General features: G+C 44.7%; 1 long non-coding RNA gene and 2 pseudogenes across 1 annotated transcript; 2 read left to right on the plus strand and 1 right to left on the minus strand.

Moving 5' to 3' along the window:
* Window positions 1-19,982: 19,982 nt before the first annotated feature.
* On the plus strand, window positions 19,983-48,549 carry LOC135323048 (uncharacterized). The gene is made up of 2 exons (XR_010384151.1): window positions 19,983-20,106; window positions 48,326-48,549. It is a non-coding gene; the product is annotated as an uncharacterized LOC135323048 (long non-coding RNA).
* Window positions 25,395-28,786, minus strand: LOC105091831 (mediator of RNA polymerase II transcription subunit 24-like; annotated as a pseudogene).
* Window positions 48,550-55,541: 6,992 nt separating the features above from the next.
* On the plus strand, window positions 55,542-56,619 carry LOC135323007 (mitogen-activated protein kinase 7-like; annotated as a pseudogene).
* The last annotated feature ends 15,470 nt before the right edge of the window (window positions 56,620-72,089 follow it).

The raw sequence follows: 72,089 nt of genomic DNA on the forward strand, positions 1-72,089 counted from the left end.
AGAACCCCACCCACACCCAGGGAGCACCTCTCCTCCCAGGGGTGCCCTCGCTGGGCCTCACAACTCTCCAGATCTCTGCCACCTGTTTCCCCACAAGACCCAGCCCCCAGGAGCAGTGGAATCAGAGCTGCTGGTGGTCAGAGCCCCAGGGGCCCCAGGCGCCTCCCAGGGAGAAAACAAAGGACTGGCTTTGAGTGTGAAGAAGGCTGTAAAAATGACAGAGACAAGTGCAGCCCCTCCCCTGAGTGGGGGCCTGGGCTCCCCTTGCTGGTCAGGGTCCTTCTGTTTCGTGAAGAGAGCCCAGACCAGAGACGGGACACCGCCTCCCCGAGGTCATCGGGACTCGATGTCAGGGCTAGAGGAAGCCTCCAAACCAGGCCACCCCCCTAGGACGGCAGCCCATTTCTCATTGTCATTTGGTGGATTAACTCATGTTAATGATTCCTGAGGGTAGAAATGTTATTCTGTTAATGTATTTGCATGATAACAGAAATTCAGAGCCTTAATGTGAGGGACTCCAGCCCAGGGAAGGGCTGTGAAGCAAGATTTTGCCACTGGAGGTTCTGGACTTGCTGTGAACCTGAGAAGAGCCATGAACACCCTCCCCAGAGAAGATGACGCAAGCCCAGAATTGTGCACTTTGAGGGGGTTCGCAGACACCCTCCGCCCCCACCAGCCCACTGGAGGCTCAGGCTGACACCTGGGAGGGAAGCCACCTGAGGACTGTGTGGCCGTGGACTGGGCTGAGAAGGCCCCATCATTCAGAGAGAGAGGGGGTCAGGGAGACAGACAGAGAGACCGGGAGAGGCGGAGAAATCCTCTTCTGTAATCTGTTAATAATAAGACCAAGTAACAGCCCATGTCCTTCCAGTGACCCCCGGGCCAGGGGCTGTTCTCAGCACATTGCAGGGAGCAGCTCCCTTACAATTAGGGGTTCAGGTTAGAAACCTCCAGGGGTCCCTGTGGCCATCCACGGCCTCCAGGCCCCAGAGCAGAGGCAGTGCCAAGACATGCTGAGTCTGTTACCCAGCAAAAGTTCGTGTGCCTGATGCACCATAAGGCCAGACAAACTGAAACATCAGAGTCTGGAGCAGAGAGAGCTTTATTGTAGGGCCAAAAAGGAGGCCGGGCAGCTCATGCCCTGAAACTCTCCCCCTTCCGTGCACACTGCAGTGACGTTCCCAGCCGCGCCAGCGGAGCCCAGAGGCGAGAGCCGCCCGCGGGTGATGGACAGTGACCCCCGGAGAGCAGGAGCGAGGCCTCACCTCAGGCGCAGGGAGCCTGCAGAGTCCGCACCAGCGGACGCAAACCCAGGTTTCATGGGGCAAGAAACATATATGGTTTTAGGGCCCTCTTGTACTTAAAATACAGATAAATGTGTAAATTAGATTCTGAAGTGAATGGCTATTTAAAATGAGAGAATAATCGTAAAGCGTTTGAAATCTTAAACGTCTTAAAGGAAAGTACGTTTTCTTCTGGTTTATGTTTCTGGCTTCCAGTAAGAGCCTTCCTCCCCCTGTATTTGGATTTGGGGTGTGATCCATAATTTCTGTAAGACTGGAAAACTCACTCAGAAATCCCTGCGCATTACCACTGCTGCTGCGCTGTGCTGGGCTGCGTCCCTGCGTGATCAGATTATCCCATGCTCTGTAGGTCAGCTCATCAACGCACGGGTAGAATTTTGTCACGGGAACGTTTATTTCGTCAGCTGTCCCATTGGGTGGGTGGCAGTGCATGTTGTTTCAGCTAGAAGTCCCAGGCTTGGCTGAGACAAGAGACATCAGACACATCAGACTCGATCCAGCACTTGGCACACGTAAAAGCTGCGATGTTGTGCACAGACACGGCCGGCGGTCATTCTGCTAGAGGTTTGTGCCTTGTAGACATAGTTCTGGAAAAGTCTATTTTGCAGTTTCCACCATGAAAGAAAAAAATGTGTAGTGTGTTTGTAAATGTATACACAGTACTTCTGAGTATGTTCCTGAGAGCTTCCGTTTTCACGAGCGCACGCAGGGAACCAAGCATTCTCGTGCCCCCTGTTTGGAAGAATCCACTGCATGCTAGTTTTGACTCTTTGTTTCTCCTCCACCCAATACATAATCCAGCACTGGGCATGAGAAGACATTCTCATCTCAAGCTATAACCCCCACTCCTGCATCTTCAGGCGAGTGGATCCGTGGGCAGCAGGAGTCTGAGGATCTATGCTCGCACCAGACATGGAAACACACCCTGCCATCCCCAGTGCACCCCCAACTCAGCTTCCCCATGGCCACACCCACTGGCCACTCCAGCGCCCCCGGGCAAGGAAGGAGGTGTGATGGGGGGACGCTGGAGGGGACAGGATCAGGGGTTTGACCATCACAGTTACAGTGTCTCCTGAGAATTGTATAAAAACATACCCCAGTGCAATCCTCGAGAAACCCTTGAATTATTTAAGTAGGGAAAAACTGAAGAGTTAGAAAACATTGGAGGAACTGTTGAGGTGGTCTGGGGCTTGATCTCACTGTGAGCTCTCAGGGGCAATGGGGGAGATGGAGAACGAATGTGATTTTGCATCAGGAGGTAGAGGCTGGACCCCGCCTCATCACTGATTTCCCATGAGACCCGGGCAGCTCAGTTCCCTCTCTGTGTCTCTATTTCCTGGTGAGTAAAACCGGGCGGTGAGGATTTCAGCTCCATGCCCCACCCCCAGTTGTCATGAGGATGAGACACTGAGCACAGCAGGAAGTGCTTTGTTAACCACTCTGTGTTCTAGGGAACAGAGTTATCACAGATGCTCGCACATCAAGGAGAAGGCTGGAAGTCAGCCTCCATAGAGCGAATGCATCACTACGCACCAACCAGCAGGACAGCCTTAAGCCACTTGTCTGAGCGCCTCCCTTTGCAGAATCCCTCTTCACTTCCCCATTGTTCGTTAATGCAGAAAAATGTCTGAGCACCTACTCCAAGTCGGATGCTGGTGTCACAGAGGTGGAGAGACTGGTCTCATTTTTGTCCGGGACCCAAATCTGGAGGTGGATGAGAGCAGACTGGACCAGCCCTTCCTCACTGCCCGACAGTCATGGGCTGGAGTCTGTTTTGCCAGAAGCCAGATTCAAAGACAGAACAAAGCACAACCAGAGCTGTGTCTGGGCAGATCCATCCTGATCTCCAAGCCAGGCTCCTCGTGGTGGTGGTGGTGGTTGTCAGCGTGGTGATAGTGGAGGTGGTTGTAGGGGTTGTTGGTGCTGTTTTGTGGTGGCTGTTGCTCATGGTGGTGGCACATGCTGTTATGGTGGTGGTGCTTGTTGTGGTCATTGATGTGGCTGCTGTGGTGGAGGTGGTTGAAGTGGTTGATGTTGCTGTAGTGGCTGTTGTTTATGGTGGTGCTTGTGGTGGCAGTGGTGGTGGTTTATGTAGTGACTGCCGACACAGAATGTTGTTATGGTAGTTGTGATGGTCGCGGCTGTTGATTTTGTGGTTGTTGCGATGATGATGGTGATGGCTGTTCTTGTGGTGGTTGTGGTTACTATTCATGTTACTGTTGCAGGGTCGAGGTGGTGGTGGTGGTAGGTATTGCGGTTGTTGTAATGGCAGTGATGGTTGTGGTTGTTCTGGCAGTGGTGGTGACCACTGTCAGTTCTGTTGTGTAAGTGTCAGTGTCAGTCTGTTGTTCTGGCAGTGGTGGTGGTGGTGGTTGATAGTCTTGCAGGGTTGCAGTGGTGGTGGTGTCTGTAGTGGTTGTTGACGTGGTGGTGGTTGCAGCTGTTGATTTTTTGTGGTTGTTGTTGCAGCTGTCATTATGGCCTTGGTAGTGGTTGTGATGGTCACAGCTGTTGATTTTGTAGTAGCGGACGTTGTTGTAGTTGTGATAGTTGTGATGGTTGTGATGGTTGAGGTTGCTCTGGTGGTGGTGGTGATTATTGTCGGTGCTGTTGTATAGGTGTGGGTGATGCAGTGGTGGTGCTGGTGTTGGCAGTTGGTGGTGTTGTGTTGCAGGGTTGCAGCGGTGGCAGTGGTGGTGGTGATGTCTCAGTTGTTGGGGTGGTGGTTAATGTCTGATCTACCTCTGTTTCCAAGTGTATCCACTGCGACCTCCTTTCCCGAACACTGACCTACTTTAACTATCGACGGAGAAGTTAACTAAGACGTGGAGCTTCTGCAAACCTCAAAGTGCCGGCCTGCAGCAGCTCTCTCTTTGCCATTTATTATGACCCTCAATTCCCAGGCAGTGATCCAGCCTTCAATCTTTGTGATGAGCTCCAGTCACAGCCAATTTAAATAATTCTGCCAGTAAAAACTCCGCAAGATGCTAGCAAACACTTTACGAGTCTAAATATACAGCACCAACTGTGTCTAATCATCGCTTGTTTTTTTGAAATCCCGTTGGGAGGGAACAAGCGACAAAGAATGTCTGGTGCAGTTTGTTCCTTCGAGTCCCATTTATTACTCAGGATTCCTGAATCTCCCGTTTCCTCTCCTAGTTTTCCTGTTACTTTATTTGCTCGAGAACAGCCTGCTACGGGACACCTGAGAGCCGCCTGGCTCAGCCTGTGTGAACAAGGGGCTCCCGCACACGATGCTCTGTTCACCAGCTCGTTCCGGTCTCAGGACTGTTGGCATCTCGGGGGCGGCGCAGCTGGGGGCTCGCGCTCTGGTCCGGCCGCCCGCTGCCTGACCTCGGGCTGGGGGTCACTGCCAAGCCTCAGTTTCTTCATCTGCAAGTTGGGACCATCACGCCAGCCTGCAGGGCTGTCTGGAGGATGAGCTGCGATCAGGACACTGAGCTCTTAATGCTGAGCCTGACGTGGAGGTGCTGTCCATGCGACAATGAGGCACAGTGTCCCCTAAACAGCACAACTGAGGGGTCACTCCTCCGCGCGCCAGCACCTCCCTCCTGAGGGGCCACCGGCCCGGCCCTCTCTCCTCCATCCCCGGCCTTCCTCGCATGGGCCTGACACGCAGCCTGGAAAACGACAAGAATGGACAGTCGGTACTGGCCCCAGGAAGCCCATTTTCTGTCGGAGAAGCAGGCTGGCTTCCTAACTTGCAGGGCTCAGGGTAAAAGGAAAATGTGGGGTCCTTGCTATAAATTGTCAAGAATTTCACAACAGCAGGGGATTACACCAACCGCAGGGCCCTTCTCAGTACTGGCTTGCGTGTCTGTGCGGCCACTCGCCCAGCAAGCTGTTCCCGGGGAGGGGGAGTGCCTGTCAAGGCAGGCAACGTCGGGTCCTCGGTGTGCTGTATTTTATTTCACTCGCTTAAGAGCCCCAGAGGGTAGGGATTTTAATCTCTTATCCATAGATAAGGGAAACTGAGGACTTGGAACATTGAGAGATTTCCCAAGCACACGTCTCCAAACTCCACGCTCTCTACTCACGAAGCTGGAAGTTGGGTCCATCCCGGCACCTGCGGGCTTTCCCAGGATGCGGAGGCCGAGAGGAGCCCCAGGCTCCCTGGGGGGGACAGTACACCCTCTTCCAATGGCCTTGCTCCAGGCCCGAGTCTGCCCCGACGGTTCAGAGCAGAGTCTCTGAGTCCAGGGTTCAAACCCGTCTTTACCTCCTGCTAGTTGCAGGACTCGGGACCAGTATTTAAACCCTCTGGCCCCAGTACCCCATCTGCAACACAGACCAAATGGTACCTCCTGGTGTTGAGAGGATTGGATGAGTGAAGAGAAAAAAAGTGTTTAGAATTGTGCCTGACTTATTAGCAATTCTGATAGGAGTGTCTGCTGTGTTCTATAATAATAATCCGTGTGGATTTGGGATAAAAAGTAGGCTTCATTTCAGCAAACAGGAGGTGGCTACTTGAACCATTCTAGTGGGAAGAGTCCTGAGGGTGGGATTTGTGCCGCAATCATTTATTAATGTCTGCTGGGGGCACGCGTGGAAGGTGGTGCGGGTGCGTGTTGCTGGCCTTCTTTAGACAAAGTGAGCATAGAACTCCACGGTGGGAAGCAGTGACTGATGGATTCTTGTCCCTAGAAGCCACCAGCCCGACACAGGCCAGGCTTGCGCTGCAACCCCTCCAGCAGGAGCTCACGTCACCCTCGCGGGACTCTGTGTTGAGTCTCTGCTTTAGCCCAAGGCCATTTCTACAAGATGCTCCATCATCTGACAGAAGATATAGAAAGAATAGCGACCACAAGACTGGTTTTCAAAGACAACACCTCCAGACTGAGCCCTGAAGCAGAGGCCAGCCTGCACGGACATGTGCCAGATTTCGAAGGCTTAGGATGCAAAAGCCATGTGGGCCAGCTCAAAGCCTTTATCTGACTATATGCTCAGGTGATCATACTCGGTGTCTGTTGGACTAAATGTTCTCATTTCACATTTACTTTTTGCCAGTTTTCAACGCTGCTGCTGGAAAGTGTGAAATTTCACACCCAGCTCCTGTTGTGATTCTACCAGGCAGCCCTGGGCAGAGTGGACGTTTGCTGGACACGCCTGGTGACTGTGGGAGGTGCCCAGGGGCTTCGGAGGCCTGTCCACAGCACGGGGCACCCAGGGAGATGCCAGGAGGGCTCTGCCCTGTGCCACGGGAGCTCACACCAAGTCCGCAGCTCTAGCCACAGTTGCCCAGACCAGGGGCACTCTTCCAGAACAAAGGCTGACCACATATGGGCTGGACACAAGGGGATACAACAGGACGCCCCTTGGAGGAGCTGGGCATGCATCTCTGCCCCAGGGGCTCCGTGGGGAAGCACTAGCCCCTCAGACACGCTCTCTGGGTGGGCTCCACCCCCGCACATGGCCTCCTTCCAGCCTTTCCTTAGAGGCCGTGTCCTCAGGGCAGCCCCTCCGGAGCTCCCTGTAGAAGAGCCCTGGCACCTCGCAGCCCCCCCCCCCCCCCGCCGTTAGTCTCCCTAAGGCAATGTCACGGCGGAGTGTGCCCCACAGTGATGCGATGGGTGACTTCACATGTCTCCTTGATGGGCCTGAGGTCTACCCAGGTAGCTGGGGAAACCTTATTCCAGGGGGTGTCCGTGGGGGGCAGTTTCTGGAAGAGGTTGGCATTTGATTCAGTCAGAGAAGGGAGACACCCCATCACCTCTGCGGGTGGACTTCAAACTTTTGGGGACTCGAATGGAGCAAAAAGGCAAAGGAAGGGCACGTTGTCTCCCTTCTTGAGCCAGGATGTCCATCTTTTCCTGCCCTTGGACACTGGAGCTCCCATTTCTCCAGCCTTCAGACTCGGGACTTACACCCGCGGCCCCACTGTTCTCAGGTCTCAGGACTTGGACTGAATGGTGCCACCCGGTTTTCCCGGGTGTCTGGCTTGTGGATGGCAGACCGTGGGATGTGGCCTTCATAACCACGCCAGCCAGTTCCTACAATCACCCTCTCTCTCTGCATCTATATATATACACATACACATAGGGGTGTGTGTGTGTGTGTGTGTGCTGTGTTCACTGCTATTTCCCAGCACAGAGACCAGTGCCTGGTGGACTCAGCAGACATCTGTGGACTGAGTAGGTGGGCAGGTGGCGGAGACGGAGGCTGCTCTGTGTGCTGCCTGGGGTCCGGCTAGGGGGGTCTTCAGTGGTCCGGCAGACCGGCTCTAGGCACCCCCTGTGGAGTGCGGCCCAGGGCAGACCATGCAGCTAGGGGGACTGAACCGATGTACACAGGTCCTGGAAGAGCCCCCCCCCCCCACCATGCACTGCACGCCCTCTGGGTATCTTTCTTCCTGAGGATCTTAGAGAACAAGGGAAACTCTGATGACCTGTCCCTGGTGCCAGTGCTGTGGAGGCCCCGGCCGCTGGTCCACACTTGGTTAAGAGATGGGTAACAGCTCTGACCCGAAGGACACACCCTAAGCACCAGATCTGCCATCCACCCCTGGGGGTCAGAGGTCAAAGCTCAGGGCTAGGTCACAGACTGCAGACGAACCATCAGGCACATTCTTATCATCTGCACGTGTTTTCATAGACTCTTCTCTGTTGGAGCAGAACTGACTGTGTTTTCAATCTGAAGATCGAGAGAGATACAGCTCCAGGGGGAGCCCACTCTGACTGGGGGTCTGCAGAGCAGGGGGGTGCTGTGGGGTGAATTGTGCCCCCTAAATGGTGTTGAGGTCCTAACCCCCAGTGCCTGGGACTGTGGCCTTCTTTAGAAACAGGGCCTTTGAAGATGGCTGGGTTAAGGTGAGGTCATTAGAGTAGAGCCCTGATCCAACATGACTGGTGTCCTTACAAAAAGGGGAAATGTGGACACAGACATATGCACAGAGAGAAGAGGCTGTGTGATGATGGAGGCAGAGGGCAAGGGAGCAAACGCATCCTGCACTCAGCTTTCCAGCCTCCAGAGCGGCGAGTCCACACGTGGTTGTTGAAGCCCCGACTTGTGGAGCTTTGTTGTGACAGATCTGGCAGACTGACACAGGAGGGGAGGCACTTCCTCCTGCTGGTCATCAAAGACTTCCAGTTTTCCTCCAGGGCAGGCGGTAGGGCCACTGGTTCCTGGTCCCTCTCAGTTCAGGGTGATTGGCCAATGCACGTAGGCTAGGAAGTGCGTATGAACTCTGGGGAGACGCTCCCAAGCCCACGTGTGATTCTCCACGCGCCCTCTGCTTCCGTGACCATGGGAGCTGCGCTGGGGCACAGACTCACCAGTGTCCCTCCCCGAGAAGTGAGTTACATGGGCCCTCTACCAGCCTGCAAGGGCCCTTTAATGAATGAGGAAGGACTTCGGTTAAGCTGAGCCACTACAATCTGAGGGCTACTTGTTATAGCAGCAGAACCTAGTCTATCCTGGCTGATACAAGTAGAACGGAAAGAACGAAGTGGGGGAGGGAAGGAAGAAGGGAGGAGGCATGTTTGCTGGATGATGATGGGTTTCCCTCCCGGGAAACCTGGACTCTGGGGCTTCCATGTGGCTGCCAGATGTGCCCATTAATTTCAGTCATGATCCTGGTGGTTGAGGCAAAGAGTGTGTGTGTGTGTGCGCCACACGTGCACACGTGTTTGCGTTGCTGTGTGTGTGCACACACATGCACATTATGAGCCACGCAGTTCCCTTCGGAGTCCCCCTTTGGCAGCTGACAGTCTGCTTGTGCTCAGGGGACAGAGTGCACATTAGTCCAAAGGGGTCTGAAACCGCTGAGTCACAGGCACTCTGTAAGCACCGAAACAAGGTCCCTTCCTCTGCTGTGGATGCCGAGCCACTCAGCTGGGCCCAAGGGGAGCTCCTGGTGAGGAGCTAATGGTATGAAAGAGCTGGGGTCAAAGTCACTGGTTGTAATCAGCCCTCTCCCCCTGCAATCTCCCGCAGAAGAGGTCTGAAATACGGCAGAAACTCATTTAAGGCAGAAGAATGGTAACAGACCCAGGGCTCGAGAAAACCAGCTCCCTTTGAACAAAATCAGTCTTCATCAGAACCAATCCATTAAAAAAAAAAAACACCAAAAAACAGTGTGCCTAGTTCTACGCAGGGCATTTGCATATTTTTCAATTTCTTAACAGAGAAAAATCACAAGGTGTCAGAATAGGAACCTCAAGACAGCTCCCATTTCCTTCAAAATGAATGAGAAGCGTTGTTTTTAATAAAGGGAGAAGGACGCCTTTAACCTGTTCCCACTCTCCCTGCTCCCCCTGCAGACTGGGAGCCCTCTCTCTGCAGGCCGCTGTGGGGAAAGGAATGGGGAAATGGACTGGGCTGGTCTGTGTGGGGCTCATTTATCTTTTCAAACTCAACAGCCGACTGCCTAGCGTGGCCATCAGCAAGCTGGACGTGGACTCCACAGGACAACGCCCCCTGATCTCAGCAGGGCTTCCGCGGGGGCTGAGGCCCCCCTGAGCCCACCCAGCACCAGACTCTGCCCTGGGAAATCCACAGCAAGGCCAAGGGCAAGTTGCGGCTCCCCCAAGTGCAAAATGGGAGGATGGCAGGGAGGCTCTGTGGGCTGCCAAGCAGAGGCTTTCTGTGAACCTTGCAGAAGGTGCAAGGTTTGAGGATGGGGACCCACAGAGAATGGAGTTCGAACACCTGTCCCAGCAGGACTGTGCTGAGCTGTCCTCGCCCAGCATCTGCATGGAGCCACCATCATGCTCCCCCTGCCCCTGCAATCATCCTGGTAAGCAGGACACCCCAGCCTCGAATGTCTGCATCTTCATCACTACCCACCAGTGTGGCTCCCAGAGGGTTGCCTCTTTAAAAAGAAAGTTGATTTTAAGTCTCCATTCACTCTAGAAGCTTTCCTAAGCTAGAGGAACATTATGGGACAGACTTTGTGTGGGGAGGAGTTTGAAGATGGCCTTCAGGATTCCTGGCCCCTGATTGGTACACCCCTTTATAATTCCCTGTGCTTAAGTGTGGATGGGCCTGGCCTAATCAGGCAAGCCCTTTGAAAAGCAGGTCTAGGGATCAGGAAAAAAGAGGATCCAGGGAGTTGCAGAGCCACAGAGATGCTCTCCCATTGGCTTTAACAGAGGAACCTGCCATATTGTGAGCCATGTGGCAAGGAATTCATAGATGGCCTCAAGGCACTGAGAAGCCCCGGCCATGAGCAACTAAGAAAACAAGGACCCCTTAGTCCTACAACAGCAAGAAACTGAGTTCTGTAACAGAGTGTGTGCTTCTAAGAGGACCTCGAGCTCCACAAAGGGACACAGCCCAATTGACACCTGGGATGCAGCCTTGTGAAACTCAGAGGGGAGAATCTGGATAAGCTGTGGCCCAGACTCCTGACCTATGAAAACTGTGAGGCAATCAACAGATGGTGATGTAAGCTGCCATGTGTGGGGTCATTTGTTACGCAGCTTAGCTAACTGATACAGACTTTCCACAGGAAGCGGGGACTAAGTGCTGTTGTATAAATGCATGGATGGTGGAGTGAGGAGGGTCTGGACCACCTCTCCTCCTCTCCTCCCTTTCTCTATGGTCCTGCAAACTCATTCCCCATATTAACTGAGTGTGTCCTGGTGTCAGGAGGGGCTTCATGTAGTGTGTCTCCGTGTGAGCTCACACTTTCCTGGTAGAATTTTGCAGCTGGGACTCATCTCCCCAGGAAGTTGGGACCCCTGCAGGGCAAGGTCTATGTCTTTCATTTCTACCTTAGCACCCGGCCCAGTGCTGAGCAGCTTGGTAACCACTGTAAGAGCTGCTGAGTCCCATAATTCAGCAACATCTTGGTGGCATGTTTGGGCATGACAGACATCTTCCAAACAACCACGACACCCTCCCCATTTTGTAGCAAAGCTTGTTTGGGTGGGGTTGATTCATTCCACCCACCAGCTCAGGGCTCAGGGCTCAGGAGTGAGCCCTCAGCTGTCTGTGTCAGGCTGTATGATTCCCACCCACCATGCCACAGAGATGAGCTCAGAAATGAGCAGAAGCTCAGGCAGTGGTCAATCAGTGCATGGAGTTGTCCTGGCGCCAGGGACTGATTAACTCAGAGACATTTTTTCGCTAGCTGGTTGGATAAAGAGAAGCCCCTGCTTGCACTGTGGCTGGTCAGATGTGCACACAGACTTCCTGCAATGGTTTGCCCATCGTGAGGGAAGTCTGCCTTCACATGGAGAAGGGGAGAGTCAAGATTATCACAGAGAAGTGTAACTGGATCCTTGATCAAGCTATTCCTGTAAACCACCTTCTTCTGGATTTCCTTTATTATTACATAACCTGAGTTAGGTTTTGTCATAACCTATAACCAAAAGCACCCCAAATAGAAGATATTTATTCCCTTTTCACAGGTGTGCACGGAAACCTCGTGTCTTTTTTTTTTTAAACTGGTATTAGAAACTCTCAAAACTAGAAATTATCAAAGGAGAAAAAAACGAACTCAAGTTTTTCCTAATAGGTGGGAGGCAGAACACTAAGAAGGTTCCCACAATTCCAATGCCCTGTAGACACAATCTACATATCCCTCCCCTTGAATGTGGACATAACATGATGAGACATCACTCCCCTGGGTGATCAGTGTTATGTTATATGACAAAAGTGAACAGATTTTGAAGGTACAATTAAAGTCCAAACCAGCTGACTTCGATTAATCCAAAAGGATATTGTCCTTGGTGAGCCTGGCCTAATCAGGCGATCCCTTAAAAGAGAAGAGAAGCAAGAGATACTCTCTGCTGGCCTGGAAGGAAGCCAGCTGCCTTGTAGTGGGGGGCACGTGGCAGGGGGTGTCATGTGGACTTTAGGGACCAAGGGCCTCAGTCCTACAATCACAAGAAACAGAATCCAGCCAACCAGTGAGCTTGGAAGAGATCCCTGAGCCTCAGGTGATACTGTGGCTGCACCAACACCTTGATGTCAGCCTGGTGAGACCCCGAGCAGGGGACCCAGTGAACTCATACCCAGACCCCTGGCCCCCAGAAAATGCAAGATCTGTGTTGTTTTAAGATGCTGAGTTTGTGGTAACTTGTCACACAGCAATGTAAAAGTAATATACAATATAGCTTGCCACTCAGGGGACTAGTTAAGAGTTAAATATTTAACTATGTGTGCCGACAGAATCAATCTCTATCTGTCCATCATCCATCTGTCTGTGTGTCTATAACCCAGGTCTACTCAGGATTATCTCCTTTTTCATCAACTCAAAGCCAACTAGTTACAAACTTCAACTGCACCTTCGTCTTTATGATCGTGGGAGCAATCTTCAGTCATATCCATACATTTGTTCACATATGTTGACTACTGTCCCCATGTCAGACCCTGTTAAATACATGAGCGCTCCAGTGTTCACAATAGCCCCATGAACCAGACACGAGGTGTCTTTGCTTTGTAGATGAGATGGTTGACCCTTAGGGTCAAGTGACTGCCCCTTGGTGTCAGAGCCACGTTCTGCATCCATGGCTGGCCTTTAACACCAACCCAACAGCATGATATGAGAAAGCCAATGCAGGTTTGAATCCTGGCTTTGTCCCTTGCTGCTTGTGGGATTTGGACTGAGTGACAATATTCTTCCATAATAAGGAGCAATGATTTGCTGTAAGGATTAAATGTGACATTACGTGAAAAGTGCCCAGAATTCTACCCGATTTACAGAGCAAGCAAGTGGAACAGGCTGTGGGGACTGTTACTTCCCATTAGTATCGCATGCATTGTTACCACTGCTAACAGTACCTCCCAGTAAGAATGCAACAACGTTACTGGCAGGAGCAGAGGAGAAAAGAGACACCATCGCCAACTGATGAAATTGGAAAGGAAGCAGGGTCTGCCAAGCCCCAAATTCCCTACACTTTCCCACTTCTTGTTCCTCAAAACTCTTTCAAAATTATAAAGATCATTGTGGGACTCAAGTGCCTCGAGTTCAAAAAGTCCAAACCACTAAAGTTATGTCTAATTAGCCAGCCTTAATTGACGTTAAGATAAATAACTTTTCCAATTATTTTTCCCTGTGAAATTGGGATTTGTTGGAGGGCAGCCATCTCTCATTTAAATCAATGACTTAAAACAAATTTGATTTAGCGGATGTCAAAAGGAGAGGAAAAACTTTAATGCTCTAATCAACTCATCCGTGTTGATAGTTGGGGGGAAATTCTAAAACACATTAATTGGCGGTGGATGAAACAGTTTGGAGACAGTAATGTGTGTGTTGGGAGCACAAATGAGGAATGACGATTTAATAACAAGCAGCATTGAACATTTTGGTCCCCTGCAGGTAGGGCTCCTTCGCGGCAGTGGCCCGCTATCTCATTTTCTCTCACCGGTTGAAAAGGCTGGTCTTCAGGCACCATGCTCACTGTCTGTAAAGAACAGAGCTTGGCATTTGTTTCTGCTGACTATTTCTCGCTCATATTACCTGTTTTCTTGTTCCAGACTCCTGCTGACATCCAAGTCTGAAGTTTTAAAATGTGTCCAAGTTTTCTCTGAAATCTGACCAGGAGGTGCTAAGGGAACTAGCAGGTATCAGTGAGGGGAAAGGGCACGTGAAGCTGCAGCCCCCCTCCTGCTTATCCGAGGGGTGGGGCTGCCAAAGCTAACACCAGAGGCAAACGCGCAGCACGCGTCTAAGGCTGCAGGCGGGGGCAGCACGATCTGACTGTCGTTAGGGAGGTTGTCCCAAGATGCTGAACAGCTTGTTCAGTTTCTCTTTGTTTTCAGCTTCTATCTTGATTAAAAAAGCCAACTTTATCTTCAGATTTCACATTCTATTTAAGTCATAAAAATGAGAAAATATTGACTCCATTAACATTCTTTCTATTGAAAGTGACAAAACTTGATAGGAACTGTCTTAAGCAAAAATGGGAATTTATTGGTGCGTGCAACTGAAAATCTTGGCATGGATTCAGCATAAGGCAGAATTATAACCAAGACACAAACAAGGCACTCAGAACCTTTGTCTCAGCCCTGCTCTCCCTCTGCCAGCTCCAGCCAGGGAGCTGCAGCTGTCCTGTGGTGATGGCAGGATGGATGAGCCGGCTCCAGCCTCACAGCCTCTCACATTGAGATGAACAAGAAGAATGACAGTCTTTTCTGCAGGTGGACCCTGGAGTCATGCCATCCACTAATTCGATGGCCCTAGAGTAGGGTGGCTAAGAACTCAAGCTCTAATTGACTTCTCAGGGTCACATCTCTGCTCTGTGTCTTTGGGCAAATTACTCAACCTCCCTGGGCTTCATCTATAAAAAAGGGAAGGTACCTACTGCACAGGGTAGATGTGAGGCTCAGACACACGTGGGCAGACTGGGAGCTCAGGGCAGTGCTTGGTGCACCTGGGAAGAGCCCAGCAAATGTGAGCCACTGTCGACAGACTCCCACCCAAATCTGTCACAGGGCAAGGGGAGGGATGACCTGGACTGATTGCCTAGGCTGGGGTCCTGTGTCCCCGAAGACCACCTAGACAGAGCAAGGAGAAACGTCAGACCCCACAGTGTTACGTTATCCCAGGGGGAGGCAAACCATGTGACAACACTGTGACATGGGGGTGGGATGATCTGGATCGGTGCACGTCACCGGGGTCACCAGCTCAACCCACGGTAATTGTACTGACTGTGTGTCCTTTCCTCTTGCTGTTGCCCCAGGAGAAGAAGCAAAAAAGCCCTGATCCTGTGCAAGAACTGCCCGACAGGTGCAGGGAGGTCAAACGCATCATGTGGTACCCAGTGACAAACATAGCCTAATGCCTAAAACCCTCCAAGCTCAAGACCATCTCCTGAGCTTGGCTTCCCAGGAGACTGCTTCCATGGATGAGGAATCTATTTGGAAGAAGGGCTTTTGAATCATGAAGCTAAGGGTGGAAAAAATTTGCCCCAAAAGGAAGCTGACAGCTCATAAGGGCAGAAGTCAGGATGGAGGGATGGAAGCGAGGCCAGGGCGGGGATACAGGCTCTGAGCCCGGTCACTAGCAACTCCTCGAAGGAACATTATATAATGTCCTAAGCCTCAGTTTCCTCATCTGTCGAAGGGAAAAATAACCCTGACCTCAGTGAGTTGTAAAGCTGACAAGGTGACATGTCATAGCAGCTTGGTGAGCAGCTAATTCTGGGGCAGTTTTTTAAAATCCCCTTAATGGAGGTACTGGAGGTTGAACCCAGGACTTCATGCCAAGCACGTGCTCTACCACTGAGTGATGCCCCCTCCCCTTTTAAGTGTGTAGGAGCGCAGCCCATCTCTAAGTCTGCACTGGGAATCACCTCGGCCCGTCCATCCATTCGCTCATTAAAAATGGTACCACGTGTGGGTCTTCCTAGCACGGAGCCTCCAGGACACACCTCCCCCATCACAGCCCTCCAACCGCAGCAAACTAGGGGTCTGATCGCTGTTTGAACTCTGTTTTCAAGTTAACTTTAGAATCTGTCTTCACTGAGGGCTTTACGTATGAGGAAAGGCGTGTTACTGAAACCTAAATTGGACCAGACTGGAGAAGAAGCCACACACAGAATCCTCCAGTGACATCATGGTGCCACTCAGCAGCCACCACTCAACAAACCAGTCAGGGCACCAGGCCCTGTAGACAAACTTGCCCGTCATTCTTCCACAGAAGCTCCCCTGTGGTTCTCAATCCTGTGAATCCATCATCTCCCCTCTGCAGGATAATCTCGCAAACCCACCCTGTGGTCACCGTGGAGGGTCTCCCTCTTGGCTGCTTTTAAGGCTGGTCTTAATTGTCTGGGGTGATGGGGGGAGGTCTTGGGCAGGCTGGTTAGACTCTTTGAGCCTCAGTTTCCTCAACTACAGGACAGAGGAAGCCCAGGTCACCTCTCAGGGAGGCAGCCGAGCATCACACTGCCAAGTCTGCAGAGATGGGGCCACAAAGTTCCTCCTCATACTCTGCCTCCTCTTCTTCGCCCGGGGGATGCATTTTCTTTACCAAGGGTCACCGCACATCCACGGGATGTCAACCACATCCACAAGATGCAGCAGCACTTACATTAACGTTGGGGAACGGACAAGTTGAGAGCTGGGTTATGCAGATAGACCTGGTGGAGTGAAGACGAGGTCGTCCGGGAGTCAGTGGCCCTGATCCAATGTGACCAGGGTCTTAAGGGGAATTTGGACACAGATGCTCACGCAGGGAGACGCCGGGTTAACACAAAAGCAGGCACCTGGTGAGGCGTCCAAAAGCCAGGAAACACTGAAGACGCCAGCAGAGCCCCAGGAGCTGGGTGAGGGTCCTGGGGTGCACCCTCCCATGCAGCCTCCTGGAGCCACCCTGGATCTCGGGCTTCCAGCCTCCGGAGCCATGAGAGGGGAGACTTCTCCATTCAAGGGGCTGATCTGGGGTGCTTTGTTTGGGCAGCTGCAGGCGCTGCCACAGGATGGCCCTGGAACGGACCCTGAGACCCATCCCTCAGGGTTGGTGGTGACCGTTAGTGTTTGGGCAGGAGCTGGGCACACTGGGCGTGGGAGATGGACCACACTGGGCAGTGACCAGAATGTCCACAGGGTTGGGGTGGCAGCGAGGTCGCTCCAGGCTGTCCCTCTCTGGGCTTCCACCAGAGGTGGTGAGAACATGGTGCGCCTGCTGGGGCAGCAGGCTCCCTCCCGGCTCGTCCCCTTTGATTATCAATGTGGTAAAGAAATGTATGAAGACCATGAGGGCCATGCTCCCACAGCCAGACAGCAGAAAACCAGCTTCTAGGGGTCCGACTGCCACCCTCAGCGCATCACTCCTGCGGCTTCCCTGGCCCCAGGTCTCCCTTGGAAGGTGAGAGCCTTCAAGTCAGTAACATTTCTCCAGGGGAATTTAGACTTGATGAATTGCTCTGTAGGTAAAATTCACTTCCTTCATAATTGGAAATGCAAACAGAAGTGATTATTGACTGATTTGTAGCAATTTGGCAAATTTAAGGACATGCCTCTCTGCTGGAACAGAGGCCAGCACTGGCTGCTGGTGAAGGACATGGTGAGGGAGGGAGAGGGGAAGGGGGTGCCAGGGCTGCCTGGGTAAGAGGGGTGGGTGCTCCTGGTGCAGCACTGTCCCAGCTGTGGGATTGCAACCACAGGAGATGCTTTTATAATGGAGAAGAATATGAAAAAGAATATATATACATGTATAACTGAATCACTTTGCTCTACACCTGAAATTAATACAACATTGTAAATCAACTATACGTCAATTCAAAAAAAGCAAAGCAAAGAAAAAAGACTCAGACCCAAGACTGGCTGCCAGGGATAGCCGGAGGGGTCGTCTTCAGCCACACTGAAGAGCCAGGGTTTGCTACTTGTACCTCCCTCCTCATCAACACACGCACAACCGTGTACACGTATGCACATGCCACGCACATGCCACACACATGCACACAGACATGCGCACACATACACACAAACCCTATGACACACACATGCCACATGCACCTCTTCTGTCCCCCTGCCCTTACTCTGGGCTGCCCCCCCCCACAGTGTTCACGCAGCTCTGCGGGGTCAGGACCCCCTGTGCAACCACAAGGATGCGGCCGTGCTGGTGGTGTGGCCTCCATCTCCTGGGTGGCCCTCACCTGACCAGGGGTTTGTCACGGCACATTTCAGCCCTTCCCCAGGAGGGCAGAGGAATCAGTGCTTTGGAGACACGTAGCGGCCTGTCCATGGCTGTGCAGGGTCATGCAAGCGCACACGAGGCCATGTGTCTCCCCGGCCCAGAGCTGGGATCTGTCAGCTCAGCCCCCTTGGATGCCCATCGCCCCACCTGCTCTTTCAGTTTGCAGAGAGCCTCCGACGTGGAAGCCAGTTCCTGCTCGGGAGTTTGGGTCCCGCGAAGCCCCACCCAAGCCCCTCGCAGGTATGTGGGAGCTGGTCTCTGATGTTTTATGTACCAGCCCTGTGGACGCCAGCGGACTGTGGTGGTGCCATTACTTCTGCAGTGTTTACAAATGTGAAGCAGGGGCCAGTGCTTAAACCCAGAGAATTAATCTGTAAGTGGAGAATTCCAAGTTCTCGGAAGCTTTGCCAGAAAGTCTGGAGGATAATGTTTGATGTGAAGACTGCCTCCTTCTGGTCTAGATCCACAAGTCAGAACACTCACTGACCAAGCCACTGGCTTCCCCTATGGGACTTAAAACTGGCGCCTAACCGCGCCCCCTCCAGCTCACTGACCCTTCCTCAGTCCCCTGGAGCACCCCAGGGTGTGTCTTGACAGCCAGTGACCCAGCCCAGGGTGTACGTTCAGGGCCAGTGACTGAGACTAAGGATGTGTCTTCAGGGCGAGTGACCCAGCCCAGGGTGTGTATTCAGTGCCAGGGACCTAGACCAAGACTGTAACTTCAGGGCCAGTGATCCAGTTCCAAATATTTTTACTCATGTATTAATATATTTTTATGTAAGTTTCTACAACAAAAATTTGTGCTTAAATTTATTTTTAAATTTTAAGTAACGCAATCCTATATTAATTTCTTAGATTGAGTTTCATTTTGGTACACATTGATCAAAATATGAAATATATTATGAATTTGTTAATTTAAAACATGAAAGTAAAATTTTGTTTGAAATGCATCCCAATATATGGGCAAGGCTTTTAAGAATTAGTTCACTCATAGAATGACTATTTCTCGTTTCTGGAATGATGTAGTTCAACATCAAATTGTATTTCAACGTTCCTTTTTAAAGACATAGGTGCTAAGAAAGCTGATTTTTATAAAAACTAGAGAGGGCAAGAAAGAGATGTTTTATAGCAATGTAACAGAATTCTATATTCCTTCCAAGACAGAGGTGAAAAAATAATATAGTGACCTATCATCAAAAAAAAACAACAATAATAAAGTATTATTTATAAAGTAATGAACTATTATTATTATAACTTTTTATTTTGGTGATAGCTATGTGATTTTAAAAGTAATTAATATATAATGATAAATAATTACTACTCTTATTATAAATTCAGGTAACTATGTCCTTAGATCCCCCTTCAGTTTTGCTAAAAGTGAAAAAAATGTAAATCACCTAATCTACAAAAGTATTTACTGCTCATCAGACTTACTAACTACACCGTATCAACATCCATATTTCAAATTAGATCATTATCCTTACATTGTGGGGCAGCGTAGTGCAGATGATGAAGATGATTTGGTGGTGCTTTTATTCGAGTGTGAAAGAAGCCCCCAGGAAAGGCTAGCAGACAGAGGACAGCCTCATGTCACGGGTCTGCTCTGAGGAGGAACACACGTGGGAAACGGAGATCTGGAAATCCCGTCTCCCGCGTTCCCTGTGCCCACGGGCCCTGCGCAGTCTCCGTGTGCCCCGAGGTGAGCGCCAACGTGAAGGCCACTGGCTAAGACGTCTACGCGTATAAAAATACACAATTAAGCACTGAGGGGGCAGGGACGGTGCGGGGAGGCAAGCAGGGGGGGAGGGGGGCTGAGGCGTGTGGCCTGGCTCGGGGCTGGTGCTGGATCTAGCTGGGTGCTGGGCCCGGACGGTGCTGGGGGGGTGCTGCTTTGGGGACGGGGGCCCAGCCGGCCTAGGCCAGCAGCGGGTGGGCGGGGTGGGGCTGCCCCACCCCCACCCCCATCCCCATCCCCCATCCCCATCCCCATCCCCCATCCGAGCGTCCGCGCCGCGGGCGGGCGGGAGGGGGAGGGGCGCGCACGCGCGGACGCACAGACGCGCGGACGCCGCTCCCCGCCCAGGGCGTGTGGAAGCTGGCGGGAGCCGGGCGCTCCCGGACCAGCTCCCTGAGGAGGAACGCGGCCCGGGGTTTGGGCCGTCGCTTGCCGTCGCCTCCGGTACGGCCGCCGGGCAGGTAAGGGGGCGTTGGTGGGGGCGCGCAGGTCAGGGACCCGCGGGTGAGGCCGGGGCTGCGCCCCTGGGGAGGCGCACGGGTGTGTAGCTGAGGCCCGGGCGGGCGGCCCGTTAGGACCCTGAGGCGGGGCGGGGCGCGCAGCCCTGGGTCATGGTGCTCCCTCCCCCCACGTTAGCAGTCCCTGAGCCCCGCGTCTTCACTGCCGCTCACACACGGATGGGGGAAAGCGGATGCAGCCATGGGAGGTGGGAGGGCGTCGGGCAGACCCCGCAGCACCTCCGGGCCGGCCCTCAGGCCATGGCCGTCCTGCGCAGGTGGACCTGCCTGGCGGGTGGAGGCCGCCCCGGGCCCTCCAGGTCGGAATAACGGGCGAGACCTGGGCCTTTGGGAGCTTGGTCGGCCTGCCCCCGAGATCAGAAGCTTTTGGCAAGTCTAGTTTTAGTCTCTTGAGAAATCTCCCTACTGTTTTCCACAGTGGCTGCACCAAACTACATTCCCACCGACAGTATAGGAGGGTCCCCTTTTCTCCACACAGTCTGCAGCATTTCTCCTTTGTGGACGTTTGAATGATGGCCATTCTGACTGGTGTGAGGTGATACCTCGTAGTTTTGATTTGCATTTCTCTGGTAATTAGTGATAGTGATTATTTTTTCATGTGCCTGTTGGCCATTTGTATGTCTTCATTGGAGAAATGCTTGTTTAGATCTAATACCCATTTTTGGATTGGGTTGCTTGTTTTTTTTGATTATTCCATTGTATGAGCTGTTTATGTATCTTGGAAATTAACCCTTTGTCAGTTGCATCATTTACAAATATTTTCTCCCGTTTCAGAGGTTGTTTTTTGTTTTGCTTCTCGTTTCCTTTGCTGTGCAAAAGCTTGTACATTTAGTTAGGTCCCATTTGTTTGTTTGTTTTTTGCTTTTATTTCTATTGCTTGGGTAGACTGCCCTAGGAGAACATTGCTGAGATGTATGTCAGATAATGTTTTGCCTATGTTTTCTTCTAAGAGGTTTATAGTGTCTTGTCTTAAGTCTTTAAGCCATTTTGAATTTATTTTTGTGTATGGGGTGAGGGAGTGTTCTAACTTCATTGATTTACATGCAGCTGTCCAGTTTTCCCTACAGCATTTGCTGAGGAGAGTGTCTTTACTCCATTGTATGTTCTTGCCTCCTTTGACAGAGATTAATTGACCAAAAGTATGTGGGTTTATTTCTGGGCTCTCTAGTCTGTTCCATTGATCCATACGTCTGTTTTTATACCAATACCGTGGATGACTGTAGCTCTGTAGTATGGTCTGAAGTCTGCGAGGGTTATTCCTCCAGTTTCGGTCTTTTTCTAAAATAATGCTTTGGTAATTCTGGGTGTTTTGTGATTCCATATAAATTTTAGGTTGATTTGTTGTACTTTTGTGAAAAATGTGATATGATAGGGTTTGCATTAAATCTGTAGATTGCTTTGGGCAGTATTGGACAATATTAATTCTTCCAATGCAGGAACATGGGATATCTTTCCATTTCTTTAAGTCCTCTTTAATTTCCTTAGTCAGTGTTTTGTAGGTCTCCGCGTATAAGTCTTTAACTTCCTGAGTCAGATTTATCCCTAAGTATTTTATTTTGGGGGGTGCAGTTTTAAAAGGAATTATTACTTTTGTGTAAAGAAATGCCGCTGATGTCTGTGTGTTGCTGTTGTGTCCTGCTGCCTTGCTGATTTCTTTTATTAGCTCTAGTAGTTTTTGTGTGGAGCATTTAGGGTTTTCTATATATAGCATCATGTCATTCACATATAATGACAGTTTTACCTCTCCTCTTCCAAGGTGGATCCCTTTTCTTTCTTTTCGTTGTTAATTGCTATGGCCAGGACTTCCAATACTATATTGAATAGAAGTGGTGAGAGTGGGCATCCTTGTCTTGTTCCAGATTTTAGCAGAAAGGCTTTCAGCTCCCTTGGTGGGGTATTATGGTGACTGTAAGTATAAATAGCTTTTATTATGTTGAGACATGTTTCCTGTATACCCACTTTAGTAAGACCACGGGTGCAGTGTGGCCAGGGGGCAGGGAAGATGGCAGAGGCCGTAGCCTTGGAGGTGGTGGTGAGGGGAGGGGGGCTGCCCCTTGGGAGCCAGTCACTTGCACCCATCTCCCCTGCTGCCTGGCCTGGGGGCGGCCTGTGCTGCCTCAGGTTTGTCTTTAGGTGAGATTGCTCCCTAGAGGCCTGTGTGGTCCAGTCAGGGAGCAGCCGGGATGATGGCAGGTGTGACAGCTGTGGAGCAGGGATAAGGGGAGCTGCCCTGTGAGAGTCAGTGGATTTGTTCCCACCTTCCCCGCGGCCTGGCCTGGGGGTGGCCTCTGCTGCACAGGTTCGCTGGAGGCACATCCCCAGGTGGGCCAGCTTCCAGAGATCCTTGCCCGCGGTGTGGTCAGGGGGCTGAGGCTGCCGCGTTGGGAGGGGGGCTTCCTGGTGTGAGCCCCTGGGTTTGTTTCCATCTCCCCTGAGGCTTGACTTGGAGGCAGCATCTGCTTCCCCACGTTCCCCAGAGGCATGTCTCCTGGTTAGCTTGCTCCCAGGAGGCCTGTGCAGTGAGGTCAGGGGTTGGGGGGCGTGGGGGAGTGGGGATGGAGGCAGGTATAGGGGGCCTGCCCCGGATGCACCACTCTGGTCATCTTGCTCCCATCTCCCCCGCAGCCTGGCCTAGGATGGCCTCTACTGCCCCAGGTTGGCGGGATACAGGTTACAGATCAGCCTGCTCCTGGGAGGCAGGCGCGGTGCAGTCAGTGTGGTGGGACAGCAGCAGTGACAGCGGGAAATGGGGACAAATCCCTGGGCTCACACGGGGCAGCCCCAATCCCACCTTTACCACTGCTGCCACCCTCAGAACACACCGCGCCCACCTCCCAGATGCAGGCTGACAGGGAGAAATGCGTTCTGTGAAGCTGGGGCAGCAGAGGCCGCTCCCAGGCCAGGATGCGGGGGCAATGGGAGCAAGTCCACTGACTTTCCCAGGGCAGCTCCTCTCCCGGCTACAGCTGCTACTGCCGCCCCCTGACCTCACAGCCCCAGCCTTCTGGGAGCAGACTGACAAGTAACCTGAGTCCTGTGAACCTGGGGTGGCAGAAGCTGCCCCCAGGCCGCACTGCAGGGGAGATGCGAGCAAATTGACAGGCTCGGAGGGGCAGCCGCCTTACACCTGCTGCTGCTGCCACTGCCCCCTGACCACCCCGAGCAGCCTCCTGGCATCAGGCTGACAGGGAGACATGCATTCCAGGAACCTGGGGCAGCAGAGGCCGCCCCCTAGACAGGACGTGGGGAAGATTGAAGCAAATCCACAGGTTCATACAGGGCAGCTCCCCTAACCCACCACCACCGCCCACTGACCACACCCCACCTGCCTCAGGGAGCAGGCTGACATGGGGAGGTGCCTCCAGCAAAGCTGGGGCAGCAGAGGCCACCCCCAGGCCATATTGCAGAGGAGATGGGTGCAAATATACCAGCTTGTCAGGGGCAGCTCCCCTCTCCCCACCACTGCCCCAGTTTCCTGGGACACTTGTTTCCAGGTGAGTTGGCTCCAGGGAGGTGGGCACGGTGCTGTCAGGGGGCAGTGGCAGCCAGGTAAGGGGGGTTGCCCTGCAGGAGCAGATGCATTTGCTCCCATCTCTCCTGTGGCCTGTCCTGGGGCCTCTGTCCTCTGCTGCCCCAGGATCACTGGAAATGTGTATTCATGTCAGCCTGTTCCTGGGTCGAGGACTCAGTGTTCTCGGGGCAGCAGACAAGGACTTGTGAAGGACTGGGTTCTGGCCCAGGATAACTAATTCTCCTCTTTTATCTCTTGCTGCTTCAAGTGGTGGCTGTAGCAGTTTTTCCATTAATAGGTTATTACAAGATATTGAGCATAGGTCTCTGTGCTATACAGAAGAAACTTTTTTAAAAAATCTATCTTTATATATAGTGACTTACATTTGTAAATCTCAAACTCCCAAATTTATCTTTCCCCACCCCCTTTCCCTGGTAACCATAAGATTGTTTACTGTGTCTGTGAGTCTGTTTCTGTTTTGTTGATGAGTTCATAGTGTCCTTTCTTGTTTTAAGATTCCACATATGAGTGATATATGGTATTTTTCTTTCTTTTCCTGGCTTACTTCACCTAGAATGATGATCTCTAGCAACCATCCGTGTTGCTGCAAATGACATTATTTTATTCTTTTTCACGGCAGAGTAGTATTCCATTGTATAAATATACCACCGTTTTTTAATCCAGTCAAATGTTGCTACATTTAGGTTGCTCCCAAGTCTTGACTATTGTATATAGTGGTGCTATAAACATTAGGGTGCAGGTATCTTTCCTCATTAGAGCTCCCTCCAGATATATAGCCAGAAGTGGGATTGCTGGATCATAGGGTAAGTCTATTTTTAGTTTTTTGAGGGATTTCCATACTGTTTTCAGTAATGGCTACGCCAAACTACATTCCCACTAGCAGTGTAGGAGGGTTCCCTTTTCTCCACACCCTCTCCAGCATTTATGGTTTGTGGACTTTTGAAAGATGGCCGTTCTGACTGGTGTGAGATGATATGTCATTGTAGTTTTGATTTTCATTTCTCTTAGAATTAGTGATATTTAGCATTTTTTCTTATGTCTATTGGCCATTTGTATGTCTTCATTGGAGAATTGCTTGTTTAGGTGCCCTGCCCATCTTTGGATTGTGTTGTCTTTTTGTTCTTGTTGTTATTAAATTGTATGTCCTGTTTATATATTCTGGAAATTAAGCTTTGTCAGTCGCATCATTTGCAAATATTTTCTCCCATTCTGTAGGTTGTCGTTATGTTTTGCTTCTGATTTCCTTTGCTGTGCAAATGCTTATGAGTTTAATTAGATCCCATTTGTTTATTTTTGCTCTTATTTCCATTGCTTGGGTAGACTGCCCTAAGAGAACGTTGCTAAGATTTGTCAGAGAATCTTTTGCCTGTATTTTCTTCTAGGAGATTTTATCATGTCTTGTCTTATATTTAAGTCTTTAAGCCATCTGGAGTTTATTTTTGTGTATGGGGTAAGGGAGAGTTCTATCTTCATTGATTTACATGCTGCTGTCCAGTTTACCCAACACCACTTGCTGAAGAGACTGTCTTTTCTCTATTGTGTGTTCCTGTCTCCTCTGTCAAAGATTAATTGACCACAGGTCTGTGGATTTATTTCTGTTCTCTCTATTCTGTTACACTGAGCCGCATATGTCTGTTTTTATGCCAATTTCATGCTATTATGTTGCCTGTAGCTCTGTAATATTGTCTGGTCTGGGAGGGTTATTCCTCCAGCTTCATTCTTTTTCAATATCACTTTGGCAATTCTGAGACTTTGTGATTCCATATAAATCTTTTTTTTTCACAAAGGGATCTGCAAGGGTCTTTATTTACAAGTGAGCCAAGGTGAACATCCCTCATATAAAAAATACACATATACATATATATACATACAGGCCCTGCACCTGTGCAGCCCCTCAGAGGTAAAGCTATCCGTGGGAGGGGAGGAGTGACAGGAGGGGTGCGACACAGGGAGGCTGCCCTGAGCTAAGGAACCAGGTGCCAGCAGTGGGGAGAGGAATTTATGAAAGAGACTGGGAGCCATCTTAGAGGTGAGAAGTCAGGAGCAGAAAGATCTGGAAACTGACGGACCGAGGGCTGTTACGTCATGTGGCTATGAGCAGTGATGTCTCATCTCACCTCACGGTTCCCTTCCGAGGTGCCTGGGGCTGGGACCCTCCTGTGCCAGCCCTGGCGGCCCACTCCAAGCCCCTCAAAGGGTGGCAATGGCTTTGGCAGCCACCTGGCGGCCCAGGGGCAGGCTGAGGCCTGCGATGGCCAGAACCACTTTGGGGCTGGACATGGCTGACACCTGCACCAGTTCTGTTACGGTGGTGAAGGGCATGAACTGCAGGATGCTGCCCTGGCTGCCCTGCTCCAGGCAGTCCACGCCCTCCTCCATGAACCACTGCAGAGACTGCGTGTGTGGACCGCGACCCCAGGATGGAGGAGATGAGCAGGAACAGGTTGGCCAGCACTCAGTTCAGCGGGTCTCATGTTAACCATGTGGAGCTGGGAGGCCGACAGGGAGCTGCTCATGGATCGGTCGGTGAAACTTGGGAGGATATTTGCATCTTCTCACTGGAGCTCAGCAGTCACATTGGCTTCAAGGGCTGCATGTCGTCCAAGGGGAAGAGGCTGATGTAATCCTCGATGTCTTTCGGCGGGAGGACACCTGCCCCTTGTGGGAGGAGTAGGAACTCAGGGCACACCAGATGGCCAGCTTGGTGAGAGCGGTGCCCGGGGGTCCATGAGGCTGTGCCACTTGGAGGAGTCAGTGAGCAGGCCAGGCAGGATGTGGCCTGCACATGTCCAGACAGAAGATGGAGTAGAGCAGCTCCACCGCCCGCAGCGGGTGCTCCTTCTGCATCTGCTTCAGCAGTTCCCTAATCAGGTTGTTGCAGAACCAGTAGACGCCTCCCATGTGCAGCAGGGTGTCAGAGACGTGGATGGAGCAGCTGTCCACCCATCCCCTCTCCAGCATCTCGGGAAATATGTTCATCAGCACCTCTTTAATGGGTCGCTTTGGGGGCAGCAGGTTCTGGTAGGGCATGGTGTCCATGCCCACGGATGGAAACTTGATCTGCGTGGCTGTCTGCTGCAGCACGCCGGCACACATGTGCTCCAGGATGGAGCTCATGGTCACCACCCTCTCGTTGTAGAACTGCAGTGTGTTCTCGCTGTACAGTGGCCCTGCCAGCTGGCGGATCACCTGCAGTGACTTCTCACGCTCATCCAGCCCCAGCATCCACACAGGGGCCACCAGCCAAGCCACGGCACACACTGCCAGACTGCAACCTTCCCCTTGATGTTATCGGTGATTTTCTGGATGGACTCGAAGGCCAGCACCCCATTCTCCCAGGTGTTGAGGATTTCCAAGATGGCCACTGAAATGCTGAGATAGGCTTCGTGCCACTTCATCTGCACCAGCTTCATCTCCGAGGAGTTGCTGAGCAGAGCCACCAGGGACTCCACTTTGGTGGAGTCGGGCCAGAAGCAGGGGGGTCAGAGTTCAGGATTTTGCCCTCCTCTGGCGTCCACGTCTCAAAGAACACCTCTTCCTGTGCTCGACTCGGACAGGATGACCTCTGAGCTATAGGTCTGGGCCACATGGCACCGCATGAGGAAGGAGTTGTCAAGGAGCAAGGCTCAAACCGAGGCCGCCTTGGTGCTTTCTTCACTGCCGTGTGTAGTGAATTCTTTCAAACTGATGAATTTCCAGGCAAAGGACTTAAGCTTCCTAGTGGCGGTGGCTGCTGCCAGCAACAAGTCCAGGCTCTTCCCTAACAGCATGTGGCCCAGGATCCCCAGCAGCCCCTCTGGGGACTCAGAGTGGCTGTGTCCATTGTTCTGAGGATGTTGGTGACTGTGGGCTCCGCGCAGAGTTTCCGCCCAGGGTTGGGCTGGATGCTGGTATTTTCATCTGATTTCAGCTGCGGTGCATGCTCCTGGTCTGCTTTGCGCTTGGCCATTATGATGTTCATACTAGCTTCAGACAGAAGCCTCTGCTTGCTGCATTCCTGGAGCAGGAAGCTTGTACAGTCACAGTGGCAGCGCTGGTCAGCCTTGTCCAGCAAGGGGGTGAGCTTCAGCAGGAACTAGAAAGCAGAATTGACATCCTCAGTAAAGTCCTTGTCCCCATGAGAGTATTTCTTCAGCTTCACCAAAACCTGTGGAAGCTTAAGGAAGGTGAAAACTGTCCACTTGAGCTCTCCGGTACCCTCAGGGGACTCGGTGAGACCCACGAAGCGAGCTTTCCAGGTCTCCAGGACACAAGGTGGGGTGGGCATATGCTGCATGCATTTCACCATCATCAGCTCTTCACCAGCGGCTGTGTCTCGCCTGTCAGGTCTTGGTGCCCTCGAGCAGGACCACGGCATGGACGGTGGGGAAGCCAGTCTTGTGCAGCTGCTCCGAGGGCACGGACAGCATGGTGGGGATGCCGCGGATAAGCGTGCCACGCTGCTCGGCCTGGTTCCGGAGCTGGGGGCTGCTGAGACCAGCCAGGATAGCCTCAAGCTTCAAGAGGCAGTGCTCAGTGGCAGTCCAGGAGGAGGCCTCCTCTAATTTGGCTGTGTGGAGCAGGGCCCGGTTCTTGGTGCTGCTGAGGGTCTTCTCCAGGCGCTGCAGGCACATGGCAAGCTGCTTCTCTGCAGCAGTGGCAGGAGTGCCAGCCTCCAGCCCGTCCCGGAGCCACTCAGCAGAGGCTGCGGTGCGGCGCAGCAGCCGGTAGAGGGCGCTGAGAAAGGCCCGGCACAGCCCGATGCACTCCTCTGCTTTGTTGTGACAGCTAAGTCAATCACAAAACATGCCCATGATGTCCAGCAAGGCCTGGACTCACAGGTCCCGGGAAAAGTCATCAAACTTCCTGATAGCTGTGCGGACAGAGGAGTAGGACACCATCTGGGAACTGATGGCGTACTTCAGGTAGGACAGGATGAGAGGATGGGGGAAGGCCCAGTCGTGGCCTGCTCCAGTAGTGCTTCTGCCAGGTTGAGAATGTCCCAGGTGGCTCCTTTGGGAAACAATTTCTTGTTGATTGCCCACTGGTAGTCACTCCATCGCTCCTTCCAAGCTTGCAAAATGGCTTGCTTGAGGTTCACCGCCTTCATGATTTCACTCAGGAGACCAGGCCGGTGGTGGTCAGCTGTGAGGCAGAAGAAATCGAGCTAGAGAAGAGGAGAGGAGATTCTGAGGAAAAGAACAGGGTGCTGTCTGGAGGGGTGGGGTGATAGAGTTATATGGAATGGAGAAGACACAGGAAGATGCAAAGGAGGCAGAACTAGAAAGGAAATAAAAAGGGAAAGGGGGCAAAGTAGGGATCCTGTCAGGTTCTTCCTTCCTAAACCATCCTTGGAACTGGAGCGCTAAGAAGAAGGTGTCAGAGGGGCTTCATACAAAGATGGATGGGCAGCAAGGAGTTAAGCTGGTTCCAGTTCCCTAACTACGCCCTTAGCTCTCGCTGCATCCCTTAGCCGCTACCACCCGAATCCAGATCACTCCCCCCATTTCCTCCACCTTCCCCAACCCTGAAATTCCCTATTTGATTCCATATAAATCTTAAGATTGTTGTTCCAGTTTGGCAGGAAAAAATGTCTTGGGTAATTTGATAGGGATTGCATTAAATCTGTAGATTGCCTTGGGCAGAATGACCATTTTAATATTGATTCTTCCAATCCAAGAGCATGGGTTATCTTTCCACTTTTTTTTAAGTCTTCTTTAATTTCCTTAATCAGAGTTTTGTAGTTCTCCGCCTGTAAGTCTTTCATCTCCTTGTCAGATTTATTCTTAAGTATTTTGTTGTTTTGGATGCAATTTTAAAAGGGAATGTTTCTTTACTTTCTTTTCCTCTTGATTCATTATTAGTGTAAAGAAATTCACCTGATTTGTGTATGTTAATCTTGTGTCCTGCTACCTTGCCAGATTCTTTTATTAGCTTTAGAGGGTTTTTTTGTTTTTTTGTTTTTTTATGGTGCTTTTCAGGTTTTCCATATATAGTAGGTCATCCACATATAATGACAATTTTACCACTTCTTTTCCAATTTGGATCCCTTTTATTTCTTTTTCTTGCCTGATTGCTGTGGCTAGGACTTCCAACACTATGTTGAATAGAGGCGGTGAGAGTGGACAATGTTGTCTTTTCCCAGATTTTAGTGGGAAGGTTTTCAGTTTTTCACTGTTGAGTACTATGCTGGCTGTAGGTTTGTCATATATAGCTTTTATTATGTTGAGATATGTTCCCTCTATACCCACTTTGGTAAGGGCTTTTTATCATAAATGGGTGTTGAATTTTATCAAATGCTTTTTTGGCTTTATTAACATGATCATGTGTTTTTTGCCCTGATCACGATCTCTACCATTCTTTCCTAGGATGGCAGGCAGTTCACACCATGTCTTCTCTCCTTCTGTGGATTCAGAGCTTCTCCCAAACCTGGATGCTCCTCAATCAATGCCCAATCTGCTCTTTGCCCAGTAAATCTAAATGAGTTATGCACTATTGTTGATGTTCTCCTAAAATTAGAATTAAATCCTAGAAAAGAATCAGGGTTAACTTGAAGCAAAAGAACTGGTTTATTTTTTGCCAGGTTTGCAGACCAGGAATATACAGCCTTTACCAGCAACCAAAAGTATGTTCCTAGGTGGTTGAGAGGTTGAAGGGTTTTTAAAAGCAAACACCAGAGAATATATAGTTGGGAGACTTCTAAGGGGAATGGAAGGCCCTTGCAGACTGCCTACACGTTCTTGCAGATGGACGCCAAGTTTTCCATGGTTGGCTGACATCAGAGCACCTCCATAGTGGCTTTACCAAGCGGGACCCTTAGCAGATTCAGAAGTCTACTTAGAGTTTTGGCTTGTGGTTTTCTAAGACCTTGAGAGCATGTAACTTAACCCTAGGTCTGTAATGAATCACTGCTGGGGGAGCCTGAGGGGTGGCAGGGCCTGCGATCACTTCCCAGGCCCCTGGCATGGGGCTCTGAGATTCCTGCAGATTCTCATCTAAGTCTCTGCTCATATGAGCTCAATTGATCACATCCAGGGCACTTGCTTTAACAGGTGGCCTGCCTTACTAATTTGTAAAATGTTTATTTAATGCAAAAAAACAGCGGTAATCAATCTCATATATTACCCAGGCAGACACAATAGGGCACATAATAAATAATCAGTGATAAGAATAATCAGGAACTGAATAGTCATAGACACATAAGGAACATTGGGAGTCCCAGCACTGCAGGTGGGGGGAGTTGGGAGAGACTGGCTAATACTGACAGCAGTGTCCCTTGCTCTGGCTCTGGAGCTGTCACAGGCAGGAGAGGTGTAGCTGGCTCTCAGTCACCAGGTGTTTTTCCACAGCAGGTTCCGGAGCTGGTGCTGTACCTCCAAGAAGGGAAACTATCATCAATACGACTGCATTTCCACATGTCTCCCAAAGACAGGAAAGTCCTCACTGACAGTCAGAGACGTCTCAGTCCCAAATCCTACCCCCAGGTCATTTTCCCAGACTGCAGTCCAGGGGAACAGTGATCTAAGCCTCCTCATTACTCCTGGCCCTGTCCCAGCCTCGGGAGGCTCTGCTCTGTCTGGCAGGGCCTTCCCCTTCCCACTCACCCCATCACCCACCCTGCATCCTCCTCACAGTCACCCTCTGCCTCTAGGCTCCAGGTGCTCCCGCTGTGCCAGGAGAAGCTGGGCCTGGTGCTCCATCTGAGCCAGGCATGCTGAGCTCTATGTAAGCCAGTAGCATCTTCAGGCAGGGAAATTCTGAGGGCTGGAGGAAATCTTCTGCACAGTGGTGCAGCCAGGTACCTCGGATGGAGGAGTTGGCCCTGCTGGTTGTCAGGGGGCAGCAGAGTCAGAGGCCTGGCCTTGCCTTCCACACTGCACTCCTGGGGCAGCCCTGTGGAGCCGTGGGATTCTTTGCCTTTGGCTCCTGTCATTCAGAGGACAGTTCTAATCCATGTCCCATCTAAACTGGCAGTCTTGGCAGAGGCAGGCTTGGACACAGAGGTAGGACTGTGACAAGCCTTCGGAAGTGACAGCCCTTGGTCAGTGGTGTGACAGCCTCTCCACATCTTCAAGGACACTGCTTTGTCCCTCTCACTGCACCTCTCCACTGAATGTCCTCGCTGTGAGTTCAGGTAGGCTACCTGCTCTGGGCATTACTCTCTCAGGAAGACAGGAGCTGCTCTGTGAGCATCTGACCCAGGAGGGAAAGAACAGGCTGAGTCTCCCACCCAGGCTTCCTGTGGGCCTCCTCACATCTCAGACTTTAGCTCCTGCACCTACCTGCTGCCTGATATTCCAGGGGTCCTGCCTGGGTCTCCTCCTGCCCCCACCACTGACCTGAGCTGTCCCCTGAAGCTCCCTGGGTCCCCTGAGCACCAGCTGAGTCCCCACCATTGAGGCTCCACCAGAGGCTGAGCAGGCTGCTCTCTGCCCCTTGTGTTCTGGGTCCCAGGAAGGGGGTGGAGGCAGGGCTGAGATTGGGAGGCAATGGCTATGGGTTTCCTGGGTGCTGACTCTTCTCTGACCTCCCAGATGCCCCTCAACAGCACCAAAGCCTTGTCCATAGCTCCCCGGTTCTCCTTTCCTCTTTGCCAGCAGAAGCCTTAAGACTTCTGCTCTTAATCCAGAATTGTAAGACGTGTGGAACCCAGGGTTCTGCCTGCGCCTGCCCATTCACGGAGCTCACAGCTCCGCAGTGTTTTGGGGGCAGGGAGTTCCTCCTTCTTCAATCAAAGAAACTCACTGTTTCAGCTGGTCCTGGGGTCTGCTTACTCATCACAGTAAGAGAGGACGCACCCGTATCTAGAGGAGACCAGGAAGCTGTCACATGATTGTACAGAGGACATGGACGTGATGTCTGTTGTGACAGTGTGACTCCCGGGAGAATGGAAGCCCTGGAGAGCAGGCTTGGTGTCTGCTCCATGCAGTAAATGACGGTTTTCCCTAGAAAAGCACCCGTCCTATTTGCCCTTCCTGCATCAGTGTGGGATGAGCTCAGCCGGCCCTGTCACACAGGTCTGAGTGGGCTCTAGGGCCACACTTCTCCCTCCCAGGAACCCCTGCTCTCACTCTCCTAGGACAGGGACACCAAATGGAATCACAAATACCTTTTCAACTGTAAATATGGGTTCCCTACTCAGGCAAGCAGTAGCCCAGATACTCTCAGGGAATCAGCCCTAAACCTCTCCAGATGGAGCCAAATCTCCTGAGATCTGCCCTTTTCTCACAGGAGTTAGTCCGCTTCCCTGCGGAAAGTAATTCTCAGTATTAAAAGTCAAATTATTTTCCTTGAAGGGAAGAAATCATTCCATCACCAGATTCTGTCCTTCGTCACTCCTGAGATTAACTCCTTTCCTCTGTAAGGGTGGATTCTCTTCTCAGGTGAGTGTGAATCCAGCCTCTCTCAGCCGAATAAAACCGTATCATCTCGCAAGGAGCTCAGCAATCTCACAAGATTTGTTCCTTTTCTCGCAAGACTAAGACTGGTGCTCTGGCAAGAGAAATCCCAATTACTGCAAAGTAAATTTCTTCTTAAGTCCATGAAGAATCCATCCCTCGCCAGATTCTTTTCTGCTTCACACCAGAGACTGACTCCTTTTCTCCGCATGTAGAGTTTCTTTATGTGCAACATGTGGTTGCCGCCGTCACAGTCGAGTGATTACTCGGATTCTCCTCCAAGAGGGTTTGTAAGTCTCATGGGATTTGAACTATTCCAGGAGACAAAGACTGGTGTTTTGGCAAGAGAATTCCCAATTATTGCAAGTCAAAACTATTCCTAACTCCATTGAAGTAATCCATCGTCTTTGCATTAGGTTCTACTTTACCCAGGAGTTTTGGTTGTTTTTTTTTTTTTTTTTTTTAACCTCAACATGTACAGATTCCCTTCTAAGAAGAGCAGAAAGCTGGGCACTCTGGGGATTAGTAATGTTTTTTGTCATATCACAATTAGGATCACAAATCTCATGCATTTTTTTAAATTTCTGGAGATACAAAATCATTGCTCTAGGGAGAGTAATCACCATTATTGGAAGTTGAATCTATTCTTAACAGAGCTGAAAAGTCATCAACACTAGATTTTTTTTTCTCAGTCCTAAGAATAAATACTGAGAATAAAACAGTAAGTATGGGTCCCTTCTCTGGCAAACAGTAGCCCAGACATTCTTAGGTAATCGCCCCTAGTCACCTCCAGGTGGAGCCGAGTCTCACGTGTTCTGCCCATTGCTCAAGGGCTTCGCCCCCTCCTCTGGGAACAGTCATTCTTACTGGAAGTCAAATCTATTCCTTGAAGGAAAAAAATGACTCCTTTGCCAGATTCTGTCCTTCATCACTCCTAAGACGAACTCCTTTTCTCTGTAAGGGTGAGTTTTCTTCCCAGGTGACCGTGAATTCAGCGTCTCTCAGCTGAACAAGCCTGTATCCGCTCACAAGGGGTGCAGCAGTACCGCAAGGCCTGCACCTTTCCTCACGAGACTCAGCCCCCTTCTCTGGGGAGTGTAGTTACAGTTATTCTGGGGCACATTTCCTTTTAAGTCTGTGAAGAAATTTTTCCATCGCCAGAATCTTTCTTGCTTCACACCAGAGACTAACTTCTTTTCTCCTCATACATGAGCTTCTTTATCTGGCAGAGTGTGGCTTAGCCGCTGCCCAGTGGTTATCCAGGGGTTCTCTTCCAAGCAGCTTTGAAAATCTCATGGGATCTGAAACATTCCCTGTGGGACCAAGCCTGGTGTTCCGGCAAGTTAATTCCCAAGAGAAGGGACAAACCTCACGAGATGGCTGAGCCCCTTGTGAGAGGACATGGGTTAATGCAGCCAAGAGTGGCTGGACTCAAGCTCCCCCGAGAAGAAAATCCATTCTTACAGAGGAAAGGAGTTAGCCTCAGGAGTGACAACAGGCACAATCTGTCGATGGAGTGATTTCTTCCTTTTGGGAATGATTAGTTTTGATTTTCAATAAGGTGAATTACTTTCCCCAGAAGAACGGGCTAAATCTCATGAGAAAATGGCAAACCTCACTAGATTTGTCTTCACCGGAAGAGGATTATTACTGACCACCTGAGAGTGCCTGGGCGACAGCTAGCCTGAGAAGGGAGCCCACGTTTACAGTAAAAGTGATCTGTCCTCAAGACTGCAGAAGGGTATAGTTAGCCGTGATGATTCCTTCATCTGTGTTACAAACACGGTCAGCTTCTAATAACGGATTACGCCCCTGAGAGACTGGCGAGATTGCTGAGTGCCTTGTGAGAGGATATGGGTATATTCAGCAGGCAGTGGCTGGATTCATGCTCACTTGAGAAAAAAAATCCATCCTTACAGAGACATGGATTTAGACTCTGGAGTGATGAAGGACCGAATCTGGCTGTGGGGTGATTTCTCCCCTTCAGGGGGGAATAGATTTGATTTGCAATAATGAGAATTCCTTTTCCCAGAGGGGTGGGCTAAATCTCATGATAAAAGGGAAAATCTCATAAGATTTGGCACACCTGGAGAAGGTTATGGGTGATCACCTGAGAGTGCCTGGCTACTTCTCAACTGATGAGGGAACCCCTATTTACAGTAAAAAGGAATTATAGTCAGGACTGCAAATGGAAATAATCTCATGATGATAATCGATTATTTTTTCACCCCTGTTAAGACCTGATTTGGCTTCCAATAATGGGGGTTACTCTCCCAAGAGCAACGAGTTTTGTAACTCCATAAGAGGGATTATCTCATGATATTTGCCATACTAATTATGATAAGATAAAGAAATTGCTCTAGAGTGCCTGGGTTTCTATGCTTCTTAGGAGGGAATCCGCATATGTTGAGAAAAGGAGTAACTCTCAAGGGTAACATGAAACACAGTGTAAAGATGAATGGGTTACTTCACCAGAGTTAGAAGTAATTTTGACTTGCAGTAAGTAGGAATTACCTTGCCAGAACGCCAGGCTCAGTCTCACAGGGAATGGTGAAAACCCCAGGAATTTTTCAAACCTGCTTGGAAGAGAATCCCTGTATAATCACTGGACAGTCGCTGAGCCACACTTTGCCAGAGAAAGAAACCTATTTATGGAGAGAAAAGCAGTTAGCCTCTGGTGTGAAGCAGGAATCTGGCAATGGACAGATTTCTTCATGGACTTAAAAGGACATTTGCCTTGCAATAATTGGGACTACTTTCCCATCTACAAGGCAGATGTCTTCATCTTGAGAGAAAAGGGACAAGTCCCGCAGGATTGCTGTGCTCCTTGTGATGGGATATGGGTTTATTCAGCAGAGAGTGGCTGGATTCATGCTCACCTGAGAAGAAAATCCATATTTACAGTTGAAAAAGGATTTGTGATTCGATTAGGTGTCCCTGTCCTAGGAGAGTGAGAGCAGGGGTCCTTGGGGGGGACCAGTGTGGCCCCAGACCCACTCAGACCTGTGTGATGGGGCTGGTTGAGCTCATTTTTCAAATATGTAGGAAGGGCCACTAGGGACAGGTGATTTTCTAGGAAAAACCATCATTTAATGCGTCAAAAAGACACCAGGTCTGTGTTCAGGGCTTCCATTCTGCCAGGAGTCACGCTGTCACACTAGACGTCACATCCAGGTGGTGTTCTTAGCACAGGCCGTGCGATGGCTTCCTGCTCTCCTCTAGGTAGGGATGCGCCTTACTGTGATGAGTGCAGTGGACTGCTGGACCAGCTGGAACAGTGAGTTTCTTTGATGAAGGAGGGAGGGACTTCCTGCTCCAAAAACAGCGTGGAGCTGGGGCTGAGTCGATGGGCAGGAGCAGGCAAAACCATGGATCCCACACAACTTATGATTCTGGCTTGAGAGCAGAAGTCTTAGGGCTTAGCCTGGCAAAGAAGAAAGGAGGACCAGAGAGCTGTGGACAAGGCTTTAGTGCTGGGAGGAGCATTCAGGATGTCAGAGGACAGAGTCAGCCCCTCAGAGAACACACAGCCATTCCCTGCCTCAGCCCTGCCTCCATCCCCTTCCTGGGACCCAGAACACAAGAGGTGGAAAGCAGCCTGCTCTCCATCTGGTGGAACCTCAGTGGTGGGGACTCAGCTGGTGCTCAGGGGACCCAGTGAGTCTGAGGGGACGGCTCAGCCTGCCCTGTGGGAAGTGAGTGACAGGGGCAGAAGGAGACCCAGGCAGGGGCCCTGAAGGGTTAGACAGCAGGTAGGTGCACAAGCTGAAATCTGAGTTGTGAGGAGGCCCATGGGAAGTCTCGGTGGGAGACACAGCCTGCTTTTTCCCTCCGGGGTCAGATGCTCATAGAGCACTCCTGTCTTCCCAGGAGAGCAGTGCCCAGAGCAGACAGCCTGCCTGTCCTCACAGAACAGATGTCCAGTGGGGAGGGCCACAGAGAGGGACAGAGCAGTGTGTCAGGCATCCCTGAAGATGTGGAGAGGTTGTCACACCACTGATCAAGGGCTGTCACTTCCAAAGTCTTGTAGAAACCCCTCTTCTATGCTCAGGCCTGCCTCTGGCAAGACTGACATGTTAGAACATTGAGTAGAACCAGCCTCTGGATAGCAGGAGCCAAAGGCAAAAATGCCCATGTCCCTGGGAGTGCAGTGTGGAAGGCAAGGCCAGGCCTCCGACTTTGCTGCCCCCGTGGCTACCCACAGGGCCAAACCCTCCATCCTGGGCACCTGGCTGCACCAGTGCCCAGAGGATTTCCACCAGCCCCCAGGACTCCCTTCCTGAAGATGCTACTGGCTTACATAGAGCTCAGCATGCTTAGCCCAGACCTGGAGCACCAGGCCCAGCTTCTCCTGCCACAGCGGGAGCACCTGGAGCCTAGGGGCAGAGGGTGGCTGTGAGGAGGATGCAGGGTGGGTGATGGGGTGAGTGGGAAGGGGAAGGCCCTGCCAGACAGAGCAGAGCCTCCCGAGGCTGGGACAGGGCCAGGAGCAATGAGGAGGCTTAGATCACTGTTCCCCTGGACTGCAGCCTGGGAAAACGACCTGGGGGTGGGATGTGGGACCGAGACGTCTCTGACTGTCAGTGAGGACTTTCCTGTCTTTGGGAGACATGTGGAAAAGCAGTCAGACTGATGACAGTTTCCCTTCTTGGAGGTACAGCATCAGCTCCGGAACCCGCTGTGGAAACACGTGGTGACTGAGAGCCAGCTACGCCTGTCCTGCCTGTGACAGCTGCAGAGCCCGAGCAAAGGACACCGCCGTCAGTATTAGCCAGTCTCTCCCGACTCCCCTCACCTGCAGTGCTGGGGCTCCCAGTGTTCCTTAATGTGTCTATGAATATACACGTCCTGATTATTCTTATCAGAGATAGTTTATTACTTGTGGCCTGCTGGGTCTGTCTGTATAGTATATAAGGAGAGTGATTATCATTGTTTTTTGCGTTAAGTAAAAATTTTGCAAATTAAAAATAAGGGAGGTCACCAACTTAAAAGCAGTGTCCTGGATGTGATCCACCCGAGGGAATTTCAAGACATTGGCGGCACCCAGTTGAGGCTCATATGAGCAGAGGGAGCCTTAAGAAAATATATCAGGTGCATGAGAATTGGCAGGAAGTTTAGAGCCTCATGCCAGGGCCCATGGGAGCTACTCACAGGCCCTGCCACCCCTCAGGCTGCCTCCTCAGCGACCCTCTGCACCACCCCTGCTCCAGCTTCCAGGACTGGCATCTTTGCCATTCACCTTCTGCAGGGGAAGGAGCTCTAACTTTGGCCCAAAGCCACAAATGGGGGAAAAGGAGTGGCCATCATGTCTAATCAAAGTAAGGACAGAGTAATCCCAATGTCTGAGGTAACTGAGTGTGTTCATGATCAGCGGCCTCTGTCTTCTCTGCCCAGAGATGGAGCACCTGATGCAGAGAACATGGGTCCTCAGAGGGAGGAAGTTCCAAGTTCTCCCTGGAAGAGGAAAGACAGAGGCCCCTGATTTAACTGGGAGCAGATGAAGCAGAGACCAGAAGACCAAAAGGGAGAGCTGCCTGGGCTGAAGCTCCAACTTCACGGTTAGGAGCACAGGCTCCGTGTCAGTCTGTAGGACTTGGCCAAAAATCATCCCATCAAAGTCTGAATGCAAAGCCAAATTCACCTCCAGAAAATGCCCTCCGTGCAGAACCCCAAACATCCCTTGGCCAGTTGGAGGTGTGGGAAACATGAGATACTATGTAGCTCATGACAGACCTGGGGTTTAATAACATACTCCAGAGTTCTTAGAAAACCACAAAACAAAACTCTAAGGGTCCCACTTGGTAAAGCCTTTAAGGAGATGTCAGCCAATCATGGAAAACTTGGGGTCCATCTACAAGAATGCACAGTCAGTCTGCAAAGGCCTTCCAATCCCCTTGCGAGTCTCCCACCTATATATTCTGCAGGGCTTGCTTTTAAAACTCCTTCAACTCCTCGACCACCCAAGAACATACTTTGAGTTACAGGCGAAGGTGGTGTGTACCTGGTTTACAAACCTTCCAAACAATGAACCAGTCCTTTTGCTTCAAGATAACACTGATTATTTTCCAGGATTTAAATCTAGGTTTAGGGTGACATCAGCAACAGTGCAAACTCATTTAGATTTACTCTTTCCAGGTCTTGACTGAGTATTTAGTACAGGTCAAGCACTGTGCAGAGAGCAGGTTGGGAACTGACGGCGGAAAATTCTGATCTGAGCAAACCTCTGAATCCACAGAAAGACAGAAGACGTGGTGTGAAGTGCTTGCCAGCCTAGGAGAAAAGGATGGAGACCAAGGTCAGGAAGTTCAGGGGGTGTCCTGGATTTACAACCTGCCTGTGCAGGGTAGAATTTGGCTCCGATTTCAGAGAACAAGACAGTGGTGGAGAAAGCTGGGAGCAGGAACAATAGAAACAGGTCCTTTAATTAAAAGGATTATGGGAATATTATGCAACCATTAAATTCCTGTTTTCTAAAGTTTTAAATGGATGTGATAATTACTCATCTGAATAAGTGACTGATAATATAGGGTAGTCTCATTTTTTCTCCATCAATTTAAGTGAAATTAGATAAATATGTTGTGTGATAGGTTTCTCATTTTTATTTAGGTTTTAGTGTTAATGTAAACATCAAAATGCCATAAATGTCCTTTGTTGGATAGACTGATTTCTATGTATCAGACACACAGAGCTGGGATGTGGACAAGTGACCCCAGCATGTTCCCAGCCTCTCCCTTCAGGTCCTGTGAGGCAGTGACCTCCTCTTCATTCTCTGCTGTGGACCCAGGGCCTGACTCATATACTCCACTAACACTCCCTGAGACATTGCACTTAGAAAGTGCCCTGTTGTGTCATGGTCCAGACAAGGACTTCCACTACAAGGGACCACCAAAACTTTGACTCTTACAGAATTTGGTTTCTTCTAACAGCAAGACTGATGTGTAAGTGTGAATGTTGCCACTTGTCTGACAACCATGGAGACAAGCAGCACTCGTGCCATTTCTCACAAGGCCACCAGAGGGCGCTGTGTAACTGCTTATGAGAAACACTCCACTCCATGCAAAAGTGGTCCTTTCTAATGTAACCTTCATCAGAGCATGTTTTATAAACTAAGAATTTCTTTAAGGTATATATATCTATATACACACACACCCCACATATATATGATGTATATATACCTATATATATTTATAAAAGCATATGTGTGTATGTATGTGTATGTATAGATACATGCTTTTCTTCTTCAATCTCATGTGGAAGCTAAAGTAAGTCTACTAAAAGTCACAAATATAAGGTGAGCCACTGAGTGGAAGTTGTCCCTTGTGACACCGAGACATGTGAAATTTTGTGTCCAACCCCTATCTGTGTCCACTTCTCTTTCTTCCTCTCTCCCCTCCAACATCTAAATTTAAGAAAAACACTTTGACAACCAGTGTAAAGTAGCAGAGATATTTTACAACATGTTGCCTTCTGCTTGTGCAATGTAGATCTTTGGGTAGCAAGTGATCTGCTCACAAGACAGCGGGGTTATCCCTGAATACCTAGGAGACAATTGAAGGTGGGCAATAGGTCTCAGTGGGAGTCACTCAAAGGGAAATTCTCCTACTCAGCCCAGCCAGGGTGGGGGTCCACAGTGTCTCCCTTGCCAGCACTGAGTCTGCTTTGCCCTGGGGAACTTTGCTAAGATCCTGTGTATCCTGAAGGAGCATCAGGGTCAGAAAAATGAATAATGGTTTTAAGAATTGTGAGAAGGGGATAGGTCATGACTTTAATTATCTGGTACTCTGCCTACAACAGCCTTCTCTGTGTTTTACTAAAACTGAGGTTCAGCCACCTGGGAACAGAGTCTATACCTTGGTTTCCAGTGTATTACAGGTCTCCAGCCCAGCACTTGGCCAAGAAGACATGCTGGTATTACTGAATGAATACCTTTGGGAGGCAAGATGTGACAGGTTTGAGAATGTATTTGAACTTTGTCTTTACCAGTGAGCTTTTTTGTTTGTTTCTAGTTGTGGCCTTTCCTTCTTTTATCTTTTCTTGTCTGCAAAGCTTTTGATTTCTCCAACAAATCTGAACAAGAGCCTTGCTGGATATAATATTCTTAGTTGTAGGTTTTTCTTTTATCACTTTAAATATATCATGCCACTCCCTTCTGGCCTGCAGGGTTTCTGCTGAAAAAGCAGCTGATAACCTATGGAGTTCCCTTGTATGTTATTGGTTGCTTTTCCCTTGACGCTTTTAATATTCTCTTTATCTTTAATTTTTGAAATTTTAAGGATATGTCTTGGTGGGCTTGTCTTTGGGGTAATCCTGTGTGGGACTCTGCACTTCCGGGATGGGTGACTGTTTTCCTTCCCCGCGTTAGGGGAGTTTTCAGCTATTATCTCTTCAGATATTTTCTTGGGCCTTTTCTCTGTCTCTTCCCCTTCTGGGACCCATATACTGTGAAAGTTGTGTGCTTTATATTGTCCCAGAGGTGTCTCACTTTTTCTTCTAGCTCACTGATTTCTTGTCGTATTTCTTAAATTTTAAAAAATTTAATTACAGTCAGTTACAATGGGTGGGTCAATTTCTTGTGTACACTGTAATGTCCCAGCCATGCATATACATACATATATTCATTTTCATTAAATGTTATTATAAGATATTGAATAAAGTTCCCTGTGCTATATAGAAAAAACTTTTTTTGTTAATCTATTTTTATATTTAGTGGCTAATATTTGTAAATCTCAAACTCCCAAATTTTTCCCTTCCTACCCTCTTTCCCTGGTAACCATAAGATTGTTTACTATGTCTGTGAGTCTGTTTCTGTTTTGTAGATGAGTACACCAGTGTCCTTTTTTTTTTTTTTTTTTGATTCCACATATGAGTGACATCATATGGTATTTTCTTTCTTTTTCTGTCTTACTCCACTTAGAATGATGATCTTGAGGTCCATCCATGTTGCTGCAAATGGCATTATTTTATTCTGTTTTAACATTGAGTAGTATTCCATTGTATAAATATACCACAACTTCTTTATCCAGTAATCTTTCAGTGGTCATTTAGGTTGCTGCCATGTCTTGCCTATTGTATATAGTGCTGCTGTGAACACTGGGGTGTGTGTATCTTTTCAAATTAAAGTTCCCTCTGGACATATGCCCAAAACTGGGATTGCTGGGTCATATGGTAAGTCTATTTTTAGTCTTTTGGGGAATCTCCATACTGTTTTCCATAATGGCTGCAGCAAGCTACATTCCTACCAACAATGTAGGAGGGTTTTTTTTTTTTCTCCACACCCTCTCCAGCATTGATCTGTTACAAACTTTTGAATCATGGTCATTTTGACTAGTGTGAGGTCATATATCATTGTAGTTTTGATTTGCATTTCTCTGATAATTTGTGATAGTGAGCATTTTTTCATGTGCCTATTGGCCATTTGTATGCCTTCATTGGAGAATTTCCTTGTTTAGGTCTTCTGCCCATTTTTGGATTGGATTGTTTATTTTTTTGTTATTAAGTTGTATGAGCCATTTATATATTCTGGAAATTAAGCCCTTGTCAGTCTCATCTTTTACAAAGATTTTGTCCCATTCTGTAGGTTGTCATTTTGTTTTGCTTGTGGTTTCCTTTGCTGTGAAAAAGCTTGTAAGTTTAATTAGGTCCCATTTGTTAATTTTTTATTTTATTTCTATTGCCTGGGTAGACTGCCATAGGAAAAACATTGCTAAGATTTACGTCAGAGAATGTTTTGCCTATGTTTTCTTCTAGGAGGTTTATCATGTCTTATCTTATATTTAAGTCTTTAAGCCAATGTGAGCTTATTTTTGTGTATGGGGTGAGGGAGTGCTCTAACTTCACTGATTTACATGCTGCTGTCCAGTTTTCCCAACATCACTTGCTGAAGAGACTAGACTGTCTTTTCTCCATTGTATGTTCTTGCCTCCTTTGTCAAAGACTGTAGGTCTGTGGGTTTATTTCTGCGTTCTCTATTCTATTCCATTGATCCATATGTTTTGTGTTTATGCCAATGCCACACTGTTTTGACTACTGTAGCTCTGTAGTAGGGTCTGAAGTTTGGGAGAGTTATTCCTCCAGCTTCATTCTTTTTCTTCAGTATTGCTTTAGCAGGTCTGGATCTTTTGTGATTCCACATAAATTTTAGTATTATTTGTTGTTCTGTGAAAAATGTCCTGGGTAATTTGATATGGATCATATTAAATTGGTAGATTGCCTTGGGCAGTGTGGCCATTTTAACAATATTGATTCTTCCAATCCAAGAGCATGGGATGTCTTCCATTTTGTTAAGTCCCTTAGTCAATATTTTGTATAAGTCTCCATGTATAAATCTTTCACCTTCCTGTTCAGACTTATTCCTAAGTATTTTATTGTTTTGGATTCAATTTTAAAATGGATTGCTTCTATACTTTTTTTCCCTGCTAATTCGTCATTAGTGTAAAGAAATGCACTGATTTCTGTATGTTAATCTAATCTTTTATCCTGCTATCTTGCCATACTTTTACCATCTCTAGTAGTTTTGGTGTAGAGCTTTTAGGATTTTGTATATATAGTATCATGTCATCTGCATAAAGTGACAATTTTCAGCTTCTCTCCAACTTGGATTCCTTTTCATTTCTTTTTCTTGCCTGATTGCTGTGGCTAGGACTACCAAGACTGTGCTGAATAAAAGTGGTGAGAGGGGCATCCTTGTCTTGTTCCTGGTTTTAGTGGGAAGGCTTTCAGTTTTTCACCTTTGAGTACTATGCTGGCTGTGGGTTTGTCATCAATAACTTCTATTATGTTGAAATATGTCCCATCTATACCCACATTGGTAAGAGTTCTGTAATAAATGGGTGTTGAATTTTATCAGATGATTTTTCTGCATCTATTGAGATGATCATGTGGTTTCTGCCCTTTGTCTTGCTGATGTGGTGTAGCACATTGATTGATTTGCTTATGATGAACTGCCCTTGTATCCCTGAGATGAACCAACTTGGTCATGGTGTGTGATCTTTTTAATGTGCTGTTGGATTCTGTTTGTTAATGTTTTGTTGAGGACTTTTGCATCTATATTCATCAATCATATTGCCCTATAATTTTCTATCTTGGTTATGTCTTTGTCTGGTTTTGATATCAGGGTGATGGTGAATGAGTTTATAGAATGAGTTTGAGAGTACTCCCTCCTTTTCAGTCATTTGGAAGAGTTTGAGAAGGACTGATATGAGCTCTTCTTTGTATGTTTGGTATAATTCCCTGGTGAAGCCAGTCGGTCTTGGGCTTTTGTTTATAGGGAGGTTTTTTTTTAATTGCTGATTCTACTTCGTTTGTAATGATTGGTTTGTTCAAGTGGTCGATTTCTTCTTAATTTAGTCTTCATAGACTGCATGTTTCCAGAAACTTGTCCATTTCTTCTAGGTTGTCCAATTTGTTTCCATATGATTGTCCATTCTCTGACCTTTTTTTTTTTTTTTTTTTTTGTATTTCTGTGGTATTGATTGAAATTTCTCCATTTTCCTTTCTTACTTTATTTGTGTTCTTTCTCTTTGTTTCTTGGTGAGCCTGGCCAGAGGTGTGTCAATTTTTTTTTACTCTTTCAAAAAAACAGCTCTTGGTTTAATTGATTTTTTCTATTTTTTTAATCTCTATTTTATTTCCTCCCTGATCTTTATTATTTCCTTCCTTCTGATGAATTTAGGCTTTGTTTGCTTTTCTTTTTCTAATCCTTTTAGGTGGCAGGTTAGGCTGTTTACTTGAGATTATTCTCGTTTTTTGAGGAAGGCCTGTGTCACTATGAACTTCCCTTTGATTTCTTCTTTGATTTCATCATTGACCCATTTTTAGTAGCATGTTGTTTCATCTCCATAATGTTGTTTTAGTCCTCCTTTGCTTTTCTGTGGTTGATTTCTAGTTTCATGGCATTATGGTCAGAAAAGATGCTTGAAATAATTTCCATCCTCTTGTCTCAGTCCTGGAGTCTAAAATACTGAGATTAAGGTGTCAGCAGGGCCATTTTCTACCTGAAGGCACTAGAGAAGAATGTGTTCAAGTCTCTCTCCTTGGTTGTGACAGTATAACTCCAATCTTAACATGGTTTTCTTTCTGTATTCTTAACAAATTATTTCTGCAATGACCCTATTTCCAAGAATGGTCACATTCTGAGGTACTGGGAGTAAGAACTTCAACACATAAATTTGGGGGGGCACATTTCAACCCATAACAGCAGTGTATGAATTAAAATAACTTTCTTCATGACATCTGTTCAGATGCCTCCTGTGCACTGATGAAATACTATCATGTTTTATTTGTATTTGTTAGTTTTGAATGAGCTTAGTGAACTCTGCACTTGTGATAGGCACATTTCATTATATGTAAATTCAACAAAATGTATTGGGAGTACATATAAGAAAAAAAGAAAGATATGGTACGAACATTGAATAAATATATATAGAACAAAATTTCTCATCTGCCTAGATCCTCAAGCCTCTAGACTTAAGTACACTTTAAAGAATGTATGATAGTATTTGTGAGCCATTTACCATCACTGGGGGTCAATTTCTTTTAATTCATTTCAACAAATATTTACTGAGTTCCTACTCCGAGAAAGGCTGAAGGGTAAAAACAGATCTTTTTTTGTGAAACAGATAAAAGAAGATTTCCCATCGTCAAGTAATTGTCTACTAGGGTTTGAAAGACTTCAGAAAGAACTATTTCAAGGACAATTAAAAAATATAAAAATGTTCACTATGACAGGTGACAAAATCATAATCATTATAGTAGAACCTAGTATTGTGCCTGAGATATAGGGCAGAATGAACTTGTAAAAGTAAGTGTTATTACAGAGTAATTACTTGAAGGCAAAATTAGGAAAAATTGGGTACAAGCTGAGCCCTTACTCCTATTTGAGTCCTTCAGTACAGCAATGTATCCCAAAACTGGTGGCTCTGACATTTTTAAATATCTGTGAGGTTGGAGGCAACACACTAAATGCTCTTGAGGCTTTTTCTGTCATATCTAGTAAAGGAGATGCTGTGAAAGAGGGATTAAACTTCCTAAGTAAACTTCTAGGTAAGCTTTGTGGGCAAATGGGGATTTAAGTGCTTCCCTTTGGAGGACTTTGACCTTTTCTTTGCTTTCTAGATAGGAAAGCAAAATATACAAGGACGAAAACAGCAATACCTACAAAAACCTGCAGTGACTAAGAGGCTTAGAATCCTGTCTCTGCCACTTAACTGTCTGTGATCAAGTCACTTAGTTCTTCTTTGCCCTAACTTCTCATCTAAATATGGGAATAACTGCAGTGCCTACATCATAGAGTGATCCTGAGAGTGACCTGTGTTCTTTACATAAACACAGTTGAAATTCCTCAGGGCATAAACATTCAATGAAAGTTTATTATTATTACTTAAGGAGTCATAAAGCCCTTTTGCATGCTGTCTAGCATTTGGTGACAACTTAAAATACATTGTTACAATAATATTCATTATTTTAAATTTCACTTTAATTATTATGATTTTAACTTCAGCACTGCCTATGAGTTCTGGTATAACAAATATGTACTCAATAAATAAGCAAAAATACACATTAGAAAAAGAAACTGAAATTGTCAAATGGCCTGACTTTTTTTTAAAGCAAACTAACACTTTTCAAAATAAATTTTGGAGATATAATTCAGTATTCTGCAAATGACATATAGACTAATGTAAACTAAAAACATTTATTCTGGCAGACAGAAAAGATGTAGATTGACAGTTGGCAGGCAGTCGAGATCAATAACTGAAGCTGAATAATCTGACATCAAACAAACCTCACTTACCACGTTTTGCTTTCACATCTCTGACATTCCTACTACTTATGCTGTTTTCAGCATTCTGCTGACTTCCTTACGGCATTTTGCTCTAAATTAAAATGTATGGGGGAAAAATGAGCCATTTTGTTACACGTTGAATTGCTGATACTTCCTTCCTTTGACAAGTCCTGACTTGCCTTCCAGCGCTCACATATGTTCTAGTGTTTTGTTTCACTTTAAATTAGCTATAATCTTTTGCATCATAGTATTGACTTTGCTTTTAAAAAAGATTCTCTATTCCATTATACTTCCTGATCAATTTATTTGTATCATCTTGCATGAGTTTTCTTTTTCTTACCACACAAACCATGCACGAGGACACACACACACCCTTGAATAGAACATGAAACTCAACTCACTTGAAGGGAGAATCCACAGTAGAGACCTGGAAACCATTCTATGGACAGCAGAGCTGTGAGAAAAGCAGCAAGTTATCTCCCTGTGAAAAAGCACCTGTTCTGGAGGCCATCAGGGGACTTTGTCCTGGCTGTTAGACTTTTTTTTAATTTATTTAAAAGACATGTTTGTTGTTTTTTTTAAATTTCTGGTGTACAGCACAATGTGCTATACAAAAGAAACTTTAAAATCTATTTTTATATATAGTGGCCAACATTTTGCAAATCTCAAACTCTCAAAACTTCTTTTTCTGGATTACTTCACTTAGAATGATGATCTCTAGGTCCATACATGTTGCTGCAAATGGCATTGTTTTATTCTTTTTTATGGCTGAGTATTATTCCATTGTATAAATACGCCACAACTTCTTTACCCAGTTATCTGTTGATGGAAATTTAGGTTGCTTCCATGTCTTGGCTATCATATATAGTGCTGCTGTGAACACTGGGGTGCAGGTATCTTTTTGAATTAGAGTTCCTTCTGGATATATACCCAGAAGTGGGATTGCTGGATCATAGGGTATGTCTATTTTTAGTTTTTTGAGGAATCTCCATACTGTTTTCACCTAACTGCATTCCCACCAGCAGTGTAGGTTTGATAGCTGTAGGTCTTGAGAAATTTTCAAAATGTTTTCAGAGGCATGAAGTGTTATACAAATTTATGAAACTGCGAGTGTTAGTGAATGGAAACACAGAATTCCCTCATGAGTATGAGATTTGAGGACACAATGGTCTGCAGTGGAATGAGATGTCACTTAATAGCTGAATGGTTGGAATAAAATTGCCCAACATGTTTAATTTCAGAGGTGTTGTTTACTTTTCTGTAAAATTAGGCTATTTATTTTACCTGAAAAAATTCTTGGAAGTTTTAAATACTATAAAATTCTGGCTCAATACTTCACCCATACATACAACACATGTGGAACATCTGTTATAGAAAGATTCTTTGCATTATTTTTCCAAAGAAGCCTATTACAGTTTTTGTTAGAATGTCTACCTTTTTTAATTACCTTTTTTTTCCCACTATTTTTCACAGTGCCTGCAAGGAGAGAAAGCCGAAGAAAGTGAAGTCCAGAGGGAAGAAAGGGAAAGACAATGAGCAAGAGAAGAATGATTTCTGGCACCCAAGGTACACAGAGCTGCCTGGCCTTTGGGTACAGCATGAAGACTTCCGCAGCTCTGACTTCTGAACATTCTGGAGTGGTTACTTTGCATTTAAAAGTGCAAATATGACTCAATAACACTGAATTGTTTTGTGGAGTTGAATATTACGTATGCTAGTTATTTCTCCCATTCTCTCTCCCTCAAACATTTCCATTCCTCTTCAGATGTGCTATTCTGTGTTCCTTACCTTGGAAAGGGATTGTAACACTCTGAACCATTAAAGAAGGCTGGTAGGCTCTAACTTTTAACTTCCAAATATTTAACATTTAGAGACCAGAGACCGCAAATGTTTGGAGAAAGCAAAAGGGAGAAAAGAAGACCTTTCCACAAAACTTTACTAAATGTCCCCCAGTACTGTTCAGATTTTTCAAAAATAAAAGGATTTTTTTCAGTATTGGAAAAGGGACAAACAGTGAAGAGATAATGAGAGTTTAATGGGCTTAAGAGAGGGAGCAAGAGCCTAGAGAGGTTTAAGGGACTTAAAAGCTAAGAGGGTTTAGGACCTGCTGTGGGCCCTGAGTCCTCCCTAGGTGGGCAGCAAGACCCCAGCTGCACCAGGCTCTCTGAGATTCTTCTAAGCCAGTTTTAATTGTGAAAAAAGGGGACTTCTTAATCGGAATATGCACGGTCCTGGATTAGGAGGTATCTCAGTAGACACTGACCTGATAGAGCTGTTGAAGACAAGGTAGGTCCTCACATCCTGAAAAGCTTGATTCTATGTGAGCCTCCTCTCCTGGGAGACTTGAACAAAAGGAGGGAAAGGAGCTGGTAAGGCTCAGTAATTGAGACAAATTTTTTGCCACCTTAGATCAATTAGGGCTTGAAATAGAATTGAATTTCTTGTACTTCAGAGTCTGTGAACTGAGATTCATATCTGCTGATTTCTTTAAGTGTTATAAAATATATATAACATAAAATTTAACATTTTAACCATTTAAAGTGTATTAAGAACCTTCACATTGTTATGCAACCATCGCTATCATCCAACTTCAAAACTTTTGCAACATCTCCAATTAAAATTTTGTATCCACTAAACACTAACTTTTCATTTCCGCCTCCCCTTCGTCCTTAGGCACCACTATTCCCCTTCCTGTCTCTGTGAGTCTAAATACTCCAGGTGCCTCATGTAAGTGGACTCATACAGCATCTGCCCTTTTGTGACTGGTTCATTTCACTTAGCATAATGTTATCAAGCTTCATCCATGTTGTAGCATTTGTCAGAAGTTCCTTTTAAAAGAAAGGAAAAGAAAAAAGGAAAGAAAATTTATAAACATATTTGTATGTATATTATTTATATATGTATGTTTATACATATATATACCACATTTTATTTATCTGTTGTTAGACACTTGTGTTGCTTCCAATTTTTTACTATTGTGTCTTGATTTTCTTAATCTATAAAGAGAAACAATGACTTTTGTCTTCCAGAAATGTATACACACATATATATTACATTTTGTAGCCCCAACAAGCACACACATTTATTAAAATGACAGTGAAAAACAAATATCAATTTGGTAAGTGATGACTCAGGAGCCTTGAGCTTCTAAAAAGCCAGGACAAAGTACCCCAAAGAGCAGGGAGCAGTTTCTTTTTTAAAGGCTTTTCAAGACCCCAGCCAGACAGCCCACAGCAGGCCCGTGGGAGGCCTGTATCTCCAGCACTCTGCTGTAGTTTTTTCCTGTTCTCTCTTTGTGGTGTTTTCTAATTTATTATTGTCCTTCAGAGTCTTGGTGAGCAGGTTAAATCAGTAATCAGCTATGTTTAATTATGTTAATGGTATTGGTTTTTAGTTACAAAGGTCTAATTAAGTTTCTTCAACTTTTCCCTTACAATTGTCTTTTTTACGATAATGATTTTTTTTAATCAAAGGATACTTAAGTTGGAACGATATTAAATATTAGCTCCGGGTTTGTTAAATAGAAGCTTTATTACTCTTTCATCTCTCCACCCCTCTCTTCCCCACATTTTTAGACCTAAAGAACCAAAGAAAAGTTGAAGGGAAAGTGGAAATGTGTATGTTGACTTACTCTTTGCAGATTTGATAAATAGCAAAAGGCAACATGATAGGTTAAAAAAACAAAAGCTATGGCTTAAAGCAGACGTGTGTGAAACAGAGGACTCTGATGTGGACACTGTCCTAGAGCTTGTTTCAGGCTGCTGTGACCTGATGGTGTTTGTTATCCACTGGATTCAGAGCGTTTACAACAGGGATGTGAAAGTTACAGATGTGAATTACCAGTGTTAGGCCCTCTGTCAGGGAGTCAGTCTTACACTTCTTGCCGTCCCTGGGGCCACCTTTTCCTTTTACTGTGACTTTGACACAAAGTTCTTATTTAACCCAGCAATAACATTTTAATTACATTTGTGCTATGGTCTCAATGTCTGTGTCCCCCCCAAGACTTGTATGTTGAAATCATAACTCCTGAGGTGATGGTTCTAAGACATGAGGCTCTTAGGGAGGTGACTTGGCCATCAGGGTGGAGTCCTCATGGATGCAGTTTGTGCCTTTATAAAAGAGGCCTGAGAAGCTCCTTGCTGCTGCCACCATGTGAGGACACTGTGAAAAGACAACCGTCTAGAAGGTGGCTCCTCACCAGACCCAGACCTGCCAGCCTTTGGTCTCAGCCTTTAACACTGTGAGAAATCATTATCTGCTGTTTATAAGTCAGTCTATGGTATTTTTAAGCAGAATGAATGAATTAAAATAATTTCTAATGATTATCTTGGATAATTTTATTGAGGAAGTCTCATTTATTTTTATAACAAAATTTAAAATAAATTCTTAATACCTAAAAAGAAATAATGTTGATAGATTTTTAAATGAATTTGGGGATAAGTCACAACTCTGCACTATTAACCCTTTCCTTGCAAGGATATAATCCCTCTCTTCATGTCTTAAAATCTTCCTTTTTGTCCTTCAGGAGAGTTTTAAAATGTAAGGTGGACTCTGTATTTCTTAAATTTATCACTAAGTAATTTTGGCATTGATACTGGGATTTTGTCGTTACAGTTCTGCCTAACATTCACTGCATGCTGCTGATGTGGCCAACACTATATTGAGTAACTTAACATTATTAACTTACTTAATTCTCACAAAAATCCTGTAAGTTAAGGACTATGTGGAAACGACTTTAAAGACAATGGAATTGACATTTAGATCAATTAAGGAATTTGCCCAAAGTCATGCAATAAGCATATGGCAGAGCTAGAATATAAAACTAAGTCTGTTTCCACATCACACTATTTTTTTTATTATTACACTATTTTATTCTGCTCCCTTGATTTAAGGAAATACACACATACACACACACATTGTTTTTTAATTAACAGAAACAGGTTTTAGATATTGTTTAGGACATTATTAGCATGGCAGTGTTAGCCTTATAAACCTCAGGTAACTGAGTGTGAGCCTTCCTTTCTCCATCTGACGATGTGGGTGCTTTGTGGCTGGGGAAGAAGAAGGTGACTCCTCTGACCGTTCTTACCTAAATCATAGCCCTCACCCTGGAAACTCCTGCGGGTGTATGTTAGAAAATGATACTACCCAAAATGATTTAAATATTGTACATAATAATTCATCAATCACAAATGGGGTCCCAACATCATAACATTTTGGAGGGAGGTCTTTATACATTTACGTTGCTATGTTTGTCATCTGAACAGAAGGAAGGTAAGAACTGAACTCACTTTGTGTTTGTAACAGTCACTTCAGCAATAAGCCATGCAGCTCACAGAAGCCCAGCCAGCTTCAGTTCTTAAATCTCCACGATTCACAGGCTGAGCTAGTAACACTGCAGCCCTCTGCCGCTGCAAGGCATAGGTAACGTTTATATTTTATTATTTGTTAGGTATCTCTGAGTCGAATTCTTATTGGCTAAAGAGACAACAGCAACCTATTGATAGGATGATGTATCTCCTAGTGCGTTGTGGAGAACCTTGAAGTGACCACATGTGAATCTGTACAAAAACAGTGATTTTTCCCTTTTGTAAATGTCCTACTAGTGTAAATAAAAAAGTAACTCTAAAGAACGTAAGTGAATTATTTGAATCTCTGTCCCATATTACATAAAAGCTATTGGAATTATTATTGAGATAATTTGGTTCACTGTGCACAAGCCATCAGGAATAAAAAGTTACCAAGGGCTGCCAATATGTAGTCAGGTTTTTTTCTCCAAATATAGAACGAATGTACTTGGGCAACAGTATCATGCAGCCATCAGTGATGCAGCCATCAATTCTATACCATATATTTTGTTATTACACTTTATTATTTCATTCAGCAATAAATCCCCAACAACTGAAAGATACTGAACATCGACTGTGGCAAAGCTTTGTATGAGACACTGAGAAAAAAATAAATTTGAACAGGACAGAACATTTATGCAGCAAGGTAGCAAATCCCTTAAAGAGTACATGCAAGGTGTTAGGGATTCACGGTGGGTTAAAAGAGAGAGTCAAACACCCATGAGCTGTAATGAGCTCGCAGCTCCCCCTCCCTCCCTCTCTGTCGTTTCGTGTTTTCAGCAGAAGTGCTACTAGGAATAGAATGTTTGAGCTGTTTTACCTTGAACAGTATAGACAATAGACGGGAGCTTCCTCAAGTTGATAATATGTACACAAAACCTCCAGCTAACATCTTACTAAATGATGAGAAACCTGAAACTCATCTATGACCAGGAGCAAAGAACAATATCCCCTCTTACCACTCCTTTGCAACACCAAAATGGAAGTCATTGTTGCAATAAGACAAAATAAAAGCTATTCAGTTTGGGAAGGAAGAACTAGAACTGTCTTTGCTCAGAGTTGACTTTGATTATCTATCAATAAAATCCAAAAGAATCAACAGAAACTTCCTGGAACTATTAAGCTGTTTTGGCAAGGTTTCAGGAAACAAGGTTAATATACGTAAGCCAACTGCTTTCCTATATATCAACAAAGAATAAGTGGGATTTGAAATTAAAACACAGTATCATTTACATCAGCATTCTTGAAAATGAAATATTCAGGCATAACTCTTAACAAAATATGTACAAGATCTATATGAGGAAAACAGCACTGAACTCTGATGGATATAACAGAAGAACTGAAGGAAGAGGTGACATCACAAAGATATGGCTGAATAAGATATAGCTGTGCATGCCCCCTTCCAAACAACAAAAATCTACCATCTATTTACAGACTACAGTGCCTTGAGGGAGTCATGGGATCCAGCACCATATGCCATGGGACCCAGGAGGAGCCTTGCCCACCTGCACATTGAGTAATAGGCTTGTAGACCTTGATCTTGGCTGTTGGCCCTGAAGTGGTCCATGAACTAGTTCCAGTTCCCCCCAGCCATGATCCAGGAGCCCCTGGAGAACCCTGTCTCAGATAATCACTCACACATGAAAAAGCCTATCTGAAGTCCAGGCTTTGAATGGAGAAGTCCCAGCACACTGTCGGAACAAAGCAGTATGAGTGTGGATGCATTGGAGATAGAAGAAAATTTTGACTTGACCCACATCACCCCTTCCCCAAGGTGACACAGTTCAGGGCCAAGAGAGATCATTTCAGCTCATAATTTCTCCTACTTCTCTTTCAGTAATGAATAAATCATCATGACAGAAAAGCAGTAAGGAAATACCGGACTTGAACTATACTTTAGATCGAATTGACCTAACAGATATAAAGAGAACATTCCTTTCAACACAGGCAGAATGAGCATTCTTGTTGAACACACACAAAACTTTCTCCAGATAGATGTTACAGTCTTTTTTTTTTTTTTACAACTCAGCCTCATTTTTTCAGTTGAAGTACAGTTGATGCCCAATATTACATAAGCTACAGGTGTACAACATAGTGACTTACAATTTGCAAAGGTTATACTCTATGGTTACTATAAAATATTACCTGTATTTCCTGCATTATACAATATATCCTTGTAGCTTATTTTATACATAATAGTTTGTACCATGAATCCTCTATCCCTGTATTGTCCTTCCCCCATCCCTGTTCCCACTGGTAACTGCTAGTTTGTTCTCTATACCTCAGAGTCTAATTCTTTCTCATGTCTTCATCAATTTATTATATTTTCATATTTCACATATAAGTAATATCATACAGCATTTGTATTTCTCTGTCTGACTTTCACTTAGCATAAGACCCTCCAAGTCCATCCATGTTGTTGCAAATGGCAACGTTTCATTCTTTATTATGGCTAAGTAATATTCCCTGGCATTTTCAGAGAATTAGAATAATTTTAAAATTTGTATGGAAATGCAAAGATCCTGAATAGCCAAAACAATCTTGAGAAAGAACAGAACTGGAGGAATCATACTGCCTGACTTCAAATTTTACTATAAAGCTACAGTAATCAAGACAGTATAAAACTGCACAAAAAAGACACACAGATCAATAGACCAGAATAGAGAGCCCAGAAATAAACCCACACACTACAGTCAACTAATCTTTGACAAAGGAAGCAAGAATATACAATGGAAAAAGACAGTCTGCTGTAAGTGGTGCTGGGAAACTGGACAGCTGCCTGTAAAAGAATCATACTATAATATCCTCCTAATACCATATACAAAAAAATTTTACAAATTGAAGTGGATTAAAAGCCTAAATGTAAGAACAGAAATCATAAAACTTCTAGAGGAAAACATAGGCAGACTATTCTTTGACATAAATCATAGCAATATTTTTATCTGTTTCCTAAAGCAAAGGAAATAAAGGCAAAAATAACCAAATGGGACCTAATTAAACTTAAAAGCTTTTTTGCACAGAAAAGATGACCACCAACAAAACCAAAGAACAATACTGAATAGGAGAAAATACTTGCAAGTGATATGACCTTTAAGGGGTTAATATGCAAAATATACAAGCAGCTCATACAACTCAAAATTTTTTTAAAAATTAAAAAATGAGCAGAAGATATAAATTTTTTTTTTTCTCAAAGAAGACAGGCAAATGGCCAACAGGCACTTGAAAAGATGCTCAACATCGCTAACCATCAGGGAAATGCAAATCCAAGCCACAAAGAGGTATCATCTCACATCTGTTAGAATGGCTGTTATTAAAAAGAACACAAGTAATGAATGTTGAGGATGTGGAGAAAAGGGACCCCTCATACTGTGGCCAGTGAGCCTGGCTGCCCGGACATTGAGATGCTCAGTCCCTGGGCTCCCAGGGGGAACTGCGCCGTGGAGTACTACGCCCCCTCCCCCGCCAGCCCCACCGCCACGCCCCCTCCCTGGCACCGCTGATCTGACACTGCACCCCCCCCACCCCCGACCCCTCCAGCCGGCCAGTGAACCAGCCCCTCCCAAGAGGGAGGGGGCGATCTCAGACAACACCAAGCCAGCCCTCATGGCCGCCCTGCTCGTCTTTGCCGAGCCGGCTCCGAGGTGGCCCGCGCGCCCCTCTGGAGGCCCCTGAGCCTCGGACGCCGGTGGCGGCCCAGGAGCGCCCGCGGGAGCGGGAGGGGCGGCGGCGGCGGCGGCGGCAGGAGCGGGCCGAGGGGCGGGACAAGCGGCGGCGGGAGCGCAAGGGGCGAGGGGCCGGGGCCTCCGGGGGCCCCTCCGCCGGCCCTCTGGCGGGGCTGGTGCTCAGCGACAATGACCGCGGTCTGCTGGAGCGCTGGGCTCGCCTGCCCCCACCCCTGCCCCCGCGCGCACGCCCCCCAACCCCAGCCCGGCCCCCCAGCACAGCCTGCCTGACCGCCCCTCTGCCCCCCTCCAGATCGCCACCACCTGCGGCCTCCCGGCCCCACCCCGGGCTGCCGGCCCCGCGCCCTGACTGCCTTGCTTCCCCTCTGGCCCACCGCCTCCAGAGCCCGGGGCCCCCTCGGCCCTCCGCCTCAGTCACCCGACGTCAACCTGGTGACCCAGGAGCGATCCAAGTGGAGGACCCCCCCGCCCCTGTGTTCTCGGGCGCACCAGCGGGCAGCGGGGCTGGCGAGGGTGTGGGCTTTGACCTGGAGGAATTCCTAAGCCAGTCCTCCGGCGCGGGCGTGGCTGCCGGGCCCCAGGACGGCCAGGCGGTCGGGCCGCTCTCGGCCTCCCTGCTCGCTGACTGGCTTGGGGGCCGCGGTATGATCCCTGCAGACGTCGAGTCCCTGCAGCGTGAGATCCAGGTGGGCTCCCCGGTGCCCTGGCTGACCTGCCTGACCCCCGGGAGCCCTGAGGCCCACAGTCTGTGCCTTGCTGCCAGGGGCGGGCCCAGCTCCAAGACCGCAGGAACGTTCCCCAGGGCTGGTGCCCGGGGCCCGGCCCGGCAGGGGAAGCTCAGCTTGCGTTACTCTGCAGGGTCATCTCAGACCCACCCTGCAGCCTTAAGCAGCCACCTGAACCACGAGCGAGCCCGGCAGGATCAGAAGAGCCCTACCCTCGACCGGGTGTAAATTGGTATAGCCACTGTGGAAAGCTGCATGGAGGTTTAAAAACAAAAACAAAAACCAACCATATGACCCAGCAACTCCACTCCTGGGTACGTATCTGAAAAAAACAAAAATATTAAATTGAAAAGATACATGCATCCCAGTGTTCACAGTAGCGTTATTTACAATAGCCAAGATACGGAAGCAGCCTAAGGGTCCATCAACAGATGAGTGAATAAAGAAGATGTGGCATATACACACAAAATAACTCTTAGAAAATTTAGTAAGATTGAAATCATACCAAGTACATTTTCTGAGCACAACTGTGTAAGACTAGAAACCAGTAATAGAAAGTAAACTGGGGAAGTCCAAACATGTGAAAATTAAATAACACACTCCTGAACAAAAGCAACACATTCTGGGTAGAAGAAAAAACAAAAAGAGAAATTAAAGCATGTCTTGAAAGAAATGACAATGGAAACTCAACATAATAAAACCTGTAGGATGCAGTAAAAGAAATTGTAAGAGAGAAGTTTGTCACAATAAATGTCTACATCAAGAAACAAGACCTCAAATTAACAAGTTAACTTCCATCATAAGGGAAGAAAGAAAGGAAAGAAAGAAAGAAATAAAAAAAAGAAAGAAAGAAAAGAAAGAAAGGAAAGAAAGAAAGAAAGAAAGAAAAGAAACTAAGCACAAATTTAGCAGAAGAAAAGAACTAAAAAAAGATCACAGAAGAGACCAGAAAACAATAGAAAAGATCAATAAAACTAAGATCTGGTTTTATTGAAAATATTTTTTAAATTGACAAAACTTTAAGTATAATAACTAGAGAGAGAGAGAGAGAAGACTCAGATAAATAAAATCAACAATGAAAGAAGAGGCATTACAATAATGCCACAGAGCTGCAGTGATCACAGGAGACTATGAGAGTTATACACCAAAAAGCTGGTTAAGTTAGAAGAAATGGATAAATTCCTGGACTCATACAATTAACCAAGACTAAACCATGAAGAAACAAAAAAACTGAACAGATTAATAATGACTAAGGAGATTTAATTATCATTAAAGATCTCCCAACAAAGAGAAGTCCAGGACCAGATGTCTTCACTGGTGAATTCTATCAAAAATTTAAAGAAGAATTAACACCAATTCTCAAACTTTAAAAAAAATAAAGTGGAGTGAACATTCCCAAACTCGTTTTATAAGGCCAGCATAATCTCGATACTAACATCAGATAGGGCGACTACAAGGGAGCCAATTCCTAGCCAGAACAATTAGGAGAGGAAAAGAAAGAAAAGGCACCTGAATTGGAAAGAAAGAAGTAAAACTGTCTTTGTTTGCGGATGATATTGTCTCATATATAAAAATCCTAAAGATTCCACCAAAAAACAATTAGTACTAATAAACAAATGTGAAAATTGCAGGGTTGAAAATCAGCTTACAGAATCAGCTGCATTTACATACACTAACAGTGACTTACCTGAAAAAGACACGAATAAATGGAAAGATATCTTGTGTTCATGGAGAGGAAGAAATAATATTGCTAAAATGTTCATACTACCCAGTCATCTATAGATTCAATGAACCCTTTATCAAAAATTCCAATGGCATGTTTCACAGAAACAGAAAAGAAAAAATCCTAAAATTGATGTGGATCCACAAAAGACCCTGAATAGCCAAAGCAATCATGAAACAAGGGCAAAGCTGAAGGCATCAAACTTTCTTTCAAACAGTATATAAAAACTATACTATTTGAAATACTCTGTTACTGGCCACATAGACCAATGGAACAGAATGGAGAGCTCAGAAAGAAACCCTGTCATATGTGGTTGAGTAATATTTGACAGTGGAGCCAAGTTTACTCAGTGGGGAAAGATAGTCTATTCAATCAACGTTGTAGAGAAAACTGGATAATCATATGTTAAAGAATAAAATCAAAGACCTATATTATACCATGCAAAAATAAACTTGCAATGGATTAAATACTTAAATATGACATGAAACTATAAAATTTCTAAAACAAAAGGAGAAAGCTTTTTAACTTCAGTATTGCCAATGATTCTTTTGGATATGGCACCAAAAGAAAAGGCAACAAAAACAGGAATAAATAGGGAGGCTATATATTTAAAAAAAAAAAAAAAAAAAAAGCTTGCACAAAGATACAACCAAAAAAGTAAAAGGCAAACTATGAATGGGAGAAAATTTTTGAAAAGCATGTATCTGATAAGTGTTTACTATCCAGAATATATATGGAATTCATATAATTCAAATGCAAATAAAATAATCTGTTTTTAAGATGCCAGAGGAACTGAATAGCTATTTTTTTCAAAGACTACATGCAAATTGCCCAGATTTGAAGAACTGCTCAACATCATTAATCATCAGGGAAATGCAGATCAAAACCACAATGAGAAATCTTATCTATCACCTCTTACCTGTTAGAATAGCTACTATAAAATAGGAAAGAGATGAGTGTTGACTAGGATGTGGTGAAAAAGAACACTTGTGCATCATTAATGGAAAAGTAAACTTTTGCAGTCATTGTCTGGAAAAGAGTATAGATATTCCTCAAAAAGTTTACATATAGAGCTATCATTATAATGCAGCTAAAAGTGTTCTTTTCCCCAATTTCCAATGTGTGTGTGTGTGTGTGTGTGTGTGTGTGTGTGTTTACAACAAGCAACTCTATCCCAGCTGGATGTTCTACAATTCAACTCAGTTCTGACTACCTATCAAGAGATAGCCTCTGATTCCTCTGGTTAGGAGTGCAGACCCACAAGACTGTCCTCCACTGTAGATGCCAGTAGCTAGCTGCTGTTTTCACTTGTGCTCCTGAATGGAGCTTCCCATGACCCCTCCTTGTGTTTAATTAATTTGCTAGAGTGGCTCACAAAACTCAGGAAACTCATTAGATGACTGGTTTATTACAAAAAACATATTAAAGAATTCAAATCAATAGCCAGATGAAGAGAACAAAGGAGCTTCTGTCCTCACGGAGTTTGGGGCCCACATAGCGTGGTGGCATATGGACACCTCCTGGTTTCCCCATCCGGAAGCTCTCCAAACCCCCAACTTTGAAGTGTTCATGGAGGTTTTGTTACATAGGCATTATTGATTAAATAATTGGCTATTGATGATTGATTCAATTTCCAGCCCCTCTCCCCTCCCAGAAATCAGGGAGTGGGACTGAAAGTTCCAACCCTCTATTTGTGGTTTGTTCCCCCAGCAACCAACGCCTCATCTTTAAGATTAGTTTTCAAAAAGTCACCTCATTAACATAAGTTTATTTGTGATTGAAGGGTGCTTTATGAATAACAATACACAAATTTCACCTTTATGGCTCTGAAGACTTTTCAGGAACTGAGGACAAGAGATCAAAATTATCACAAAAGATGTTCCCATCTTTTGGGAGCTGGGAGCTAGGAACAAGGACAAAAATCTATGTAAGGAAGACATTTTAGTCATCTGAATGATCTTGCATATATAATTATATCAGCTTTATTCATAATTGCCAGACTCTGAAGTAACCAAAATAGCCTTCACTATGAGAATGGGAAAACTGGTAAGTCCGAACAATGGAATATCATTCAGCACTTTAAAAATGCTATCAAGCCATGTAATGTTATGGAGGGAACTTCAGTGCATAGTACTAAGTGAAATAAGTCAATCTGAAAAAGCTACAAACTGTATGATTTTAATTACATGACATTCTGAAAAAGGGAAAAATATGGAGACAACAAAAAAGATGAGTGGTTACCATGAGTTATGGGGAGGAGAGGGAAGAGTAGGTGGACCATAGAGAATTTTTAGAGCCATCAAACTACCTTTTTTAATCATTCTGCCACCCATATGTGGCACCTAATTCCTAACCTATGAAATTTGGTTGTATGTTTGACTCACTTGCAACCAATATAATGCAGCCCAGGTGACACAGGGTGACAGTAAAATTCTATGACAGTGGGTGGGTATAGCTCAGTGGTTCAGTGCATGCTTGGCATGTGAGGTCCTGTATTCAATTCCCAATTTCTCCATTAAAAAAAAAAATTCTGAGCAAAACACAGAAGCTTTTCATTTGGTACTCTTTGGATTCTCACTCTGGTGAAATTTCAGTCGTCAGCGAGGATGTTTATTAGTTAAGTACCAGTCAATTCCATGAAGAGAAAAAGAAGCCCCTAGCTGAGCCCTGTTCATACCCCTAACCCATAGAATTTATTAGTTAAAATAAAGTGATTGTTTTTAAGCCATTAAGTTTGGGGGTAGTTTTTAACGCCGCAATAGATACACTGAACAAAACTTGCTACTGGGAATGGGACACTGACACAACACAGACATGAAATATGTGACGTTAGCGTTGGGTCTGAGCAGTGAGAAGCAGCTTGCAGGGGTTTTCAGGAGAATCTTAGAAGCTTGATTGTTCTCTAGGTATCTTTTTGTGAAAACTCAAGAGAAAGTAAAAAACAAACAAAGCAAAAATACCCCCAAAATAAACAAATGAAAAACCCAATTATTTGGAAGCTGATGGAAAAGAAACAGTGTTATGTAGCGGCAGGAAATTTAACAGTTCCACCTGTGGTAACGTGAAAAACAGAAAATGTACCTAATGAACAGAAGGGTCTGACTGAAGATATTTCTGGGCAATATGGAGCAAGTTTCAATTCGTTTCTTTTGATGAACTTTATAAGCTACCGATAGAGGATGCTAAAAGAAATTATCTAGTTATCCAGCAGAATGCAGAGTATTTAGTTCTATAAATCACCAGATTTCACAAATTTGATAAGCTTTATTTTTTTCATTGAATCAAAATACTTTCTAACATCTTTGTGATTTTTTTTACCTGTCATAAATATATTCATGTTTTTAAAATTACCATCTTTTAAAATTTTGCCAAATATCTTTCAATGATTGATTCCAAACTTAATTCCGTTTTGTCAGGGAGTGTGCTCTGTATGATTTTAATTATTTTACATTTATTGGGAAACATTTTAAGTTACAGAAGATGTTCTATCTTGTAGAATATTCCTCATATACTTAAATGTGTATTTTAGTGTTTTGGCTGGAGCTATTAACAATTATCAATTGAGTCAGGTTGCTTGACAGCTTTGTTCCTGAGTTATGTATCTTGACTAAATTTCTCAATAAGTAATTTTAATCCTTTTGTTAGGTAGTGAGATGAGTGAGGGCCCCGGGCAGGTCGGTGAGGGAGGGGGGTGGTCCAGAAGTTGGCAGTGTGCCCGCCTCCAGCATAAAGGGGGTTCACTTTCTCTAAATGAGCGCCGGCCATAAGCCAGTTAGAGCCCGACAGGAGCAACTGAGCCGCAGCACAAGGACCTAAGCAGACAGGGCTCAGTGCTCACTGTGATATAATTAGCATTGCAGTTTAAGACTCCCCGCCCCTGGGTTTTTCCATGTGCCTCAGGGGTAAGGGCACGCACAAGGGGACCCAACATGACCAAGCATTCCTGGGGCAAGAGCCATCAGTCCATCAAAAGACCACCTCCAAGCCAAAGGGGGGTCAAAAACTGCCAGTTTTCTTCCCTTGGCTCAGGCCGCCTCCTGTTCTTGGAGCTGTGCTTTCTCTTTCCCAATAAATCCTTTAAAATCTTTTGCTACATGACGTACCATCTCTCGTCTGAAATCTTACCTTTTGGGTAAGACAAGAACTAGGGTTTTTTCCGTTTCCCCTTTTGAGGGTAACACTTTGAGAGAGAAGTGTTAAAATCTCTGATTATAATTGGAATCGGTTTATTTCTCCTTTAAGTCTCTCAGTTTTACTTTAGAGGATCTGAGGCTCTATTATTATTAGGTGCATACACATTAGGTTTGTTTTATGGCCTCTTCATAGTTCCAACAAAGTTAAATATTGTCATCTCAATTTTTTATGTGTAATCATTGCATTGTATTTTTTTCCATCCTTTTGCATTTGACACATAAATGTCTTTATATTTTAATTGGCTTCTTGTAGATAGCACATAGTTGACATCTGCTCTTTAACTGGATGACTTGAAAATTTTACATTTATGCACTATATTCACAATAGGGGCAAGTTTAATGTTGCATTTTTGCTACTTGCTTTCTCTTTGTCCTATCTGTTCTCAGCAGTTTTTTTCTCTTACTCTTCCTTCTTTTTTGTCTTTAATGTTTATTTTAATTTCTACTCTTGGCTTATTAGCTAGACAGCATTGTTTTACATTTTTAGGATTTTATATTGTTGGTTTGTTTGTTTTTGAGCTGGACATTTTAAAATTTCTTACAGGTGGGAGGCCATAAAAAGTGATTCTCAAACTTCAGAGTGCCCAAGAGTTACTTGACTCCTTTTTAGGAATGCAGATTCCTAGCGATAAACTCCCAGGCGTGTTTAGCCTACCCCTCATTTTACGCAGAAATGGGGCAGGGGAAGCACAGGGTTAAGCCAAGTGCCCAAGGACACCAGCTGGTCGGCAGAGCTAGGGTTAGGGTCTAGATGTGGACGTGTCAAAAGCTCCTCAGAGGTGACCTTAGAGTTCCTAAGGCTCAAAACTGGAATAACTTGAGCAAAAAATAAGTATAGTATTCACTTTTAACCCTTCACATAAAATAAACATTGTGAGTCTATACAGAAATAAATAAAACATAAAAAGAATAAGTCTTCCTTATTGGAAGAATTCTAATTAATAAATATGAATGGAGTGAGTGAAATAGAAAATCACCATTACTGTACCAAAGTCAAGAATGCTGCAGGCAGAATCCTCCAATGGATGCTAAACTGAGTAGGTGAAATTCTAAACTGAAAGAGAGTATCTGCACAGCCTCAAAATAACTCCCTCAAAATATGTAGTAATTATAATGGCAAGAATAGTAAGACCACATGCACGGTTCTGACAGACACCAGTAATAGCCGAATGATCAAGCGTAACGTCATCAGTACCATAAGCAGGTATCGTGCGTCCCCAACACAGTGTGCTGAGAACATATGACTCCTGTACTATCCTGTCCAGCAGTGCACTAGCTCAGTCTAATTCTGAGAAAGACACTTGCCTAACCAAAATCAAAGAGAATTATACAAAATAACTGACGAGTGCCCTTCAAAAGTGTAAAGACTAAGGAAGAGTTGCTGATTAGAGGAAACTAAGGACACATGACAACTAAGAAAAATGTGGAACCCTGGATTCGATCATAGAACAGAAAAATATACATTATTGGGGAAATCACTGAAATTTGATTGTGCATTAGTAAATAGCATTGTGCCAGTGTTAACTTCTTACATTTTATAAATGGTTTATTGTTATATAAGACGTTAACCTAAGCAGAACGAAGGAGACAAGCTTATAGATGCTCTCTGCACTATTTCACACCTTCTCTATAAATTCAAAATTATCTCAAACATAGCAAGAAATAGTTACAAGGCAGCAGTAACTAAGGGAAAGTAACAGACTAGAATAGGATATCAGTGATACTTAGTCCAAAATGCCTTAACAACTGGAAAACTTTCTTCAAAACCACCCTTTATTTTGTCCAAATTTTTCTAACAAAAGTTGAAAGTTTTTTTTAAAGAATTAATCTAATTCTTTTGGGGATATAAATTTAAATGAAAAGATTGATGAACATTGCTTATTGGCTGCTATAATAGCCTGTTACAACATAATTAACTAGAGCGCTGCATGATATTAACAAGGAAGGTGGCAGAGACTCAAGGACTTTCAGGTATAAGCCTGATGGATACACAAAAGAATCATTGTGTCAATTGAAATTACTTTAGCATGGATATGCAGAACAGATTATAGCAATTCTTTCATAAGGATATTTGGCATTATTATACTGCATGTGTGTTAGTGCAGAAGAGATTCTGTTAATAGACCAGTAGTGCCAACAGCCGACACATTCTGGAGACATAATAGTCCATCATATCAATGATCAATAACCTTAAAGGCTATAAATACACTGTAACTGTCTTTTGTGTCAAGGATCTGCAAGCTAAAGGGTGCTCAAGAACCGTAACTTGCAATGGTACAGTCTCTAAATATGAGTCTATGTGATGGACTGTGAGTGCTAAACTGTCATCCTCTACTGGATTGGTAACCAGCATTGTTAATATTCATGGAAGTCGCACAGCAAAATTCTCCATACATGCCAGTAAAGGGAAAATGTGTTTTCTGTCCTTCATTTGTCCAGGTTAATTTCAAGAAAGTCAACCACCATGTCTTGAAACACTGTTACGAAAGTTTATCAGTAATGTCTGCCTTAAAGGAGGAAAAAAAAAAGAAACTCTTTACAGAATAAAGAAAGAATTTATGTTGAGGAAATCTTTCTTGCTTACTTGGATCATTCTCATAATATTTTATCATCCCAAGCCTGGCAATTTCCAGAATAGCTCTTTTCCATTTCCTGTCTAAATTTTGCACATCATCCTTGCATTTGCATATTTAGTTATGAAAATGGAAGAATAATGGTAATCTTATTGAACAACAGACATCCTCTTTTGTCTCAATTATTTGCTTATCTTTTTTTTAATACCTAGAAAATCTCCTCAGTCTCGTCTATATTTTTTACATTTTCTCATGAGTACATTAACATTATTTCAGAATTCCATTCCATCTATTATATTCACTATTTAATTTTTCATAGAGTTAACAGGAAAGACCTAACAGGATGTGAGTTTGGTACTATAAAATTAGTATAGGCCACTTTTTTGAGCTCCAAATACTTTATACACATACACACACACCCACGCATACACACACTGGTGGTGCGTTGTCTTGGAAACAGAGAACTGATACTTTCAGGAACACTAAGATTATTTTTCAAAACAATCATAAGAATGAGGCATTGTAAAGTACCTGGATCTCGACTGAATATATTTAAAAGAAATTTTCCTTTTTCTTCTCTAATTGGCTTTTCAACTTGAATTGTCCAAAAATCACTGTAACTTATTGCTACCATAAAAATGTGAATTAATGGCACCTGTCAAAACAGATGTGAAAATAACAGGCAATAACTTAAAAACTAGATAGGGAACAAGGTAGCTAGGATGTATGAAGATAATTGCAAGGTAACAATGAGAGAAACAATTTATTTTTTAATGCAGTATTGCAGTAAATAATTAATTTTTATGGAAGAAAAAATTGCTTTCATCAGCTTACCCTGCTGAATGATTTAATGTAACATCATCATGCCGCAAGTGTGCTTTTAGTAATATGGTAAAAGCCATTTTGACCACTACACACTGATAAATAATTTAATGACACTTACCTAAAAATGTGTGCTATGCATGCTAAATTATATGTTAAAAGTTCATGACATTTGTGAAGTCAGAAGTATACAAACTGCTTCTTCTACTCTGAATAACATGTAGGAAAACATCAAACATTTGTCAAGATGACAAATATAAATGTCCTTTAAGTTACTGAAAAATATAAAAGAGAATTTAAAAATAAGAATTATACCACACAATACAGTTTCTCTAATGATATAAATTAGCTAAACATGGTGTAATAAAAAGAACACTGGATTCAGAATCAAAAGAGCTGGAATGAAATGCCAATTTTAATAATTAGTAACTAGGTGTAGAGAATATCAATTTGTTTTTTAAATATCTGTGCCCTCTTCTAGAGTAGAATTAGTGTTTGGGAACACGCATCCACTGTACAGGACTTTATTAATATAAAGCATTATTCTTCTCACTGATTTATGTTTACTTTATTTACATCACTTTATTTACATCAAGTATAATTTGGACTCTGGTGTATACAGTTCTGTTGATTTGGGCAAATTCATGGAGTTTGTGTAGGTGCCACTAAGGGATGTTGGCCTGCAGTTCTCCTTTCCTTGCGTGTTCTGTGTTTGGTGTACGGCTCATGGCTGGCCCCACGTCATCAGTTAGGGAGCATTCTCTCCACTGACAGTTTTTAGAAGAGATTATGTAGAATTGGCATTTTTGTCTTTCTTTAATATTTGGGAGAATTCACCAGCGAAACCTCCTGGGGCTGGAGTTTTCTTTGTTGGATGGTCTTAAACTGTGAATTATATTACTCAAATCCATTTTGTACTAGTAAGATTACCTAATTTTTTTCTTGTGTTGGTATTGACAGTTTAAGAAAATATTTCATTTTATTTAAATTTTTGAAACTATTAAAATTGAGTTGTTTGTATCATTCTCTTATTATCCATTTAATATTTATGGTATCTATATTGATGTCCAGTTTTTCATTATGACATAGCTAATACATGCATTTTCCCTTTTTACTAGTCAGTCTGTCTAGAGGTTTTTCCATTTTATTTATCTTTTCCAAGAACCAGCGTTTAGTTTGTTAGTTTACCCTATTATTTTCAGTTGCATTGATTTCTACTCTTAGCTTCATCCTTTCCTCCATCTTGCTTATTTTCTTAACTCATTTGCTTTCACTTTTCTAGTTTTCCAAATGGAATCTTTGATGACTAATTTGAGACCTCTCTGTTTTGCTAAAATTTATTTCATGCTGCACATTTCTAAGCATTGCTTGAGTTGCAGCTTTCTCATTTTGATATGCTGTGTTTTTGTTTTCATTTATTTCAAATAATAATTAATTTTCCATGAGGCTTCCTGAATGATTGAGATTATGTATTTTATTTTCAAAATATTTGTGACTTTTACAGTGTCTTTCTGATATTGATGTCTAGTTTTAATTTTGTAGTGGTTCAGTCAAGAACATACTTCGTATGAGTTTTTAAAACTTTGTTTGATTTAAATTTGTTTTATGGCTCAGAATATGATATATCTTGGTGACTGTATCATGTTCACATTTAGAAAAAAATATTTTTTTTCTTGGCTGCAGTGTTCTATTATGTCAGGTTGATGGTGATCTTCAGATCAATCATCTACTTCCTTCCTGATTTTCTGTCTACTTGTTTTATAAATTACTCAGAGTGTTGAAGACTCCAGTTTCATGTGAATTTGCTTATTTATCTTTAAGTTTTATTAATTTTTGCTCCTATATTTTGATGCTCTGTTTTTAGTGCATAGTCTTTAGAACTGTTACATCTTTCTTGAGAACTGACTACTTTAACATTATATAATGTCTTTCCTCATTCCTGATAATGTATCTTGTTCTGAAGTCTACTTTAGCTAATATTAATATAACTAATTCAGATTATTTTTACTAGTCCTTACATACTATGTATATATATTTTTCTATTATTTTATTGTTATCTATATCCTTAACATGCTGTCCCTTAATTTTTTAAAAAATTGAAGTGTAGCTGATTTGCGATATTATGTTAGTTTCAGGTGTAGAGCATTGTGCTTCAGTATTTTTACAGATTAAACTCTATTTAAAGTTATTACAAAATCATTGCTATAACTTCCTGTGCTGTACAATGTATCCTACTGCTTATCTTTTTTTACATAGTAGCTTCTGTCTTTTAATCCCATACCCCTATCTTGCCCCTCACACACCTTAATTTCTTGATAAGTTAAAAAAAAAAGAAAAGAAAACACACACATACACCCAAAAAGACAAATACACACACACAAACCCATATTATTACTGACCTCATAATTTTTGTGAAAATCAAATAATTTATATAAGGTTATCAGTTGAGTGCCTGGCATATAGATAGTATTTATTTAATATTACTAATATAACAATGTTATCACCCTTCATATTTGAAAGTGTAACTCATATATCAGTTGATGTTAATTACCTTAAAATTATGTATTCTGAAAGAAACACGGAGAGGTTGTGTCCATAAAGGCATTTCTGTCTCCAGTGCCTTACATTTTCTAAATATTTTTCTTTCTCTCCTTTATTTCTCTATAGTACTATTCCAAATTTCAGCTCCAATCTCTCTTAATTACTACTTAATTGCCTAAGCCACTCCTCATAGGAGAAATGATTCACATGTAATAGAGTTTTATTAAACATCTGTGGGCAGTCAAAGAAAAGTTTTATATCTGTGCTGCTTAGAATGACTTTAGCTGCTCATTAAATATTTGCCTTCTTGAAAATCTTTTTGACCATCGTACCTTCAGGAATTTCTCGCAGACCAAGGTACTTCAAAGTTTCATATTCATATCCTACCATTTGCTGTTTCTCTTTGACTTCTCACCTATAATGATCTTTTTCATTACTTTCTTTATAGATTCCTTATGCCCTCCAAGTCCTCCCTCCACTTTGCAGAGTCATTCTCTGACAGCTACCCTCACATTAGGTAAGCACTACTTACTCCGTATGTATAATCATTCTTGTTACTCACATTAAAAAAAAAAAAAATAGCCTCTTAGCAGCACAGTTAAGAGCCATGTTAAGTTTACAGGAGGAAGCTGTGGCTTGACTATTCTCTTTTAATATCATTTCAACATGTTGGTTTTTCATTGACAATTATATATATACATCGATTTTAAGATTTGGTTTTAGAGGTCAAATGGAGGCAGACCGTTAAGTAAAAGTTATCCTCATTGCTTACTTAGGTTAAACATGTTTAGAAAACTCTTTAGTTGGAAAGTTTTCTCTCCTGATTGCCTTTAAACTAATAATAACGAGCTCTTGTGGAGATTAAGAAAAAATAGAGTTTCTTTATTTTTGTGAGTTGAGTTGAAAAATAACTTGTTTTTAGTCTTCTCCATAAACTTAATACATAATATTTTAAAAATTTAACCAGCTGTCTCTTTGCTATGTTGTGATTGGGTGTTGGTGGGGTTTTGCTAGTTGAAGTCTCACATCCATAATATTCACAATGGACTTTCCATGTTGGTTGCATTCAATTTAATTACCTGTCAATTAGAAAATTATCTGGAAAATTAAAGAATGCTTTTCATGGTAAAATTTGAAATGTAAATTAATTATAAATCAATATTAATTTCTAACATCATACATATGCTTTTCCACATAATAGGTTAGTAGTTGAGACATCCCTCACTTATCATTTTATCTTTGATTTTTCTTCTTATCTCTGAGATCATTAAAGACAAATAAGAATCAGTATGTCAGCCTGTGTGGCCTTGGGTTTCTCAGAGTTTGCATCTTCACCGAACTGCAGGTGTAGAAAGGAACAGTTGAGTTTTCAGGGAAAGCATGAGAAGGTTATGCCGAAAGACGCAACTTCCAAGTAATTGCCGTGTTACTCACAGTGTGAAAACAGTTACAGTAACTAGGGGCTGATTCCTTTCCAAAGTAACATATTCTCACTCTTATTAGCTTTTCTTATTTATTTCTCTTGGATCAAATGTGTTTCATTGTGTTATTGTGTGAATGGAACGTAACACAGCAATTCGTTTTCATTAAACTCGACTTACAGAATGGCTCATGGAGCCCAGCAACAAGAATAAAGAGGGAATTGACTGGAAGCTTTTCTGTCGCTGAATTTTGTGAGCCAAGTGTTGTCACAGTTCACTCTGGAGAAAGCCAGTAGTGTATTTGATTCCTTTCCATCAGAATCACTTGGTGCTTAAAATAAACTTGGAAGGCATAATATAGGTAAAGGCAACATATCTAAGACAATCTATGTTGCTGAAGTAGTATCATTTTAAATAATAATCAGTAATTCAATGTGCAGCTGTTAACTCCTAAAATTGTCTAAGACAAACGTACATTTTCAGCACACAAGAAATATGAAAGGCTGCCATTTGTACTGTTAGTGAACTCTTGGTAACCATGCAGCCATTTCCTTCCCTGTAATATTCGGGTCAAAAATGTTGGTAAAATAAAAGCAAATCATGATTTTGATTCTAGAACTCAAAACATTTCACTATTTTCAAAATATGTTTTGATTTCCTAACCAGTCTCTCTGTTTCTTGTCTTGACTTACTGTAGTTTATTATCAAAAGAGATCCAGAGTGATCTTTGAAAACAAAATCAGATCATATGACTCTCCTGCTTAAAGAGACCTCAAAAGCTTCCCTTCGCTTGCAGAATAACACTCCAAACTTGTCCCCAATCCTACACCAAGCCAAAACTCCCAGATGTGACCCTGGCTTTCCTCTCTGACCTCCAGTCTAATGATTTTCCACTTGGCTCACTTCACTTAACTACCATTCCTATTACTATTCATACATGAGTGCCACAAAACTATGACTTTCTGCTTGCTTGCCCTCTTCTTGGAAATTTCTTCTGTCCTATCTTGGCCTATTTAATTTCTACCCAATATGTTCTAGCACATAAATCAACTCAGAAGGACTGTCTTTCTACTCAGTTACTATGTATCACATCACTGTTCCAGTTTATGGTAGTATTTACATAATACAGAAATATATTGTTTTTTACTTTTTTATTTCTTTCTTCCCTTCACTGGAATATAAGCTCTAGAGAGTAAATGAATCAGGATGAGAAATAGTTTGTGAAGATGAGGTGGAGCCTTGTTGGAGTAGGACTTACGGAAGCTGATTGGCCCAAAACACAAGTGAATTTGGCCTTAGAAAAATGACATACTTAATTACATGTATTCACTAACATGTAAGAAAAGGCGTCACATAACTATGGGTGATGGAGAGAAAAAAGAGTAATTGAGCTGATTAAAACGGTATCCAGGGGCCTTGAAATAATGTGTGGCCACAATTAATACCTCTGCAGAGTGAAGAGCTACTCTTTGTTAGGTATTCAAAGCCTAGTAATTATTGGAATAGACTCTTATTCTTTTGTGTAAGATATTGCAAGGCAAATTACGAAAATATACTTGAGAAATATATGATGAAGACATATTGACTGAGGTCTGAGTATAGTCACTTTAATTCTTAGAGGCAAGGTTCAGTGCTGTTACAGCTTTATCAAATTGGAAAGTTTCATATGATTTTTTTTATGGTCTGACTAGCTAAAATCTGGCAGAAGAAACCCAATCAGCTTAATCTGCTTTATTTTGTACTGCTATCAAATATAAGGAGAGGAAGTGTTTTTAAAAGTATTAGTAAAGACTGCTAAGACAGTAATAATCAAACCTGCAGGTACCTTCAGTTTGATACAGATACACATGGTCATTATCTTATTCAGGCATATAACCTGCTCATAGAGGAAAAAGAAGAGGATTCAAGTGTGACAGAAAGCTTGAATTCTGGGTAAAATTAAAAATAATTAGGACATTTGGAGTAATGTATGTTTTAATTTTAATGTTTTTTTCTTTTCCATCCCTTAATATTTTTTAATTGTTATTTTTATTGAAGTATAGTCAGTTACAATATATATTTTTAAAGAGCTAAATTCAGAATTCTGGAATACTAATATTGTTCTTTACAAATATTTTTAAAAAGCTACTAATAGAAAGAAAACCTGTACAACTTCAGATAATAGGATTCTTTTTTTGAAATAAGAAGAACTTTTTCATCTCAGTAAGT

The sequence above is a fragment of the Camelus dromedarius genome, chromosome 15, assembly GCF_036321535.1.
Source record: "Camelus dromedarius isolate mCamDro1 chromosome 15, mCamDro1.pat, whole genome shotgun sequence".
Taxonomy (NCBI): domain Eukaryota; kingdom Metazoa; phylum Chordata; class Mammalia; order Artiodactyla; family Camelidae; genus Camelus; species Camelus dromedarius.